General features: G+C 46.2%; 4 protein-coding genes across 4 annotated transcripts; 1 reads left to right on the top strand and 3 right to left on the bottom strand.

Moving 5' to 3' along the window:
* The first annotated feature begins 22,544 nt into the window (after nt 1–22,544).
* LOC127329487 (F-box/kelch-repeat protein At3g06240-like) lies at nt 22,545–23,504 on the top strand. The gene is made up of 2 exons (XM_051355998.1): nt 22,545–23,396; nt 23,484–23,504. Exons 1-2 carry the CDS (start codon nt 22,545–22,547, stop codon nt 23,502–23,504), a joined length of 873 nt encoding a protein of 290 aa, XP_051211958.1.
* A 3,791-nt stretch (nt 23,505–27,295) lies between these two features.
* Nucleotides 27,296–28,423, bottom strand: LOC127329478 (F-box protein At3g07870-like). Its single transcript, XM_051355991.1, has one exon. The coding sequence runs from the start codon at nt 28,421–28,423 to the stop codon at nt 27,296–27,298; it is 1,128 nt and encodes a 375-aa protein (XP_051211951.1).
* Nucleotides 28,424–41,526: 13,103 nt separating this feature from the next.
* Nucleotides 41,527–42,639, bottom strand: LOC127329475 (F-box protein At1g11270-like). Its single transcript, XM_051355987.1, has one exon. It carries the CDS (start codon nt 42,637–42,639, stop codon nt 41,527–41,529), a length of 1,113 nt encoding a protein of 370 aa, XP_051211947.1.
* A 2,241-nt stretch (nt 42,640–44,880) lies between these two features.
* On the bottom strand, nt 44,881–56,435 carry LOC127345391 (replication protein A 70 kDa DNA-binding subunit C-like). Its single transcript, XM_051371872.2, has 2 exons — nt 55,971–56,435; nt 44,881–47,436 (listed from the first exon to the last, which is right to left on the bottom strand). The coding sequence occupies exons 1-2, from the start codon at nt 56,252–56,254 to the stop codon at nt 45,216–45,218; spliced, it is 2,505 nt and encodes an 834-aa protein (XP_051227832.1). The 5' UTR covers nt 56,255–56,435; the 3' UTR covers nt 44,881–45,215.
* Between the last annotated feature and the right edge of the window lie 15,654 nt (nt 56,436–72,089).

Raw genomic sequence — 72,089 nt, 5'->3', positions numbered from 1 at the left:
GCGTGAGGTCGAGGTAGTAGTGGTTCGTGATGGCCGCCCGGCGCGCAGTACCCTGAGGGACGGGAGGGACCGGCACGCCGCCGGCGCTTAGGCTCCAGCCGGCGGGGACGTGGTAGCCCGGTGGGCAAGGGTAGTTCGAGGCGCAAAGCTCCTCCACCTGCTGGTAGGTTAGAGTGGGTGCGGTGGAAGCCATGAGAGAGTGATGAGAGATTGTAGAGATGTGATAATGCTGGCCAAGCCGGGCTACATATATGTAGTGAGAAATGGCGGGAAAAATGGGAGCGGGAAGACAGGAGGCGGGAAGAAAGTGGCGGGAAGAAAGAGGCGGGAAGAAAGTGGCGGGAAGAAAGAGGCGGGAAGAAAGTGGCGGGAAGAAAGTGGCGGGAAGAAAGTGGCGGGAAGAAAGAGGTGGGAAGAAAGAGGCGGGAAAGAACTGGCGGGAAGAAATTGGTTTTTCCGATTTTTTGATATATTATTTGTATTTTTAACATTTTGAATTGAATTAGTTTTATTTTTCTGAATTTATTGATATATTATTTGTATTTTTAACATTTTGAATTGAATTAGTTTTATTTTTCTGAATTTTTTGATATATTATTTGTATTTTTTGATTTTGAAATGAATTAGTTTTATTTTTCTGAATTTATTGATATATTATATGTATTTTTAACATTTTGAATTGAATTAGTTTTATTTTTCTAAATTTTTTGATATATTATTTGTATTTTATGATTTTGAAATGAATTAGTTTTATTTTTCTGAATTTATTGATATATTATATGTATTTTTAACATTTTGAATTGAATTAGTTTTATTTTTCTGAATTTTTTGATATATTATTTGTATTTTATGATTTTGAAATGAATTAGTTTTATTTTTCTGAATTTATTGATATATTATATGTATTTTTAACATTTTGAATTGAAAAAGAAAAGTAATTTGAAAAAAGACCTTTAGTCGCGGTTGGCGTCGCCAACCGCGACTAAAGGGTCCTTTAGCGCGGGAACGAAAAACCCGGCGAAAAAACCCTTTAGTCGCGGTTGGTCTGGCCAACCGCGACTAAAAGTACCCTAGTCGCGGTTGGTGTCTCCAACCGCGACTAAAGGCACCCTTTAGTCGCGGTTGGTGTCTCCAACCGCGACTAAAGGCCTCCCTATAAAGCTCGCGGCGCGCCTCGCGCGATCCACTTCGTCTTCTCGCTCGAAACCGCCGCTCACACACGCGCTCACAGACGCCCGACGCCGCCGGACGACACGCCGCCAACGACGCCGCCGGACGACGCCGACACGCCGCCTCTCGCAGTCTCTCGTCGCGCCGCGCCTCGCCGTGTGTACGTCGTCGACGCTCAGCTCGCCGCGCCGCCTCGCCGTTTCCCCGGCTGCCGTGCGGGTGCGCGCACTCGCCGCCGCCACCACACGCTGCACGACCGCTGCCGCCACACCGCACGTCCGTCGCTGAACACGCGCCGCCGTAGCCCTTCCCATCCGCGCGCGCGCTAATCGAGCCCCCTCCCCGGCCGCCGCTCGATCTCTGCCGCGCCGCCGCCGCCGCATCGACGATGGAGACGACGGCACCGCCGCCGCCCCTCGCCGCTGCCCCCCGCGACCGCTGCCGCCCTCTCCCGGCCGTCGTTCTGCAGGGCACAGCTTGCCGCCGGCGCGCCCTCGCCGCGCGCGCGGGGTGCGCCCCGCTCGGCAGAGAACCAGTACAGCAGAGAGGAGAGGGAGAAGTTTTTTGGTTTTTTTTTTGGTTTTTTTTTAAATCGTAACTAAGTTTTTTTAATTAAAATTGTAACTTAATTAAATTTTAAACGTGTATTATATGTGAAGAACTTAGTAACAATTCAAAAAACTAAAAAAAAAACTTAGTTACAAATTCAAAAAAACAAAACTAAAATGGAGTTACAAATTTAATTACACTTTTTTGTTTACTGAACAACAAATTTACTTAATTAACTAAAATCTTGACTTAATAAAATTAAAACTTAACAATTTTGACTTAAATTTTTTGACTTTTTTTGACTTAATAATTTTGACGTACTTAACCACACACACGCACTAGGGCGCCGAGGACACATAACTTAACCACCGCGCGTATACGGAGGGGGCAGCGCTAGCTCGTCGCCCCTCCGCATACGCGCGGTGTTTTTTTGGGATCGAGAGGGGGCGGCGAGGGTTATGTGTCCTCGGCACCGCCACCGCCCTTTCGCCACCGCCCTTTCACCACCGCCACCGCGCGCGTATACTGAGGGGGGAGCGAGCCCCTCGTCGCCCCCTCCGTATACGCGCGGTGTTTTTTTTGGGATCGAGAGGGGGCGGCGAGGGTTATGTGTGTGTTGTCCTCGCCTCCCTCTCCGTGACGCCGTCGTCTACCGCCCCGTCTCGCGCTCTTCCGCGACACCCTCTCCCACCCCTTCCAGCTCGCCGGCCCCCTCCTTTTGGCACCGCCCTTTCGCCACCGCCACCGCCCCCCTTCTGCACTTAATTAATTTGTTTTTACTACATGTTTTCAGGACTGACATATGGCGGACGATAGAGCTGACCCGATTATGGACAACTATGATCCGGACGCTGAAGACCATATTTTTGGCATCATAAACGGCGATATTCTATATGTGCCGACCGGACAAGAAGAAGATGATATCTCTTCTTATCTGAACTTTGACGGTGAAGATGAAGGGCGCCGCCAGCAAGATGATGCCGAAGAAACGTCGATAAACGACGATCTTCAATTGGAAGTAGCAACCACCTCCGGCGCCGAGGTATATATATACATTGAGCCTCTGGTGATACAAACTAACTAATTTGAATAAATATGTGTGTACTAACGCGCGCGACTCTCTTTCTTATTTTAGCCCTCGGCCGGATTGTCAAAACAATCGAGTACGTCGTCAAAGCGTGGCGCAACCAAGACGATGAAAAAAGGAGAAACATGCACCATCGAGGTTGTCGAGGAAGCAACCGGCAGGCCGCTGGAGCCCCGCAAGAATGCCACCAAGTTTGTCAGCCAATGCGCAGCCGTTGTTAGAGACAACGTCCCGATCACCGTCCAGGAGTGGACTCAGCCAAAGAAGGCACGTCTTGGTTTCACTTTTGTCGATAAGAGAACAAAAAAGATTGCTTCAAGAAGCTTATGAAACATTTCGTTCTACCTCCGCAATACAACAAATACGATGAGGAGGGTAACAAGATTGAGGAAAACAAGGAGAGGAGGAGGCTAGTCAAACAGTTCGCTCTTCATAAGATGTCCGACGCATTCCGGAAATACAAGCAAAATCTAACCCATGACTTTGTCAAGCAGAACAAGACTCCGGATTTCAAAGGACAATATGAGAAACTGCAACATGATTGGCCAGAATTTGTGAAGCAAAAGAAATCGGAGCAGTTCATTCAAATATCGAAAAAAATAAGGAAAATGCGGCTAAGAAGGAGTACAATCATATTATGGGGCCAGGAGGGTATCGCCTTTGGGAGCCTAGGTGGGAGAAGATGGAGAACGAGCTGAGGGCGCGAGGAATCCGTCCAGGTATGGAGGGATGGGACCCAAGGGCCAAAAGCTGGTGGTACGGGCATGGGGGATCGCTGAACCCGGAGACAGGGGAGTGTGTTTACCGGGGCAAAATAATTAAACCCACCCAAAAGCTTATTGAGGCAATGAGGGATGCTCAAGAGGGGAGGATCAAGTTCAACAGAGAGAACGACGCCCTGACAAAAGCCCTCGGGAATCCTGAACACGGAGGACGTGTACGAGGCATGGGGCACATTCCGTGGAAAATAGGGTTCCCCCAGAACGATGACCCGTACGGTTACAGAAGCCGTAAGAGAAAGATGGATCGGGAAGCAGATGTTGTGGCGCGGTTGGCATCGGAAATGGATGTGATGAAGAAAACCGTGAGTGTACTAGTAGCCGAAAGAGATGCAGCTCGGGCGCAGCATGAAGATCATCCATTGGATCTCGGAAGCCAGCAGCGGAGAAGCAGCGTGGCTTCCACGGAGGCCCCACCGCTGGTGCACCAACGATCGAAATTACTGCACCGGAGCCTCTGGTGGTCGAAATTACTGCACCGGAGCCTCCTCGCTACCCCGTGGACGATATAAAGGAGATGAAAGAATGTCATCTGTATTATCCTATCGGGAACATGTCCATGAAGGTAGCCATCGGCAGTGCTTTACCATGTTTACCTGGAGCACTCCACCACAACAACCCCATTCAAGATGGCTATGCTCGTGTCACGGTGGAGGACATAGTCCAAGGGTTTGAGGACCTGGACATTGACATTGCTACACCTGAAGGGGCGAGAAGACTTGGAGATGTCAAGCGCCAGTTCATTCTATGGCAAAAGAAGTTTATCAAGTTTCCAGGCGAGGCGCCAACAAGTCCACCCCCCTACGATGGTGGTGGTGGCGGTGGCGGTGGTGGTGGTGGTGCTTCACCTACACCTCCTTCACGTCAGCCGACGCCGCCCCCCAATTCACCTCCGGCGGGTAAGCAGCCGCCGCCCCATAGTCCGCCCTGGGCGGGTAAGCAGATGCCGCCCCCCAATCCACCTCCGGCGAAGAAGCAGAAGCAGCAGTCCTGGAGTATTAACCCGGACCCTTATGTACCTAAGATAACAAAGGTACCGGAGCCATCACTGAAGCCTCTCCCCACGAGGCCTTGGGAACGTAGTGCCGAGGAAGTCGAGGCGGCCGCGACTGCTGAATATGAGAAATGGAAGGCGGACTGCAAGAAGAAAAGAGAGCCCGAGCCCAAGCCAGTATTTTCTGATGAGCAAAAGAAGTGGGCTAAGTCATTTTTGAACACACCGTCCCAAGCCGCGAAGAATCTGCCTGACGACTATGCACGTGAACTTCGTAATCAGGCACGCATGTTCAAGGAGAAGAAATAGGAGGCCGAGAAAGTGGAATTAGAAAGTAAAAAAAGCGGGAAGCGAGTTGCCCAGCTCGGGGAACAAAGTAAACAATCGATTGCCCCGCTTATAGTGACAGCCGCCGGTCCGGATGCCCCCGATATCATAGAAGCTGCGGCAGCACAGGGATTGACTGTAACGAGTGCCAGAGAACAAGCGGCCAACTTAGGTATTACTCTTCGTGCACTGTTAGGCCTTGATGAGGCACCAGTGAAGGAGGTAGTACTTACATATGTGAAGAATGGGCCTCTCGTCGAGCCTGCGCAGGAAGAGGATCTACCTCCACAAATGAAAGGTCTGCTGAAATGGTACAAGGGTTACATAGAAAATAATGAAGGAGATATGCCCTAGAGGCAATAATAAAGTGGTTATTATTTATATCTTTATGTTTATGATAAATGTTTATATGTCATGCTATAATTGTATTAACCGAAACATTAATACATGTGTGATATGTAGACAAACAAAGAAGTCCCTAGTATGCCTCTTAACTAGCTTGTTGATTAATGGATGATTAGTTTCATAATCATGAACATTGGATGTTATTAATAACAAGGTTATATCATTGTATGAATGATGTAATGGACACACCCAATTAAAGCGTAGCATAAGATCTCGTCATTAAGTTATTTGCTATAAGCTTTCGATACATAGTTACCTAGTCCTTATGACCATGAGATCATGTAAATCACTTATACCGGAAAGGTACTTTGATTACACCAAACACCACTGCGTAAATGGGTGGTTATAAAGGTGGGATTAAGTATCCGGAAAGTATGAGTTGAGGCATATGGATCAACAGTGGGATTTGTCCATCCCGATGACGGATAGATATACTCTGGGCCCTCTCGGTGGAATTTCGTCTAATGTCTTGCAAGCATATGAATGAGTTCATAAGAGACCACATACCACGGTACGAGTAAAGAGTACTTGTCAGGAGACGAGGCTGAACAAGGTATAGAGTGATACCGAAGATCAAACCTCGGACAAGTAAAATATCGCGTGACAAAGGGAATTGGTATTGTATGTGAATGGTTCATTCGATCACTAAAGTCATCGTTGAATATGTGGGAGCCATTATGGATCTCCAGATCCCGCTATTGGTTATTGGTCGGAGTAAGTACTCAACCATGTCCGCATAGTTCACGAACCGTAGGGTGACACACTTAAAGTTGGATGTTGAAATGGTAGAACTTGAATATGGAATGGAGTTCGAATATTTGTTCGGAGTCCCGGATGAGATCCCGGACATCACGAGGAGTTCCGGAATGGTCCGGAGAATAAGATTCATATATAGGATGTCATTTTATGTGAATTAAAATGACGCGGAAGGTTCTATGGAAGGTTCTAGAAGGTTCTAGAAAAGTCCGGAAGAAACCACCAAGGAAGGTGGAGTCCACATGGGACTCCACCTCCATGGCCGGCCAACCCTAGTGGGGGAGGAGTCCCAAGTGGACACCCCCTTAGGGGGCCAGCCACCCCCCCATATGGAAGGGGGGAATCCCACCCCAAGTGGGATTCCCACCCTAGGTAGGTTTCCTTTTCATATGGAAGGTTTTGGTTTCGGGTCTTATTCGAAGACTTGGAGACCAACACTTGGGGTTCCACCTATATAATAAGGGGCCAAGGGAGGGGGCCGGCCACCCCAAGACCACAAGCTGGCCGCCCCATTGAAGTGGCCGGCCACCCCCTCCCAAACCCTAGCCGCCCCCTCTCCTCCATATCTCCCGCATAGCTTTAGCGAAGCTCCGCCGGAGTTCTCCACCGCCACCGACACCACGCCGTCGTGCTATCGGATTCAAGAGGAGCTACTACTTCCGCTGCCCGCTGGAACGGGAGGTGGACGTCGTCTTCATCAACAACCGAACGTGTGACCAAGTACGGAGGTGCTGCCCGTTCGTGGCGTCGGAAGCGATCGTGATCAAGATCTTCTACGCGCTTTTGCAAGCGGCAAGTGAACGTCTACCGCAGCAACAAGAGCCTCATCTTGTAGGCTTTGGAATCTTTTCAAGGGTGAGACTCGATACCCCCTCGTTGCTACCGTCTTCTAGATTGCATCTTGGCTTGGATTGCGTGTTCGCGGTAGGAAAATTTTTGTTTTCTATGCAACATTATCCTACAGTGGTATCAGAGCCGTGTCTATGCATAGATGGTTGCACGAGTAGAACACAATGGTTTGTGGGCGTTGATGCTCTTGTTATCTTTAGTTTGAGTACTTTGCATCTTCGTGGCATAGTGGGATGAAGCGGCTCGGACTAACTTTACATGACCGCGTTCATGAGACTTGTTCCTCATTCGACATGCAACTTGTATTGCATAAGAGGCTTTGCGGGTGTCTGTCTCTCCTACTATAGCGAAGATTCAATTTACTCTTCTATTGAAAACATTAGTATCAACGTTGTGGTTCATGTTCGTAGGTAGATTAGATCTCTCTCGAAAACCCTAAACCACGTAAAATATGCAAACCAAATTAGAGACGTCTAACTTGTTTTTGCAGGGTTTGGTGATGTGATATGGCCATAATGTGATGATGAATATGTATGAGATGATCATTATTGTATTGTGGCAACCGGCAGGAGCCTTATGGTTGTCTTTAAATTTCATGTTGAGTAGTATTTCAAAGTAGTTGTAATAGTTGCTACATGGAGGACAATCATGAAGACGGCGCCATTGACCTTGACGCTACGCCGACGATGATGGAGATCATGCCCGAAGATGATGGAGATCATGACCGTGCTTTGGAGATGAAGATCAAAGGCGCAAAGACAAAAGGGCCATATCATATCACATATGAACTGCATGTGATGTTAATCCTTCTTATGCATCTTATTTTGCTTAGATCACGACGGTAGCATTATAAGATGATCCCTCACTTAAATCTCAAGATAATGAAGTGTTCATCCTTAGTAGCACCGTTGCCAAGACTTGTCGTTTCGAAGCATCTCGTGATGATCGGGTGTGATAGAATCAACAAGTGCATACAACGGGTGCAAGACAGTTTTGCACATGCGGATACTAAGGTGGCCTTGACGAGCCTAGCATGTACAGACATGGTCTCGGAACACGTGATACCGAAAGGTAGAGCATGAATCATATGGTTGATATGATGAACACTTTGAGTGTTCGCCATTGAAATCACACCTTGTCTCGTGATGATCGGACATAGGTGCGGTGGATTTGGTTCGTGTGATCACTAAGACAATGCGAGGGATATTGTTTTGAGTGGGAGTTCACCTAGATTTTTAATTATGTTGAATTAAAATTTGAACTCAATTTGTCATAAACTTAGTCTAAATTTTTGCAAATATATGTTGTAGAGATGGCGTCCCCAATCAATTTTAACCAGTTCCTAGAGAAAGAAAAACTTAAGAGCAACGGTAGCAACTTCACCGACTGGTTCCGTCATGTGAGGATCTTCCTCTCTGGCGGAAATCTGCAATATGTGCTTGATGCACCGCTAGGTGACCCTCCTGCAGAAACTGAAACCGATGAAGTAAAAGCTGTTTACGAGACTCGGAAAACTCGGTACTCTCAAGTTCAGTGTGCCATCATGTGCAGTCTGGAATCCGATCTTCAAAAACGTTTTGAGCACCACGATCCTCATGAGTTGATGAATGAGCTGAAAGCTATATTCGAGACTCATGCGGCCGTGGAATGCTATGAAGCATCGAAACATTTCTTCAGCTGTATGATGGAAGAAGGCAGCTCCGTTAGTGAGCACATGCTCGCCATGACCGGGCATGCGAAGAAACTCAGTGACTTGGGAATAGTGATTCCTAACAGACTGGGGATTAATCGTGTCCTTCAATCACTGCCACCAAGTTACAAGAACTTTGTGATGAACTAAAATATGCAGAACATGAACAAGGAGTTACCTGAACTCTTTGGCATGCTAAAAGCTGCTGAGATTGAGATCAAGAAAGAGCACCAAGTGTTGATGGTCAACAAGACCACCAGTTTCAAGAAACAGGGCAAGTCTAAGGGAAAATTCAAGAAGGGTGGCAAGAAAGCTACCACGCCTCCTATGAAACCTAAGAACGGCCCTAAGCCTGATGCTGAGTGCTATTACTGCAAGGAGAAGGGACACTGGAAGCGTAATTGCTCCAAGTATCTGGCTGATCTGAAGAGCGGCCTTGTCAAGAAGAAGAAAGAAGGTATATCTGATATACATGTTATAGAAGTTTATCTCACTGGTTCTCGTTCTATTACCTGGGTATTTGATACTGGTTCGGTTGCTCATATTTGTAACTCGAAACAGGAACTAAAGAATAAACGAAGACTACTGAAAGATGAAGTGACGATGCGCGTTGGAAATGGATCCAAAGTCGATGTGATCGATGTCGGCACACTTCCTCTACATCTACCTTCGGGATTAGTTTTAAGCCTAAATAATTGTTATTTTGTACCCGCGTTGAGCATGAACATTATATCTGGATCTTGTTTAATGCAAGACGGTTATTCATTCAAGTCTGAGAATAATAGTTGTTCTATTTTTATGAATAATATCTTTTATGGTCGAGCACCACAAAAGAATGGCTTATTTCTGATAGATCTCGATAGTAGTGATACGCATATACATAACATTGATGCTAAGCGAATTAAATTGAACGATAATTCTACTTATATGTGGCACTGTCGTCTTGGTCATATTGGAGTGAAACGCATGAAGAAACTCCATACTGATGGATTACTTGAATCACTTGACTTTGAGTCACTTGATAGATGCGAAGCATGTCTAATGGGAAAAATGACAAAGACTCCATTTTCTGGTATGATGGAGCGAGCTACTGACTTATTGGAAATCATACATACCGATGTGTGTGGACCAATGAGCGTAGCATCGCGCGGTGGTTATCGTTATGTTCTAACCTTCACAGATGATCTGAGTAGATATGGGTATATCTATTTCATGAAACATAAATCCGAAACTTTCGAGAAGTTTAAGGAATTCCAAAGTGAAGTAGAAAATCAACGTAACAAGAAGATTAAATTTCTACGATCTGATCGTGGAGGTGAATATCTGAATTATGAGTTTGGCATGCATTTAAAGAAATGCGGAATACTTTCACAATTGACACCGCCGGGAACACCTCAACGTAACGGTGTGTCCGAACGTCGTAATCGAACTCTCTTAGATATGGTTCGTTCTATGATGTCTCTTACTGATTTGCCGTTATCATTTTGGAGTTATGCATTAGAGACAGCCGCATTCACTTTAAATAGAGCACCATCAAAATCCGTAGAAATGACACCGTATGAATTATGGTTTAATAAGAAACCTAAGCTGTCGTTCCTGAAAGTTTGGGGTTGCGAAGCCTATGTAAAGAAGTTACAACCGGACAAGCTAGAACCCAAAGCGGAGAAATGCATCTTCATAGGATACCCTAAGGAAACTATAGGGTATACTTTCTATCACAAATCTGAAGGCAAAATCTTTGTTGCTAAGAACGGAACCTTTCTTGAGAAAGAATTTCTCACTAAAGAAGTGACTGGAAGAAAAGTAGAACTCAATGAGATTGATGAATCTATACTCGTTGATCAGAGTAGCGCAAAGTACCGGAAGTTGTACTGCATCGCCTACACCGGCAACAGAGGAAGCTAATGACAATGATCATGAAACTTCGAACGAGGAAACTACTGAACCTCGCAGATCGACAAGGGAACGTACCACTCCTGATTGGTATGATCCTTGTCTAAATGTCATGATTGTGGATAACAATGATGAGGACCCTGCGACGTATGAAGAAGCGATGATGAGCCCAGATTCCAACAAATGGCAAGAAGCCATGAAATCCGAAATGGGATCCATGTATGATAACAAAGTATGGACTTTGGTAGACTTACCAGATAGCCGAAAGGCTGTCGATAATAAATGGATCTTCAAGAGAAAAACAGATGCTGATGGTAATATTACTGTCTATAAAGCTCGACTTGTCGCAAAGGGTTTCTGACAAATTCAAGGAGTTGACTACGATGAGACTTTCTCACCTGTAGCGAAGCTAAAATCTGTGAGGATTTTGTTAGCAATAGCTGCATTTTTCGATTATGAGATTTGGCAGATGGATGTCAAAACGGCGTTCCTTAATGGAGACATTGAGGAAGAGTTGTATATGGTACAACCCAAAGGTTTTGTCGATCCTAAAAATGCTGACAAAGTATGCAAACTTCAGCGTTCAATCTATGGACTGAAGCAAGCATCGAGAAGTTGGAACCGACGCTTTGATAAGGTGATCAAAGACTTCGGGTTTATACAGTGTCATGGAGAGGTCTGTATTTACAAGAAAGTGAGTGGGAGCTCTGTAGCATTCCTGATATTATATGTAGATGACATATTATTGATCGGGAATGATATAGAACTATTAAGCAGTGTAAAAGGTTATTTGAATAATAGTTTTTCAATGAAAGACCTTGGTGAAGCATCGTATATATTAGGCATCAAGATTTATAGAGATAGATCAAGACGCCTAATAGGGCTATCACAGAGTACATATCTGGATAAGATTCTAAAGAAGTTTAGAATGGACGAAAGTAAGAAAGGGTTCTTACCTATGTTACCAGGCAAGGTCTTGAGTAAGACTCAAGGACCGGCTACGGCAGAAGAAAGAGAAAGGATGAGTAATATCCCCTATGCCTCGGCAGTAGGATCTATCATGTATGCCATGCTATGTACTAGACCGGATATAGCACATGCTGTTAGTTTGACTAGCAGATATCAAAGTGATCCAGGAATGGAACACTGGACAGCGGTCAAGAATATCCTGAAGTACTTGAAAAGAACTAAGGATATGTTTCTTTGTTATGGAGGTGACCAAGAGCTCGTTGTAAGTGGTTACATCGATGCAAGTTGGAACACTGATCCTGATGACTCTAAGTCACAGTCTGGGTACGTGTTTATATTGAATGGTGCTGCAGTAAGCTGGGCAAGCTCGAAGCAGTGCACGGTGGCAAAGTCTTCAACAGAATCAGAGTACATAGCAGCTTCAGAGGCTTCATCAGAAGCGGTATGGATGAAGAGGTTCATTGTAGAGCTCGGTGTGGTTCCTAGTGCATTGGACCCATTAATCATTTACTGTGATAACATGGGTGCCATCGCCAATGCACAAGAGCCAAGGTCACACAAGAGGCTGAAGCATATCAAGCTGCGTTACCACTCGATTCGCGAGTACATCGAAGATGGAGAAGTAAAGATTTGCAAAGTACACACTGATCTGAATGTAGCAGATCCGTTGACTAAAGCTCTCCCTAGGGCAAAGCATGACCAACACCAGAATGCCATGGGAGTTAGGTATATTACAATGTAATCTAGATTATTGACTCTAGTGCAAGTGGGAGACTGAAGGAGATATGCCCTAGAGGCAATAATAAAGTGGTTATTATTTATATCTTTATGTTTATGATAAATGTTTATATGTCATGCTATAATTGTATTAACCAAAACATTAATACATGTGTGATATGTAGACAAACAAAGAAGTCCCTAGTATGCCTCTTAACTAGCTTGTTGATTAATGGATGATTAGTTTCATAATCATGAACATTGGATGTTATTAATAACAAGGTTATATCATTGTATGAATGATGTAATGGATACACCCAATTAAAGCGTAGCATAAGATCTCGTCATTAAGTTATTTGCTATAAGCTTTCGATACATAGTTACCTAGTCCTTATGACCATGAGATCATGTAAATCACTTATACCGGAAAGGTACTTTGATTACACCAAACACCACTGCGTAAATGGGTGGTTATAAAGGTGGGATTAAGTATCCAGAACGTATGAGTTGAGGCATATGGATCAACAGTGGGATTTGTCCATCCCGATGACGGATAGATATACTCTGGGCCCTGTCGGTGGAATGTCGTCTAATGTCTTGCAAGCATATGAATGAGTTCATAAGAGACCACATACCACGGTACGAGTAAAGAGTACTTGTCAGGAGACGAGGTTGAACAAGGTATAGAGTGATACCAAAGATCAAACCTCGGACAAGTAAAATATCGCGTGACAAAGGGAATTGGTATTGTATGTGAATGGTTCATTCGATCACTAAAGTCATTGTTGAATATGTGGGAGCCATTATGGATCTCCAGATCCCGCTATTGGTTATTGGTCGGAGTAAGTACTCAACCATGTCCGCATAGTTCACGAACCGTAGGGTGACACACTTAAAGTTGGATGTTGAAATGGTAGAACTTGAATATGGAATGGAGTTCGAATATTTGTTCGGAGTCCCGGATGAGATCCCGGACATCACGAGGAGTTCCGGAATGGTCCGGAGAATAATATTCATATATAGGATGTCATTTTATGTGAATTAAAATGACACGGAAGGTTCTAAAGGTTCTAGAAGGTTCTAGAAAAGTCCGGAAGAAACCACCAAGGAAGGTGGAGTCCACATGGGACTCCACCTCCATGGCCGGCCAACCCTAGTGGGGGAGGAGTCCCAAGTGGACTCCCCCTTAGGGGGCCGGCCACCCCCCATATGGAAGGGGGGAATCCCACCCCAAGTGGGATTCCCACCCTAGGTAGGTTTCCTTTTCATATGGAAGGTTTTGGTTTCGGGTCTTATTCGAAGACTTGGAGACCAACACTTGGGGTTCCACCTATATAATAAGGGGCCAAGGGAGGGGCCGGCCACCCCAAGACCACAAGCTGGCCGCCCCATTGAAGTGGCCGGCCACCCCCTCCCAAACCCTAGCCGCCCCTCTCCTCCATATCTCCCGCATAGCTTTATCGAAGCTCCGCCGGAGTTCTCCACCGCCACCGACACCACGCTGTCGTGCTGTCGGATTCAAGAGGAGCTACTACTTCCGCTGCCCGCTGGAACGGGAGGTGGACGTCGTCTTCATCAACAACCGAACGTGTGACCAAGTACGGAGGTGCTGCCCGTTCGTGGCGCCGGAAGCGATCGTGATCAAGATCTTCTACGCGCTTTTGCAAGCGGCAAGTGAACGCCTACCGCAGCAACAAGAGCCTCATCTTGTAGGCTTTGGAATCTCTTCAAGGGTGAGACTCGGTACCCCCTCGTTGCTACCGTCTTCTAGATTGCATCTTGGCTTGGATTGCGTGTTCGCGGTAGGAAAATTTTGTCTTCTAGATTGCATCTTGGCTTGGATTGCGTGTTCGCGGTAAGAAATTTTTTTGTTTTCTATGCAACGTTATCCTACAAATAAAAACGCCAAAGAATATATTTATGCGGAAGTTGGATATGAGCATCACTTCAAACAGTACTCTGTACAAATTCATCTGAGTGAATTGTTCCAGCTTTTCAATCTGCGCGAGCTCGACAAATCTATCATCAGTTGCTACGTTCTGTAAGTGATTTATTTCTTCCCCATCTCGTTCATATTGCATGCACTATATATATATATATATATGTCCTAACTATATTGTTGTGTCCGCTATTATACATGCATAATGAAGATTAAGGAATGCAGAGTAAGGAACATCCATGATGTTGGGTTCATTGACCCACACATCGTTAATGGATATACGTTACAGCATCACCCCGCCGACGTGGAGGCAGACCTGTGGCAGTTTCTTACAAAGCAGGAACTCAAAAGTGATATTCTATTTCCTTACCATTTTGGGTGAGTGTTTATGTCTTGAGCACATTCTCTTTTGTTTACTCCATGCATGGTATGTGGCCGGCTAATCGATGAGTTATGCATGACGTACTGTGCATGTATCGTGTCCGCAGGTTCCACTGGATTCTGCTAGTAATTAAAGTTGACGAATCAGAATGTCTCATCCACGACTCTCTGAATATGGATTCGGCGCGTTGGGCCGACATGAGAAAAATGATTCAAAAGTAATTGTTTTCATTCATTTGCGCTCTATATCGATCGGCCTATTTCGTTCATTTCCTAATTAAGCTTCAAGTAATTAACTAATAACTCTCTTGTTCATATAATTTTCTTTGCCTCGTAGGGTTTGGAGACGGTTCTCAGATACAAAGGTCGGTGAATTCAAAAAAGAGCTACATTTCATGCGGTCAAAGGCTAAGAATGGTGGCGATATTCAGCCACCGGGGACCAATCTATGTGGATACTATGTCTGTGAGATGATCCGGAGATACACCTCTGAGCGCGTTCCGAGTGATACCAATGCTCAGAGGAATAACCTCCGGATGATGCTTAGTCCAGAAGCTCGCTTCCGACCACTTCAAGAGGAACTAGCTGGATGGTTCAGGAGGGAAGTCCTCGATCCTAAAGGAGAACACCATTACGAGGACGTAGAACTATACATGCATTAAATTATGTATGGAAACTTGTTCAAACTTGTATATGGTCATCCGATGATATTGAATATATATTGTATATTCCTCTTGAATTCTTTTTGTTCTAATTTCAAATTTGTTTGAAATTGTACATTCATATGCATGTATGTAGTACCGTAGAATATGTGAAACTCCTTCAAAATTACAATAAAGCACAAAAGAAATTAAACAATACAAATTAAACAGAAAATAGGTTTAGGGGGGGTGATACGTCTCCGACGTATCGATAATTTCTTATGTTCCATGCCACATTATTGATGATATCTACATGTTTTATGCATACTTGACATCATATTTATGCATTTTCTGGACCTAACCTATTAACAAGATGCCGAAGAGCCAGTTGCTGTTTTCTACTGTTTTTGGTTTCAGAAATCCTAGTAAGGAAATATTCTCGGAATTGGACGAAATCAACGCCCAGGGGCCTATTTTCACACGAAGCTTCCAGAAGACCGGAGAGTCAACGAAGTGGGGCCACGAGGTGGCCAGAAGGTAGGGCGGCGCGGCCCAGGTCTTGGCCGCGCCGACCTGTCTCCTGGGCCCCTCGTGACGCCCCCTGACCTGCCCTTCCGCCTACAAATAGCCTTCGTCGCGAAACCCCCAGTACCGAGAGCCACGATACGGAAAACCTTCCAGAGACGACGCCGCCGCCAATCCCATCTCGGGGGATTCAGGAGATCGCCTCCGGCACCCTGCCGGAGAGGGGATTCATCTCCCGGAGGACTCTACACCGCCATGGTCGCCTCCGGAGTGATGAGTGAGTAGTTCACCCCTGGACTATGGGTCCATAGCAGTAGCTAGATGGTTGTCTTCTCCTCATTGTGCTTAATTATCGGGTCTTGTGAGCTACCGAACATGATCAAGATCATCTATCTGTAATGCTATATGTTGTGTTTGTTGGGATCCGATGAATAGAGAATACTATGCTATGTTGATTATCAATCTATTACCTATGTGTTGTTTATGATCTTGCATGCTCTCCGTTATTAGTAGAGGCTTTGGCCAAGTTTTTACTCTTAACTCCAAGAGGGAGTATTTATGCTCGATAGTGGGTTCATGTCTCCGTGAATCTGGGGGAGTGACAGAAACCTCTAAGGTTATGGATGTACTGTTGCCACTAGCGATAAAACATTGATGCTATGTCCGAGGATGTAGTTATTGATTACATTATGCACCATACTTAATGCAATTGTCTGTTGTTTTCAACTTAATACTGGAAGGGGTTCGGATGATAACCTGAAGGTGGACTTTTTAGGCATAGATGCATGCTGGATAGCGGTCTATGTACTTTGTCGTAATGCCCAATTATATCTCACAATACTCATCATATCATGTATGTGCATGGTCATGCCCTCTCTATTTGTCAATTGCCCAACTGTAATTTGTTCACCCAACATGCTATTTATCTTATGGGAGAGACACCACTAGTGAACTGTGGACCCCGGTCCATTCTTTACATCTGAAATACAATCTACTGCAATTGTTCTACTGTTTTCTGCAAACAATCATCATCCACACTATACATCTAATCCTTTGTTACAGCAAGCCGGTGAGATTGACAACCTCACTGTTTCGTTGGGGCAAAGTACTTGGTTTGTGTTGTGCAGGTTCCACGTTGGCGCCGGAATCCCTGGTGTTGCGCCGCACTACATCTCGCCGCCATCAACCTTCAACGTGCTTCTTGACTCCTACTGGTTCGATAAACCTTGGTTTCTAACTGAGGGAAACTTACTGCTGTACGCATCACACCTTCCACTTGGGGTTCCCAACGGTCGCGTGCTGTACCCGTGTCAAGCTAAATTTCTGGCGCCGTTGCCGGGGAGATCAAGACACGCTGCAAGGGGAGTCTCCACATCGCAATCTCTTTACTTTGTTTTTGTCTTGCTTTATTTTATTTACTACTTTGTTTGCTGCACTAAATCAAAACACAAAAAAAATTGGTTGCTAGTTTTACTTTATTTGCTATCTTGTTTGCTATATCAAAAACACAAAAAAATTAGTTACTTGCATTTACTTTATCTAGTTTGCTTTATTTACTATTGCTAAATTGAGTAATCCTGAAGTTGAAGTTTGTTCGTTTAAGCAACAAGGTGGAGAATGTTTAAGAGATGCTTGGTATAGAATTAGTAATGCCCATAATAGGTGCACTAAGAAACACTCCACCACTATTTTACTTAGGAATTTTTATGTTGGTATCTCTAGCTGGAATAGGTATGTTCTTGATTGTCTCGCGGGAGGTAACTTCCTAAGTACTCCTGCCTTAGAAGCTAGTTGCATTATTGAGAGTTTATTTGGAATACCACCTGTTAATGAAGTTAAAATTGAAACCTCTCTTGAAGATGTCATGAAAAAGTTGGAAACCATAGAACAAAACCTTCCAAGTATTGATACTACTTTGGGAGCATTACTTGATAGCACTGATAAACTTGATAAATCTCTAGGTGGAATTAATGAAAAAATTGCCATTTTGGAATCTTGTGCTATTCATGATAATCAAACCCAAAGGATTAGTGAACTTGAAGAGGCTATGGGAACATTGGGTTCAACATTTTCATCTATAAAATTTAGAGAGAAAGCTTATGTGGGTAAGGAGCAAAAGTTCATGTATGTCTCTAAAGGGCCTAAACCAAAAAGCTATTATAGGCCTAAAATTGATAAAGCTCTTAAAACCACTATAGATAAGGGAGCATCTAAGACACCTAATGGGATAAATTTTGAAAATGATGTTGACACTTCGTCTCTTGATAATACTTGATACACACTTTCTGCGCCTAGCTGAAAGGCGTTAAAGAAAAGCGCTTATGGGAGACAACCCATGTTTTTACTACAATACCTTTGTTTTTATTTTGTGTCTTGGAAGTTGTTTACTACTGTAGCAACCTCTCCTTATCTTAGTTTTGTGCTTTGTTGTGCCAAGTAAAGTCGTTGATAGTAAGGTTCATACTAGATTTGGATTACTGCGCAGAAACAGATTTCTTTGCTGTCACGAATCTGGGCAAAATTCTCTGTAGGTAACTCAGAAAATTATGCCAATTTACGTGAGTGATCCTCAGATATGTACGCAACTTTCATTCAATTTGAGCATTTTCATTTGAGCAAGTCTGGTGCCTCAATAAAATTCGTTTTTACGAACTGTTCTGTTTTGACAGATTCTGCCTTTTATTTCGCATTGCCTGTTTTGATATGTTCGATGGATTTTTCGATTCCATTGACTTTCAGTAGCTTTGTGCAATGTCCAGAAGTGTTAAGAATGACTATGTCACCTCTGAACATGTATATTTTGATTGTGCACTAACCCTCTAATGAGTTGTTTTGAGTTTGGTGTGGAGGAAGTTTTCAAGGATCAAGAGAGGGAGATGATACAACATGATCAAGGAGAGTGAAAGCTCTAAGCTTGGGGATGTCCCGGTGGTTCACCCCTGCATATATTAAGAAGACTCAAGCGTCTAAACTTGGGGATGCCCAAGGCATCCCCTTCTTCATCGACAACATTATCAGGTTCCTCCCCTGAAACTATATTTTTATTCCGTCACATCTTATGTGCTTTGCTTGGAGCGTCGGTTTGTTTTTGTTTTTGATTTGTTTGAATAAAATGGATCCTAGCATTCTTTGTGTGGGAGAGAGACACGCTCCGCTGTTGCATATGGACAAAAATGTCCTTAGGCTTTACTCATAGTATTCATGGCGAAAGTTTCTTCTTCGTTAAATTGTTATATGGTTGGAATTGGAAAATGATACATGTAGTAATTTGCTAAAATGTCTTGGATAATGTGATACTTGGCAATTGTTGTGCTCATGATTAAGCTCTTGCATCATATACTTTGCACCCATTAATGAAGAAATACATAGAGCATGCTAAAATTTGGTTTGCATATTTGGTCTCTCTAAAGTCTAGATAATCTCTAGTATTGAGTTTGAACAACAAGGAAGACGGTGTAGAGTCTTATAATATTTACAATATGTCTTTTATGTGAGTTTTGCTGCACCGCTTCATCCTTGTGTTTGTTTCAAATAAACCTTGCTAGCCTAAACCTTGTATCGAGAGGGAATACTTCTCATGCATCCAAATACTTGAGCCAACCACTATGCCATTTGTGTCCACCATACCTACCTACTACATGGTATTTCTCCACCATTCCAAAGTAAATTGCTTGAGTGCTACCTTTAAACAATTCAAAATTTATTACCTCTGATTTGTGTCAATGTTTTATAGCTCATGAGGAAGTATGTGGTGTTTATCTTTCAATCTTGTTGGGCAAATTTCACCAATGGACTAGTGGCTTCATCCGCTTATCCAATAATTTTGCAAAAAGAGCTGGCAATGGGATTCCCAGTCCTAAATTAATTAATAAAAATAGACACTCCTCCATGGTATGTGATTGTTGGACGGCACCCGAAGGATTCGGTTAGCCATGGCTTGAGAAAGCAAAGGTGGGGAGGAGTGTCATCATAATAAAATAAAATAAAAAGGCACTCCTTCATGGTATGAGATTGTTGGCAGGCACCCGAAGGATTCGGTTAGCCATGGTTTGTGAAAGAAAGGTTGGAAGGAGTGCCACACAAAAATAAAAATAAAATGGGAGCCGCTCTTTGAAGGTTTGTCTGGCAAGGGGGTTAGAGTGCCCACTACCATTCGTTGACAACAACAAACACCTCTCAAAATTTTACTTTTATGCTCTCTTTATGTTTTCAAAATCAAAGCTCTAGCACAAATATAGCAATCGATGCTTTCCTCTTTGAAGGACTATTCTTTTACTTTTATGTTGAGTCAGTTCACCTATCTCTCTCCACCTCAAGAAGCAAACACTTGTGTGAACTGTGCATTGATTCCTACATACTTGCATATTGCACTTGTTATATTACTTTGCATTGACAATATCCATGAGATATACATGTTATAAGTTAAAAGCAACCGCTGAAACTTCATCTTCCTTTGTGTTGCTTCAATACCTCTACTTTGAATTATTGCTTTATGAGTTAACTCTTATGCAAGACTTATTGATGCTTGTCTTGAAGTACTATTCATGAAAAGTCTTTGCTATATGATTCATTTGTTTACTCATGTCATTTACCATTGTTTGGATCGCTGCATTCATTACATATGCTTACAATAGTATGATCAAGGTTATGATGGCATGTCACTCCAGAAATTATCTTTGTTATCGTTTACCTGCTCGGGACGAGCATAAACTAAGCTTGGGGATGCTGATACGTCTCCGACGTATCGATAATTTCTTATGTTCCATGCCACATTATTGATGATATCTACATGTTTTATGCATACTTTACATCATATTTATGCATTTTCTGGAACTAACCTATTAACAAGATGCCGAAGAGCCAGTTGCTGTTTTCTACTGTTTTTGGTTTCAGAAATCCTAGTAAGGAAATATTCTCGGAATTGGACGAAATCAATGCCCAGGGGCCTATTTTCACACGAAGCTTCCAGAAGACCGGAGAGTCAACGAAGTGGGGCCACGAGGTGGCCAGGAGGTAGGGCGGCGCGGCCCAGGTCTTGGCCGCGCCGACCTGTCTCCTGGGCCCCTCGTGTCGCCCCCTGACCTGCCCTTCCGCCTACAAATAGCCTTCGTCGCGAAACTCCCAGTACCGAGAGCCACGATACGGAAAACCTTCCAGAGACGCCGCCGCCGCCAATCCCATCTCGGGGGATTCAGGAGATCGCCTCCGGCACCCTGCCGGAGAGGGGATTCATCTCCCGGAGGACTCTACACCGCCATGGTCGCCTCCGGAGTGATGAGTGAGTAGTTCACCCCTGGACTATGGGTCCATAGCAGTAGCTAGATGGTTGTCTTCTCCTCATTGTGCTTAATTGTCGGGTCTTGTGAGCTGCCGAACATGATCAAGATCATCTATCTGTAATGCTATATGTTGTGTTTGTTGGGATCCGATGAATAGAGAATACTATGCTATGTTGATTATCAATCTATTACCTATGTGTTGTTTATGATCTTGCATGCTCTCCGTTATTAGTAGAGGCTCTGGCCAAGTTTTTACTCTTAACTCCAAGAGGGAGTATTTATGCTCAATAGTGGGTTCATGTCTCCGTGAATCTGGGGGAGTGACAGAAACCTCTAAGGTTATGGATGTACTGTTGCCACTAGGGATAAAACATTGATGCTTTGTCCGAGGATGTAGTTATTGATTACATTACGCACCATACTTAATGCAATTATCTGTTGTTTTCAACTTAATACTGGAAGGGGTTCGGATGATAACCTGAAGGTGGACTTTTTAGGCATAGATGCATGTTGGATAGCGGTCTATGTACTTTGTCGTAATGCCCAATTAAATCTCACAATACTCATCATATCATGTATGTGCATGGTCATGCCCTCTCTATTTGTCAATTGCGCAACTGTAATTTTTTCACCCAACATGCTATTTATCTTATGGGAGAGACACCACTAGTGAACTGTGGACCCCGGTCCATTCTTTACATCTGAAATACAATCTACTGCAATTGTTCTACTGTTTTCTGCAAACAATCATCATCCACACTATACATCTAATCCTTTGTTACAGCAAGCCGGTGAGATTGACAACCTCACTGTTTCGTTGGGGCAAAGTACTTGGTTTGTGTTGTGCAGGTTCCACGTTGGCGCCGGAATCCCTGGTGTTGCGCCGCACTACATCTCGCCGCCATCAACCTTCAACGTGCTTCTTGACTCCTACTGGTTCGATAAACCTTGGTTTCTAACTGAGGGAAACTTACTGCTGTACGCATCACACCTTCCACTTGGGGTTCCCAACGGTCGCGTGCTGTACGCGTGTCAGGGGGCAGGTTTAGGGAGGGCTAAAACCCTAAACCTGCGGCGGCCTTTAGTCGCGGTTGGCCAGAAGAACCGCGACTAAAGGTCCTCCGCCCCGACGGTCGCCTGGCACCCACGTGGACGGGCCTTTAGTCGCGGTTCGTAAGCAACCGCGACTAAAGGGGGGCCTTTAGTCGCGCTAATTTGGTCGCGGTTGCGCAACCGCGACTAATGGCAGTTGCGAACCGCGACCAAAGGCCCTTTTTCCACCAGTGATCGGACCCGTCTGGTTATATAAGCAGACGCGAGAGAGGCAACATGTACGTCCTGGAAGGAAAACGGAGCAGAGAGATCCATGGCCATGGAACGATACTTCTCCACGGACGTGTTGCTGGACATCCTGCAGCGGCTGCCTCCGAGCTCCCGCCGCCGTGCTCGTCTCGTCTGCCGCCACTGGCGCGACGTCATGGACGACCGCACCACGGAGATGTAGAGCCGCACCAAGCCGCTCATCTGGGACACTTGCTCCGTTGAAGCCCACGTCGTCGACTTCTCAACGCCATGGAAGGCGACCTGCAAACGCATGGCGGATTCCGACAATTACTTCAGAGCGGGCGTGCAACTGGTTGGCACGTGCAATGGCCTGCTCTGCCTCTGCAGCAACAACAAGCCCGGTGGCGTCATCATGGTTGTTAACCCTTCCACCCGGCAGAAGCTGCGTGTCTCGCCGTTGCGGGGCGCGGGTCTATTTGTCGGAAGTCGCCGCCGGCCGGTCGGGTGGGACCAGGCGTACAGCTTCGGCTACCACCCGATCACGGGGCGGTACAAGGTGGTGCATGTCCCTTGCAGCTTCGACCGCGTTTGTGAGTTCGAGGCAGTGCATGTGCTCACGTTGGGTGAGGCGGCGTGGCGGGAGGTCCCGCTGGTCATCCCCGGAGCCGGAGGCGCAAAGTGCAACCTTGACGCCGGTGTCGTAAGCATCAATGCGGCGACCCACTGGTTCACCGGAGGCGACTCTGCACGGATCATGTCCTTTGACCTCCAAGACGAGCGCATCATCTCCACCCCGCTGCTGCCTGCGCTTCCAGCCGAGCGTGATCGGTACTACCTGACGGAGGTGCATGGCAGATTGGGCGTCGCCATCTGGGACGGCTCGGTGAAGACGGAGGTGTGGGTTCTGAATGAGGAGAGATGGAGCCGCTGGTATACCCTTAGGCGGGACATCCCGCGGCCACACTTTGCGTATGGGGAGTATGTCCTCACGCGCATTTCCTTGTCGTTTGATGTGCACAGAGAGAAAGGCCGGTGGTTATCAGGTGAGCGTGCAATGTCGCAGGTCTATCAGGGTTCCCGTGGTTGGCCGGTTGCAGAGATGACAGGGGACACGTATTGTTACCGCACGTTCGCCTATGTCGAGACTGCAGAGCCGCTTGATGTATATAGACGAAAACAACTAGGCGTTAACACGACGAACTAATAAGGATATCGTGGTGTTAGTTTTTGTTGTTGTGATTTGCTATAGAATTCTCTTGTTGGATACTGATTCCGTAGAAATATTGGGCCTAAGTTTTGTGACCTAGGATTCGATTTTAGAAATTCCTATAATTTTTTTGCAATTTTTTTTTAAAAAAGCTAGGACCAGCTCCAAGTTGTCGACGTGATTTTATCATTTTACGCAAAACACACCTCCCCCTTCCCAACAAAAAAAAACAATCGAGTCCATGGCGTTGACGAGAGGAGATGTAGCAGGTTTTGATGTAGGAGGAGGAGGAGGAGGAGGTCGTCGTTTGTGCAAGAGGAGGAGGCCACGTGATGGGTCCTATCACCGCCAATAACATTATAAGATGCAAAGACAAATTTCTAAATGAAAATATTTCAAAACTCTTCATATTTTTTTGCAGTTTACAAGATGGGTGACTTCCAGGAACCACTATTGCCTCCTTGCTATGACACATTCCTCGAGTTGAATATTTCCTCGAGTGCTAGTCGTGCACCCGAACATCCGAGCTTGTCCGCCGTGTCGACTCCATCTACTTACAAATCTGCTTACTACATCAAAATTCATCATCTAGTCCTCCAGCAGGTGTCGACAATTTCTATATATGCCCATAGGCGCACGACTCGAGTTGAGTACTTCCTCGAATGCTTCAAAAACTTGAGTCGAGTACTTCCTCGAGTGCTTCAAAAATTTGAGTCGAGCACTTTCTTGAGTGCTTTAAGAACTTGAGTCAAGTACTTCCTCGAGTACTACAGCAACATGAGTCTAGGAACGACTACAAGTACCCGAACATAGACTCGAGGGATACTCCTACCAGAAGCGCGGATCGCGTACCCGAAGAAAATGCTAACATCAGGCAAACAAAAACCCGACAACTTCATCTATTGCATTAGCCAAACAAGGCAGCCGATATATACGTCGAATTCTAAGACTGTGTCTACCGCGATAACATGTCTAGAAGTCATGTTCATAAACATGAAGATAAGACCCCATGATCCTTCCTGTGAAGCCTGACACTCGTACAAGGTGCGCTCTGCTTGATATTTTCCATATGAACGATATGATGAAAAATCCCGACTGACGCGTTGGGTACCAAAACACATTCAGATATCGATAAAACCTCCGTGGCCCGAGCTGAACTACGCTAGCATATGCTAAATTCGAGTCCGGGGACTTGAGTCTGAGTAGGTTCACGATGTTTTTTTGCCTAAGATTAATTAACTGGTTCCTAATCCGCCGGATGTACCAAACTCATTATACCAATATCCATATGACAAAAGTCAAATTAATAAATTATTTATTCAAACAAAACTTCAGGTTTGTCTTGTGAATAAATGAATTAATGTATGGAGACTCAACTTGAGTATGTGACTCGAGTGGTCCCTACTTTCATCGGGAGCACGTGGATGTAAAGACATTCGAGTACATGGTATTGTCGCCTGTGATGTCGGCTGCGCCAAACTACTTCACCATGTCCTCCAACAGGAGTCGACAACTTCATCAAGTACTCCAACATGAGTCGATAAAAAGGGGTTGCGCCTAGAACTCGAGTCGAGTTCCTCCTCAGGTGTTATAACTTGAATCTACGCGCGGCTGCAAGCAACCGCCCATAAACTCGGGGGCGCTGGTTGCACACCCGATAGAAAAACAACTTTGCAACTTGTCGATTACAACTGCGCCACACGTGACTTACGACGTTGGCCTGTTGTACTTCCAGGTCAGTGGTCTCACTTTATATGGATGTTGAGTCCGACGATGCTCATGACTTTGAGTCTCTACGCAAGTCCTTGACTCCCGTAGACACTTGGGGGCTAATGATATGGGCATTTTCCGCCGGTAATTATTCAACAAAAATTTCCGTCGCGTGCAATTCGCCGGCGGTAAATTCTGAGCAGCTCGCTGCCACAAGTGATTCCCTGTTTGTATTTATTTTCTCAGCAATTTTCCCAATGCAAATCTCTAACAAGTGCTGCGTGCCGCCGGTAAACCTTCCTAGTAATAATTGTTTGAGACATACTCCAGATGAGGCTGATGAGCTCGGTCCGTCGGTCGCAAAGCTACGACCCGAAATCTATGTGAGATAACCTCCGTTTGTAGTTCTAAAAAAAAGAAGATAACCTCCGTTTCATAATATCAAGGACACGGAGTTAAAAAAGAACTCTCCCCTAAAGCTATATTATCAAGGAATTTACTCCTAACAAATTTCTACAAGAATTCTGGTAGAATTAGATAGCATTAAGTGTAAAGAGGAGTACCATAGCTCCTTTTTTCAATAAAAAATATTACGGGAATGAAATCCAAATAAAAGAAGCGGAAATAGTAATATTCTTGTTTCCTTTGTTTGTTACTCTTTTTTTATTTTAATAATTAAAGGAATAAGCAAAGGACGCTCCAAATATACCATAAAATCATGGAATTTTTTTTTACGAAGCATAGTATAGACGCGGGCGCTCAAAAATTTGAATACACTCATTCGAGAGAGTGAGTGTAAGAAACTGATCTGGCGGGTCTTGAGATTGACGAAGTCATTACTTGTGCCTCGTTGTCGACAGAAACATCGCCTCCCACACGGAAGAATTTTCCTCCTTTACGAGACACCAAAATGTCAACCCTGAGGTTCAAACTCTCACTAAGGGTGTCACTGTCCTCCTAACTATCTAATCATAGATTGGTTCTCCAGATAAATATTTATTGGATCACTATGAGCCAGATTCAATAGAATTGGATCCCTTCCAAATAGAAAGAATTAGGATCCTCGATCCCTCTCAATTTCACTTCAATTCGAAGGTTCAGAGAGGTGTCTTCATAGTCATCTACTAATACGTTCGATTTCATTTTTCTATGATATGTCCTTCCATATGAAAATTTGTTATTTGCCATGTACAGTGATTCCTGTCAAGCATCTATGGCTGAATGGTTAAAGCGCCCAACTCATAATTTATGAATTTATGGGTTCAATTCCTGCGGGATGCACGCGAAGAGGAACATTTCATAAAACATTTCTAGCAAACTAAAATATAGTCACTACGGGAAAAACTTTCTTTGCCGTGCAACTATTTGCACGGCAAAGAGCCTTATATGCACGGCAAAGGCTTTGCCGTGCGTTGCCGCACGGCAAAGACCGCATGGTAAAGCAATCGACGGCAAAGGCTTCTTTGCCGTGCGCCTCGCCAATGTTGCACGGCAAAGGTCTTTGCCGTGCGACGCCGCACGGCAAAGGTTGCTTCTTTGCCGTGTGCTAAATATGGTTTATCTAAAAAAAAGCTCCAAACTGATCGATCTGGGATTCGAACCTAGGACGCAGAGTAGAGAAAGCGTGCAACCTTGCCACCGAGCTAAGCGTTCATTGGTTGATAACTATACCACGCCACACGTTTTGAGCAGAGAAGAAATCTAGTTTTTACATCTTTGCCGTGCGTTTACACTAGGCAAAGGCTTGCTTTGCCGTGTGTTTGTTAAAAACACTAGGCAAAGACTTGCTTTGCCGTGTGTTTGTTAAAAACACTAGGCAAAGGTGTGCACGGCGATGCCTTTTGTGATTTGCCGTGTGCCAGCGTCTTTGCCGTGTAGCCTATCTTTGCCGTGCGCTATGTTGGTCCTTTGCCGTGCAACTTTCTTTGCCGTGCGCTCTCTTTCGTCGTTGCCGTGAATCAAATCTTTGCCGTGCGCTCGTGTCTGTGTTTGCCGTGGCCAAAATCTTTGCCGTGCGTTTTTCTACGTGCGCTTTGCCGTGCGGAAACACACGGCAAAGATGCAATGCACGGCAACTGCAGTTTTTCCCGTAGTGAGTATACTATGGATCAACATACAAATTATTCGCAAAAAAAACATACAAATTAATTTGTCTCATAAACACCGAGTGGCTCTGTGGTCTCGACATAGGGGAACGTCCGGCATTGGGCGTAGCCGCGCGTCATCTCGGCGACAAGCGTCCCATGATCCGGGTGCCCGACTCGTTCCACGCCATCGCATTCCAGCCTCCAGCCCTTTGGCGGCGTGCCTTTTGGCCGGTGTGCGAAAAACTCCGTCTTCCCCGATCTCGTCGTGAGGACATATTTGCCGAAGACAAAATGCGGCCGCGGGATGGCTTCCTCGAGCCTGTACCGGCGGCTCCACCGCCGCCGCTGATCCAGGACCCACACGTCGGGCATCATGACAAAGCCCAGCCTCCCGTGCACCTCCGTCAGGTGGTAGCTGATGTTGCGCCTGTCCGGCTGAGCGGGCAGCGGCGTGGTGGTCGGAGCGAAGCGCTCGGTGTCGAGATCAAAGGACACGATCCTCGTGGCGTTGCCCACCTTTACCCAGTGCGTCGTGCCATCGATGCTGATGATGCCGGCGGCGATGTCGCACCTCGCACCGCCGGCGGGGGCCGGCACCTCCCGCCACGCCGTGTCCCCGAGCGTGAGCACCTGCACCGTCTCCAGGTCGAAGAGCCGTTCTTTGCTCCACGGGACGTGCACCACCTTGTACTTCCCGGTCATGGGATGGCACGCGAAGCTGTACGCCGCGTCCCACCTGATCTCCTCCCTGCGGTGGCTCACCACGAAAAGGCCGGCGCACGGCAGCGGCGGAACGGCCAGCGCCTCGCCGGTGGCCGGGTTGGACACCGTGAGGGAGCCGCCAGCCCGCTCCTCGTTGACGCAGACGCAGAGCAGGCCGTTGCAGACGCCGACCAGATGGGAGGGGCGTGTGCCGGTGCCATCCCACCAACGATAGACGCCCGATCTCACCCTCCTCTTCCACAGCTCTCGGCAGGACCCCGTCGACGAGAGGTCGCCGATCACGTAGGCGTCGCCGTCGTCCCAGATCAGGGGCTTGGCGCGGCTCTGCATCTCCGTCGTGCGCTTGTTCACCACGTCCCGCCAGTGCCGGCAGACCAGGCGTGCTCGCCGCCTGGAGATGGACGGCAGCCGCTGCAGGATGTCCGCCAGCACGTCCACGGACAAGTACTGTTCCGCCGCCATGCCTCTGCCCGCCGTCGAGTTCGTCGTATTCTTTCTTGCTTTCTTCCAGTTTCCACCCGCACGAAGACGAGGTAGCTCCCGTAGTGTCGTTATAAAACGATCAGATCCGATCCGAGCCCCGCGCGCGCACTGGGTTGCCAATTCGTAGGGTTTTTTCCTTGGAATTAACGTAGCTGTCAAGTTTCTTCTCCGGTTCTAGTGGAAACTGAGATCGTGATGAACTCTGATCCGCAATCTACTGAAAGAAAAACGCGTCGCCCAAGGAAAAAAAAATACTCCCTGCTAAACGGAATACGTGAAGTCTATAGAATGCAAAAGAGTAAATTCCAGATTTTACCCCCAACTTTGAAATTTTTGACACTAATTACCCCATTTAGAAATTTTTCATCCTAATTACCCCATTTAGCAAAATTTGTGCCAAACTTTACCCCTTCTAAAATTTTATGAGCATTTTTATCGATGGATCCGGAGTGTTAGGCACGTTCACGTGCCAATTTATTTAATTCTGTAACTATTATAGAAAAAAGCAAATTAAAATCACGTTGCTATACATAGAGTGTGCAACTGCTTCTCCCATTGAGACGTTGATCAGATGATGTATGGATTCCGCATGCAGCGTAGCATCTTCGCGGACATGACCTACATTGCTGTTGTAGTCGCGTGAAGATTATGCCATGGTTCATCTTGTATTCTTACGGGTAGGATAGCGGTGGATGCCCTTCACAGTCAGTAGTTAGGTGGCATAGAGGTACTCCCTTCGATCCATATTAATTAACTTAATTTTATCTAGATTTTTATGTATCTAGTTGACAAGGTATCGACTTGTCAATGTTGTAGACTAGGGTTTTCGTAGAAAGCAGAGGGCAAGTAGATCTTGAGGGTTCAGCCGGAAAAGTATTCGACTGCTAGAAAATTAGGGTTGTGTTGACAATGAAATTGAATCCCTCTTTCTCCCTCAACTCCCCCTTATATAGGAGGCGGAGCCGAGGGTTTCGTGATGTACAAGTTTACAAAGTCCGGGAGACTCTTTGAGTTCGTCCCGTAGTAGTTACAAGTCATTATTCCTAGTACAACTCTATCTTTCCAAACTATCTCTTAATTGGGCTTCCGGGCTTCATAAACTTCGGGTCGTGGACCTTTAGTAACCCCGGGTACCATCTTCAGCAGGCCCATTGGGGATGCCTATGTCAGTAGCCCCCGAGATTTTGCTTGAATCGAAGAATCAGGGAAAATCTCCATGATTACGATTAACATCTGATTTCTTCGAGTTATCAACTGACTTTCATAAATCAATCATATATTGTACATGGATAACGGTAATTGGGGCTGGTTCATTTGACGGATCAGGTACTAGTTAACTGCTCTCGTGGCAATCCCGCAAATACCTACTTCAAGATCAAGTCCCTGGACATGATCTCGGTATACTGGCGTAGTTTCGACATGTGTCGCTTATGGTCTTACCATATGCCGAACTCCAGTCGCGTTTTATCGGGTACCTAACACGTCCGTTAGGATTTTTCTTCGCATCTGTTGATACGGAAAAGAGTAGCAGAGCGCATTCGGGTGCGATGCCACGTCGCACAGGACGGATCCTGGGGTCTTACCTTCGCAAAGTATTGCGACATTTAGAGATTAAATCGCGACTGAGGCGCTCTGAGAATATATTGTCAAGTGCCTTTTTCGACTGCTCGAATAGCACATTTGTTCGAGCCATATGATGACTTATATTTTTTTATCTTTTCCTCCCGATCGGAGTATATGAAGAGTTATATCATAACTCGAAATATGCTCCTCATGACTTCCTCAATTTCACCGGGTACGCGAATAACGTTCCCGATGGGAGTAGCCCCCGAGGCTACATCCAAGTGATTGTACTTGGTTGTAGGCTCACCTTTTTAGTATCTCTGTCGCTATATTGTCAACTTTTTCCAATATTGCCATCTTTATCGGATGCGCGACCAGCGCTCCCGATGGGAGTAACCCCCGAGGCTACAGTCGAGTATTTATACTTGGTTGTAGGCTCAATGTTTTGTATTTTTTGAATCATCTTCCTATCAAACTCCTTATAAAAGTAGCCCCCGAGCATTTGAGCAAAAACTTGTATTTGATCAAAAGCTCCCGAAATTCCCAATGATACTTCTCTGTCGCCAAACCTCCTAGCACTGCACCCGAATTTTTTCTTTTATTGTGACATCAGCACTGACGATAGCCACGATCGATGTATTGGGAAGGTTTACAATGCCATGTTTCCTCGGAATCCTCAGCCAAAAACACTTCCTGAACTGATGAATAAGTTCAAGGATGTGGATCAAATCCATGGTTTTGTGAAGGCGCAATTGCTTGCTGGTGCCAGATTTTCCATGATATGCTACAGATCTGCCACCCGAAGTTGGACATGTTCGACACTGTTGAGCTTTGTCATGCCAGATTGAAAAAGCGAAAGAGAAACGTCGACAAGATCAACGATGAGGTGACACCAGTAGCCGAGAAAATGATTGCGGATCTTCTTCGTATGGATTCTTAGTATTTCTCCGAGGGCCATTACGCGGATTCCATGGATGCTCCTGCGGAAGGCGAAAGGGTACGAATAGATGATCTTATATGAGTTGAATGAGACTGTCTTTCTGCCGATTTTTCCTGTAACATAAACATATCTTATATATTGCGAGAAGTATGTATATTGCGAGTGTTGTATGCATTTGTTTTTTTTCTTCTCTAGCCCCCGAGTATTTGGATATGCGTATGTACACTTATTACTCGCGAGGTGTTGTAACGAAGGCAAATAATTGGTGTATAATATATTGTCCAGATCGAATTTATGTTGTCTGTTTTGTGTATTATAAACCTCCAAATTTGTCGAAGAAAAAGATGTATATCACCAATATCTTTACTATATTATAGCATCGCGAGCCCACCTCATTAAAAATCTTTCAGCCTCACTCGGTGCCCTGAAAAGAAAAGAGTGCGTCTGAAAACTCGCGAACTTTTCAGTACAATGTATGTTTACAAGCATGTTTTTATTTTGACTTCTACGCATAGAAACGCCGAAGCTGCGGCACGTTCCATGGATTTTTCTCTGCGACTCTTGTCTTATTGTCCTTTATCCTATACGCTCCTCCCGCGATCACTTCTGTGACGATGTAGGGTCCTACCCATGGTGACTTAAACTTTTCATGGTTGTCCTGGGTAAGCCGAAGAGCTAGGTCGCCCACTTGAAAAGACCTTGGACGCAGACGTCGACTATGATAATTTTTTAAGTCTTGCTGGTACTTAGTTACTCTTGGCAGCACCTCATCTCTAGCCTCATCAAGTGTGTCGACATCGTCTTCTAGCGCTTTTCTCGAAGTTTCTTCATCATATTCCGCCACTCTTGGAGAATTGTGTTCTATTTCTATCGGAAGCACTGCCTCGGCTCCATGGACCAAGAAGAACGGGGTTTCCTGTGTTGCCGTATTGGGTGTTGTTCGTATGCTCCATAAGACGCTTGGCAACTCTTCTGGCCAAGTGTGTCGAGCTTTCTCCAGAGGTGTTATCAATCGTTTCTTGATACCATTGCAGATGATACCGTTTGCTTTCTCGACTTGACCATTGGTTTGCGGATGTGACATCGATGCAAAGTGTAGTTTGATGCCTACCTCTGCGCAATATGCCATAAAATCCTTGGAGGTGAAGTTGCTGCCGTTGTCCGTGACAATACTATGGGGAACGCTGAATCGAAAAACGATGCCTTTGACGAAGCTCACCACCGATGCTGCATGTGGCGAATTTATCGGTTTTGCCTCAATCCACTTGGTAAACTTGTCGACAGCCACCAACATATACTCGTATCCTCCAGGCCACGCCTTGTGTAGTTTTCCTTCCGTATCAAGGCCCCATTGAGCGAAAAGCCATGATAAAGGTATTGGCATCAACTCTGCTGTCGGAGAATAAGGTTTTGCCGCAAATCTTTGGCACACGTCGCAAGTGCGCACTACGTCCTTTGCATCTTCTATTGTTGTTAGCCAGTAAAACCATGATCTGAAAACCTTGGCTGCTATTGCTCGGCTGCTTGCGTTGTGTTCGCACACCCCCTCGTGTACATCCTTCAGAATAACTCTTCCTTCTTCAGGTGTAACACATCTCTGCAATACTCCCGATATATTTCGCTTGTAGAGCTCCCCTTTTACCACAGTAAAAGCTTTAGATCGTCTGATAACTCGCCTTGTTTCTACTGGTTCTTCAGGTAGTTCTTTCCTTAGGATATATGCTACATAAGCCTGCATCCAAGGAATTTTCACCATCATTATCTCATGTGATTCCTCCTCATCTCCCGATGTGTTTGCCTCCGATCCTGCCGGAGCCCCCCGAGTTTTTCTCGACCTTCTCCTTCTTCTTCTGCTGTTTCTTCGCCTTGGTTGACCTTTCAGTTATTTCTTCCCAGAATACGCCGGGTGGTATTGCTAAACATTGCGACCCGATGTTTGCCAGAACATCGGCTTCATTGTTGCTGAGTTTGCTAATATGATTTACTTCGCACCCGTCAAAAAGTTTCTCGAGTTCATTGTATACCTCCTTGTATGCTATCATACTGTCATTGACTGCGTCGCATTGATTCATCACCTGTTGAGCCACCAGTTGTGAATCGCCGAAATTTTTTAATCGAGTTGCTCCGCATGCCTTCGCCATCTTCATCCCATGTATGAGTGCATCATACTCCGCCTCATTATTGGATGCGTTAGGAAACGTCATCCTTAGCACGTATTTCAACTTGTCTCCTTGAAGTGATACTAATATTACGCCTGCTCCAGCTCCTTCTAGCATCTTGGACCCGTCAAAGTTCATGGTCCAGGTTCTCGAAAAATCTGGGGGTCCCGTATTTTGCAGCTCCATCCACTCTGCGACGAAATCTGGTAGGATCTGCGACTTTATTGCTTTTCTTTTCTCATATGTGATGTCCCGAGGGGAAAGCTCTATTCCCCAAAGGGAGACACGACCCGTAGCCTTTGGCTTGTTTAATATATTGGATAAAGGTGCCTCATCGACCACTATTATCGGGTGCGCCGAAAATAGTGTCGCAATTTTCTTGCGGTTGTGAACACTCCATATGCTAACTTCTAGTACTGCGGGTACCGCTGTTTTGAAGGCGATAAAACTTCACTGATGAAGTATACCGGCCGCTGGACTCCATGGAGTTTTCCTTCTTCTTCAATTCTCTTTCGACCACAAGTACTGTGCTAACCACCTGAGGCGTGGCTGCGATGTATAACAGGAGAGGTTCCTTTTCCTTGGGTGCCACCGGTATTGGTGGTGTCGAAATTGTGCGCTTGAGGACCTCAAAAGCTCTATCTGCTTCTTCGTTCCACTCGAATTTTTCTCCTTGCTTGATCAAGGCGTATAATGGCAACGCCTTTTCTCCCAGTCTGGAGACGAATCTTCTTAAAGCCGCGACTCACCCAGTTAGCTATTGTATTTCCTTCAGTTTGGTTGGCTTCCGCATTGTTACAATCTCTTGGATTTTCTCTGGATTAGCCTCGATTCGTCTTGCTGATACCAGAAACCCAAGATATGTTGATCCCGCGTTTTTAAGACCAAAAGGCATTGTTCTGTAACAAAACACACCATATGGTGTTATGAAAGTTGTGACCTCATCTTCTTATTTTAGTCTGATCTGGTTGTAACCAGAGTATGCGTCCAGGAAGGAAAGATGTTCACAACCTGTCGTGGAGTCGATGATTTGATCGATCCTCGGGAGGGGAAGTGATCCTTTGGATAGTGTTTATTGAGACACGTGAAGTCGACGCACATGCGAAGGACCTCTGTGTTTTACTTCGGGACCTTTACTGGGTTTGCTACCCATGTAGCTTCTGTGTGTAACTCTTTGATAAATCCTGCCTCTCTGAGTCGATTAATTTCTGATAGCATAGCTTTGCGGTTGGGTTCCGAAAAACACCGCAAAGGTTGTTTGATTGGTCTAGCCATTGGATCCAAGTTAAGGGGGTGCTCGGCAAGTTCCCTGGGTACTCCTGGCATGTTAGCTGGATGATACGTCTCCAACGTATCTATAATTTCTGATGTTCCATGCTAGTTTTATGACAATACCTACATGTTTTGCTCACACTTTATAATGATTTTATGCATTTTCCGGGACTAACCTATTAACAAGAAGCCGAAGCGCCAGTTCCTGTTTTCTGCTGTTTTTGGTTCCAGAAAAGCTGTTCAGGAAATATTCTCGGAATTGGAGGAAACAAAAGCCAAACCTTCTATTTTACCGAGACGGACCTAGAAAACCGAAGGAGAGACGGCGAGGAGGCCCACAACCTCCAGACCATACTGGGGCGCGGCCTAGGAGGGGGGCGCGCCACCGGGACGGGGAAGTGCCCCCGGAAGCCATCTCCATCAACGCCACCGCCTCCATCATGCTCCGTGAGTAGTTCCCCCATGGACTACGGGTTCTAGCAGTAGCTAGTTGGTACTCTCTCTCCCATGTACTTCAATACAATGATCTCATGAGCTGCCTTACATGATTGAGATCCATCAGATGTAATCGGTGTTGTGTTTGTTGGGATCCGATGAATTGTTACATTATGATCAGTCTATCTATATAAGTTTGTGAAGTTATTGTTGCTGCAATCTTGTTGTATTTAATGCTTGTCACTAGTGCACGAGTGGCATGATCTTAGATTTAAGCTCTATACTTATTGCTTAGATTGTATCTACAAGTTGTTTGCACATGTCTATGTCCGGAACCCGAGGCCCCAGAGTGATAGCAACTGGGATAACTGGAGGGGGAGGCTTAGATATGAGGATCACATGTTTTCACCAAGTGTTAATGCTTTGCTCCGGTGCTCTACTAAAAGGAGTACCTTAATTACCAGTAGATTCCCTTGAGGTCCGGCTGCCACCAGCTGGTAGGACAAAAGATGTTATGCAAGTTTCTCATTGCGAGCACGTATGACTATATATGGAAAACATGCCTACATGATTAATAAATTGATATCCTATCTTAATGCTATTTCAATCCTATCAATTGCCCAGCTGTAATTTGTTCACCCAACACTTGTCACTTGTTATTGGAGAGTTACCACTAGTGTAGATAGCTGGGAACCCCGGTCCATATTTCATCATCAAATACTCACTCGGTCCTACATGTCATTAGAAGTAGTATCAACTATTTTCTGGTGTCATTGCCTCTGTGTTACTGCTACTGCTGTTGTGTTACTGTTACTATTGCTCTCATATTACTGCTGCTTTCACATCACCGCTGTTACTAGTGCTTTTCCAGGTGCAGCTGAATTGACAACGCAGTTGTTAAGGCTTATAAGTATTCTTTGTCTCCCCTTGTGTCGAATCAATAAATTTGGGTTTTACTTCCCTCGAAGACTGTTGCGATCCCCTATATTTGTGGGTTATCACTGGACACCATGCGAAGATTTCCGAACGCTCACGGAGGAACTCGACGAGCGCACTTTCCTATGCGAGGTCCATGTTTGTTGCGATAGCTGTCGTGTTCTTGGGATCTGTCGGGTGAATCTGCACTTCCTTTGAGTTTTTAGTGGTATCAAAGGTTGGCTCCTTGAGCGGCCTCCCTCCATCTGGCAACACGTCGTAATCAGTTGTTAGCCTTGACGCCATATACTCTGCTTGCATCCCGAAGGTTTCAGATAGTTGATGAAAATCCTTGTCGCACTTATCAGCTAGCGCGAAACTGCCTTTCACTGTGATTGGGCCCTTGGGTCCAGGGAGTCTCCACATCAGATATGTATAGTGTTGTACTGCCATAAACCTAGCATAGGCGGGTCGCCCCAACAAATCATGATACTGTGACGGGAAATCCACGACTTCAAACTCCAACCTCTCTCTTCTATAGTTTTCTCGGATTCCAAACTGAACGTCGAGATTGATCTTTCCCAATGGGTAACTCGGCTTGTCCGGTGTGATGCCATGGAAACGTGTGTCAGTTGGTAATAGATTTGCCAAAGATATTTTCATCTTCCTCAATGTATATGCATACATGAGGTTCACAACAAACATTCAAAATAGACGACGATTTTCTTGCCAGTTCTCAGATTATGATGCTCCCGGCCAAATATCGGCTGGATTCCGAGGAAACAGCAGAAGTAATAGTTCATCCTCAGGCGACCTATGTCGTTTGTTGTGAACATCATCTTCTCCATCTGCCCAGCGACTAGCTATTTCCATGAGTGCTGCTATAGTTTTCGGGTTTGTTCTTCCCAAATCCTCGACAAAGTCTTTCCTTCGGATTCCAGCAACAAACGCATCTATTGCTCTCTCGTCAGATATATTTTCTGCCGAGTTTTTGATGATGTTCCATCTCTAGATACGTCCTCATTGGTTCATCATACTTTTGTCTGCAAGCCCTCAATTGCTCCAATGACGCGGGTTTCTTGCACGTGGATAGGAAATTCTTCACAAAGATGTCCTCGAAATTTTCCCAGCTGTCGATGGAACCAGGCAGCAGTATTTTTATCCATGACTGTGTGGCTCCACTCAAGTGCACCTGGATGCTCTGCATGGCCATTGCTTTAGTTCCACCCGTCAATTTTACCATCTCTAGGTAGTCGACTAACCAGTCCTCAGGGTCTTGCAAGCCGTCGAACTTTTTGTAGTTGTCGAGCAACTTGAACTCAGATGGAACCCGAGTTTTACGAACTCGTCGGGTGAAACAGGGGATCCCGCACATGTCCTCCTCATCGATCTCTGGTGACTGTCGACGTTCTCTTCTTTCTTGCCGCGCTCTATCTACCCTTGCCTGCGTCGTTGTATCTCTTGCACCGCTCGTTCTCGGAGGGTCCTGCACTACTGCTGTAGGTCATGGACTATTTTGCCTTGCAGTGCCTTCGGGAGGTGTGCTTGTGCCCGCGAACGTTGTTCCCATGGCTCTAACTCCTGCCATGGCCATATTGTACAACGCTTCTCTTGGATCTCCGGGAGGTGGCCTGGACGCCAGGATGAAAGCCTGGGTCGCCATATATCCAGCTTCTGGAGTCTTGTGAATAATATTTCCCCTTGTGTCTATCGACATAAAGGACATGTCGAGGTTTTGGACCAGATTCTCTCTTTCGGCTTCAGATATATGCTACAACCGAGATCTTGCCCTATTGCGAGCGGCTCTGTGACTATCTCCTCCCGAAGTACCTGATTGTCAACTCAACTCAGCTCTTCGCCTGCTTGGCTCGGAAGCTGCGGCTCTCCTCCTATTAAGCTCGGCTGTCTGTTTCTCAAGTTCTCGTCCCGCACGGGCGAGTCTATATTGGTATGCTTGCAGCTCTTCAGCTGTGACAGTCATAGTCATCGGCTCTGTGCCATCTATAGCTTTTGCACCTCTATCCCAAGCCGCTTGCGGAAGTTGCACCATCTGTCGTGTTGCAGGTCCGACATACTTGGTGCCCAAACCTCGCATAAGATCAGCGGGATCGATGTACGGATTTTCCGCATCATCGAAAGCCTCTGATGTCTCCTCCTGTGGGCGACTTGCTTCTCCAATTGCATAGATTTGATGGTGTTTTGGGGGATTGACTTTCGTCGGGGTTGGTGACACCGTCGCATAGATCGGCGAAGACCTCCCTCACAGAAGTAGATTTGTCGATGAAGTCGAAGCTGTCGATGCTGTCTGAGTCGCTGCTTATATTGGAGTCTGCAGACGACTCGAAAGACATGCTGCCGAAGATCTTGGCGAGTTTTTCGCTTGCCTCGGTCTTGACGAAGCGTGGCGGCGAGATCTCCTCGACACCCGTCTCGAACGATGATGACGATTCCGAAAGACCGGAGTCGGCCGCCGACGATCCCGACGAAACCGGAACCTCGAGACGATGTGATCCCCTTTTCCTACGCGGAAGTGGAACCTTCCGGACGTCATCACCATAGGCTCCTCCAGATACGCATATGCATCCAAACGGGAGGGCGGGTGATGAACAAAATCGACTAGACCAGTTTCGATCTGTTTACCTCTGTCCATTACGTTGCTTGCCACCGAAGATGTTGACGATGTTGAGCGTGCCATCGAGATCAGCTCCTTGTCGCCTCTAATTCCCACAGACGGCACCAATTGACAAGGTATCGACTTGTCAATGCCTACAGATTGTAGACTAGTGTTTTCGTAGGAAGTAGAGGGAAAGTAGATCTCGAGGGTTCAGCCGAAAAAGTACTCGACTGCAAGAAAACTAGGGTTGTGTTGATAATGAAATCGATCCCTCTTTCTCCCTCGACTCCCCCTTATATAGGAGGAGGATCCGAGGGTTTCGTGATGTACAAGTTTACAAAGTCCGGAAGACTCTTTGAGTTCATCACGTAGTAGTTACAAATCATTATTCCTAGTACAACTCTATCTTTTCAAACTATCTCTTAATTGGGCTTCTGGACTTTATAAAGTTCGGGTCATGGGCCTTCAGTAAACCCCGGGTACCATCTTCGGGTAGGCCCATTGGGGATGCCTATGTCACTAGTCAAGTTTCTAGACTACATACACACATATTTAGACAAAGTGCAATCAATTAATTTGGATCGAAGTCAATACAAAAATTAAAAGTGGTAAACATTGGCACAATACTTACTAAATGGGGTAATTAGGATGAAAAATTTCTAAATGGGGTAATTAGTGTCAAAATTTTCAAAGTAGGGGGTAAAAAAAGGAATTTACTCAATGCAAAACGTATGTGATATTTTGCGACAGCCAAAAATGAGACAATTAAGGGTGTCTCTAAAGCTCAGTCGACTGAGACTTTAAGTTATGTCCCAGTCGAATTACATCACGGTGTATCAATGCGGGTCTAGATAAAGTGCAAACACGAATCTTTAAGCAGAAACAAAATCCAACGGTGGGGCACGTAACTAAGACATAAGCTATGTCTCAGCTATAGCTGAAACTTACCAATTGCCGACAATTAAGTCGTGTTGCTTTCGTGCCCTAAATCGGCAGAAAAGATTATTCCGAATCCACTGTGTGCTCAAATTCAATGGCAAATTCTGCCATCGCCTACAAGTCGTCGACAACATGTGGTCGTCATCGACGGGCAGCTACAAGGAGCTGAAATCACGTCGCGCAAAGAAGCACACACCACTATCCATATATGTCAAAAATGAACTCGACTAGATTAGTTGTTCTAGTTGTGCATTTTTGTTGGATTGAATATAGGGTGTGTCTATGTTTAAGTTCACTGAGATTTTCTTAAATCTCAGTCACCTCAGAAAAGTGCAATTATAGTTTGAAAAATGGTTTTACTACAAATAAGATGACTAATTTTTAATAAGTCTCAGTCGCGAGGATAGGATTCGTTCGCACGGAGTGGGCGCTGATGGTTTGGTCCGCACGAGCCGTTTTAACTTCTAAGTGCACTGTTTTCGCGGCTTGTTTTGTGTGCGTGTCGTTTAAATATATGCATGGTATCTTACCAATCTCTTCTTGGTGCGCGCATGGGTCGCACCCTCTCTTTTTTTCGTCTTTGGAGTTTTTCCATTTGTTTTCTACTTGTGTATTGCTTTAAACTCATCGACATTTAGAAGGACATGAACCGTAAAGCTATTTTACGATTCTTTTCTTGTGCGTAAATATTTAATTTGAACTCAGAACTTGTTACCTTGTTGAGTATTGACTAATTCTCATTTACTTGAGATTACCTTAACCCAGAAAATACCAGTTGCAACTCATGCAAGAAAATAGCAGTTGCAACCCGTGCGCAACTCGCAAAATACTAGTTGCAACCCATGCATGACTAAGAAAATAACAGTTCTAACCCACGTGTAACTGAGAAAAAACCCACTTGGGCCGCAACTGGAAAATTAGTAGTTACAACCTGTGTACAACTAAAAAAATAGCTGTTGCAATCCGTACACCACTGAAAAAATGTCAGTTGCAACACATGCGCAAGTAATAAAATAGTAACCAATGCTCAGCTAGGAAAATAGCATTTACAACCCGTACGCAACTAAGAAAGTACCAGTTGCAACCCGTGTGCAGCTGAGAAAATGCCAGTTACAACACCTACACAACTTGCGCAATTATCGCCTGAGAAAATAATAGCTGCAACCCATGTGTGACTGAGAAAATATGAGTTGCAACCCGTGCGTAACTGAAAAAATATATGTTACACCACCGTGTGCAACTGAGAAAATAACACCTGCAACCAATGTGCATGGTGCTATTTCTAGGCTACTATTAAAAAACCTGAATTACCTTTCTTTTCCAAATACATCAATGTATTGGACAAAATGATGCATCAAAGCTTGTAAAAAAAGCAGAAAAAGGCCCGGTCAAAATTACCTAACAAACAAGCTTATTCAAACACATCGGCAGAACAACCACAAGCGCAACACAACCCAATGTGTATATCCGTATGTGACAAACCTAGACGCACCTAGTATGTGGGATTAAAGAGAGTACATCATGATTGTACGGGAGGTCGACTGAGAACTTATTAAGTCTCAGTCGCCTGAGACCCAGGTGTTCCATTAAAAAAAAGTGCAACTCGGTTCAGTTACACATTTCTGGCAAAAAAGTGTAATTGCAGTCTTTTAACAGAAAATTTTATCTCAAACACTCTTTTAAATGATTTAGACTTAAGAAAATCTCAATTGACTGAGACATAATAAAACCATTGAATATAACCTCCTTTCTAAATTAAATATCGCAGATACACGTCTCTATGGGAAAAGATGTACACATAGGCAGGGCATGAAAAACAAGAAATTAAACTAGTTACTCACAGAGATTTATACCTCATGACGTTATCATTATTTTCTCTCATTCCTCTCTTTTTAACGATTGAGACAAATACACATTTACAGGTTGACACCGAGAGGGATACTCAGGGTGATGACCAATGGATGCAAAGAACTAGTCACCAAAGATAGGACCAAGAGATGATAATAGGGTTCTGTACTTAGGATCTCGAATTAAGCGAAGTGAAAATATTTAATGTTTGGAAATACTGCACTACGTGGTTATCTTTTGTATATAAGTGAATATTCACGTGCATTTTGTGTTGAACTGTGCAAGGATGAAAACGAGATACTAAAAGAAGCCAGTAGCAAAACAGCTAAAAAATAATTGTATCAATATTTTAAACGTGTTGTAACAATAATAATATCCTTATAAGCCATTCGCTAATTCACCGACTAGGTTTTTGTGTAAAACAATTGAGTGGCTCCGTGGTCTTGACATAGACGAATGTGCGGTAGCGGTAGCACTCGCCTTTCATCTTGGCAACAAGCGTGCCCTTGGCTCGACCGACATGTCCCATGGTGCCCCCGAGGGACACCAATTCCAACGTGGCTTTTCGCTGGTGCCCATAAAACGACGATGACTCACACGTCAAGACATACTCGCCATAGGCAAAGTGTGGCCGTGGGATGTCCTGCCGTCTAAAGGTATACCAGCGGCTCCATGTCTCCTTGTCCAGAATCCACACCTCCGTGGTCACTGAGCCATCCAAGACGGCGAAACCCAACCTCCCGTGCACTTCCGTCAGGTGGTATCGATCACGCCCGGCCGGCAATGCAGCCGATAGCGGCCTGGTGGAGGTGATGCGCTCGCTTAGGAGGTCAAAGGACATGATTGTCGGGGAGCCGCCTTCGGTGAACCAGTGGGTCGCTCCATCGACGCTGATGATTCCGGCGTTAAGATTGCACTTTGCGCCTCCGGGGATCACCACCGGCACCTCTCGCCACGCCGCCTCCCCCAAAGTGAGCGCATGCACCCTATCGAACTCGTAAACGACGCCGTCGAAGCTGCATGGGACGTGCACCACCGTGTACTGCCCCGTGATCGGGTGGTACCCGAAGCTGTAGGCCTTGTCCCACTGCGGCCGAACGTATCTCCTGACAGCCAACCCCTTGGGCCGCAACGGCGGGACTGGAAGCTTCTGCCGAGTGGCGGGGTTGACCACCGTGATGGTGCCGCCGGGCTCCTTGTTGCTGCACAGGCAGAGCAGCCCGTTGCACGTGCCGACCATCTGCGTGCCTCCTCGGAAGTAATTGGCGGGATCCGCCATGCGTTTGCAGGTCGCCTTCCATGGCTCCGAGAGGTTGCTGACGAGGTAGGCTTCAGCGGAGCAGGTGTCCCAGAAGAGGGGCTTGGCGCGGCTCTGCATCTCCGTCGTGCGGTTGTCGACGACGTTCCGCCAGTGCTGGCAGACGAGGCGGGCGCGGCGGCGGGAGCTTGGCGGCAGCCGCTGCAGGATGTCCAGCAGCACGTCCGTGGAGAAGTACTTTTCTGCCGCCATGGCTCTGCCTTGTTTGCCACAACACCGTGCAGGACAATGCTGGGTGTCGTTTTAAAACAGTCGGGTCCGAGCCCTGCTTGGTTGGTTGCCAAGTTCTAGTAGGGTTTTTAACGTAGCTGAGTTTGTTGTCGGGTATAGTCTAAAGATTAAAAGACTTGGGCAAAGTACACCTGCCAAACAAACTCAACCGAGACCGTGATGAACTCTGATCCCTGACCGGAATCTACTGAAACTGTGTCGCGCAAGTAAACACACCACATTTTCTGTGTAAAAAAAAGAAGAAAGAAGCACGTGACACGATGGCGGAAGTAAGATAATCATATTTTCAGATAACCAGAAAAGGTATTACACTTATATTCAGGAAGGGTCTGACTAATTCTCAAGTTAAGTGATGCCACTCTCGTATCTAAAAGTCTCAATTTCAACTTTCCACTAACTTGCAACTGGACAAATATATATAACTTAAAAAATCTTGTTTGGAACTTGACTTGCAACTGAAAAAATCTCAATTGCAAACCCACTTAAAACAGCTTCTGTTGCAACCCAACTTGCAACCCATAGAACAAATAGATTTTTTTTTCGAAATGAGAGCATCGCCCCAGCCTCTGCATCCAAAGGATGCACAACTTTTCTTTATTAAATTATTCGCAAAGCCTTACAAGTGAGATACAAAGATCAACTCGAAGCCACCTTTCCAGCGACGACTCACTATGCCTACAAGAGCGATGAAGGGGTTGACCATGAATAGGGCCATTACCCTGACAATACACCAACGCACATCATCTAAAACTGAATGCCTTCCCAAGCTGTCCATTAGCGGGTGAGAAGCACAACCAGTCAAATGGACCCTGAGCGCACGCCAGTACACACGCCACCGAAATCCCTACAGCCGTCATCCACGCATCCATCTTCAAGAGGGATCACCGCATTGACCTTGCCAGACCTGCCGTCGATGTCACCATGACGCCAGACAGCTCCACCAACCTGCACGCGTCCAGCAGTCCGCGCCCGTCTTCGATACCCCGCTGAGAATCATCGACGAGAACATGGTAGATGAACACCACTCCACCAAAAACCACCTACATCCACCCGCTGCTTCAAAAACGATGCCCCAAGAGGTAGCACGACGCTGGGAGCGCCGTCATCGTTCGATCCTGGCTGGATCTAGGGTTTCCCCCAGAGCAGCACGAGTGAGTACCTGCGGGCTGCGACAACGATGCCTTCAAGAAGGAAGCGACGATTAACGCCGCCATCGCCCGCCAATCGTGACACGGTTTTCACCGACAGATGCGAGTCCCCAACTCGGTGAGAGCAAACGGAGAGGCAATCAAAGATGATGCCTTCGCAGGGGCACGACGCCAATAGTCGCCGCCATCATCCGCCAAGAACGAAGTCAAGGCGCGGTTTTCACCGGTGGCCCCTTCACCGCTAGCTCGTCGTCGACAAGATCTTCATGGCAGGGGTAGAGGGATCTCTTGATCCACCACCCCAGCAACCAGTCGACCTCCTCCGGCGAAGAAGAAGGCCGCCTCCACCGTCGAACCCAAGGCTGCTGCCCCGGGCGACCTCGTACCGCGGGAGAAGCCCAAGATCATCGCCCCACACCGGCGAGAGACGGAGGGGATGGCGCTATCCGCCACCAGCGTGCCGGCGATGGGAGGCGGGGAGGCCGCAGCACTCCTCTGGCCACCGTCCCCGTCCATCCATGGGAGGCGGGAGGGCCGCCGTCACCCCTCCATCCCCGTCTGACCGCCGCCGCCCAGCCATCCGGGAAGCGGGTCGTGAGAGGCTCCCTGGCCGCCGTCCCCGCCGCGTCACGAGGGAAGGCCGCCACCGCCACGCCCCGCGGGCTTTGCCCAGTGGCGCCGCCGGCAGCGGCGGCGGAAGGCGTCTAGGGTTTGGGGTTGGGAGGAGGATCTACATCACCTTTTAGAACAAACAGATCATGATGCAAATCTAATAGTGTAGCAAAACCAATTTAGGAAACTACTACTCCCTGCTTCAAGAAATACAAATAGTGCAAAACTGGAATTTTGCCCGACACGATGAGTACCAACTGAGACTAAGTTACTACGTGCTGAAACATGAAACACAGAGCACACGTTTTGATACTTGTATAATCTTGTGCCAGTGTCTTTCGCCTTAACAAAGCTCTACATCTCGCCCCTCCATCTAGTCTAAAATAATGGGAACCTAATTTTCTGGCTATTGAACAAGTGACGACCAAGTAGTGCAAATGCATGAATATAGTACAAGCAATACTAAAGATCATCAGATTCAGAACGAAGTGAACCAAACAAGCGGCATCGCATCCACACCGGAAATGACAATGGCAGCTAAAGTGCAAGCTTCTTCAAGTTCTTAGCTAGCAAGCCTAATTACAAACGGAGGACTGATGATGCACAATGAAGGAACTGACACAAGAAAGGCACAGATATACTTATATAGCAGGCCGCCCAGTGAGTACTAGAAATAGTCGCAAACACACCAGGCATATTTAGCAACTGTACAGAATGCATGGCGATGCCACGCAGCTAAAACTGAACCAAGATGCTATTGGATCAGTCAACAATACTTCAGAAATTACCAGCATTGGACTGCCTGTTGTATCCTGATGTAGCAGCACCGTTTCCGTAAGTCTGGCGCCGGGGAGCAGCAGCCTGCACCGGACAGTCTCTAGCGAAGTGCCCAGGCTGACTGCACATATAGCATAGACTAGTACTGGTGTTGCCAGCTGAAGGGCCGTAGGAGTTTGCCTGCACTGGAGAGTCCCTAGAGACATGACCAGTCTGTGCATATCGTGTTGCAGATGGTGTAGAAGGCATCCCACCATATAAGCTCGCTTGCTGCCCAAACTGATTTGGGAAACCCATATTCATGGTGTAGGTATTGTTGGATGTGAAACCAGCGTTACTAGCAGCACCGCCATTCACCGCAGGGGTTGAGCCTGAGCCATCCTCCGCCAAAAGGCTATCGATTACTCCCAGAAGAAAGCGACTCTCCTTTGCCGTGTCGTCCAATTTTTGAACCTTAACAATGGTGCATTTCACACGCGCTTCGTCGTTGTACGTTTCTTCCTTAACTTTCAGCTTGAATAAGTAATGCTGATAACGGGCCCGCTGTATGATTTCTGCAAACTTTTCATCATCTTGATCTTCATTTTTTATCGTGAAAAGATCTTGCGCTGGGAGGCCAATTATCTCCTCGCCAGCATCTTGGAATGCAGTTGCATACATAGTAGATCCAGTGTGATCCTGGATTTTGCATGGCAGCATGTACCTATACTCGCAATTTTGAGAGCTCTGTTCACAGCTCTCGCATTGCCACATCTCATCAACATCTTTTGTGACTTTTTTAGTGCAGCGGGTACCATTAACCACTCCGGTGCAAGCTGGATAACAAAAATTGTCGGTCTTGATGTTCCAAACTGTACCCATAACAGTGATCCAGTCTGGCTTCTCTGATTTTCCCATGCCTTCTTCCTTGATCTGTGCAATAGTAGTTCGGACATCAGTCCGGCCCATGCTTGACATTCCCACAGACAACGAAGTGACAGCAGCATTTTTGCCTTCAGTTATGTACCATTGCCTCAGCCTTTCTGCTTCAGGACCGTCTGGATTTATTTTTAAGCAGCTTGAGCTGATTGTGCCCACAGACCTGCCGTTGAAGTCACAAATGCGGCCACTTTTCAGGGCAAGTATAGGACTCGAACCAGAATCACACAGCAACTGCAGCTGCTGACCTTCAGCATCACAGAAGTTACCCCAAAGGGTTGTTTCCACGCTGCAACCAGACATGTCCTTCAGTTGGAGGACTCTTTTCGAGGTTTTCACACCATTCTTCCTTGTTACTGTAGAAGAAGTGCTAACTGATGTAACAACACCAAGCAAATCTAGCATGGCGCCTATATCCATGTTCGCTATTTCGCTGATTTGTCGGAAATTGAAACGCTGACTGCGGATGCTGTTGTCATCACTAGAACAAACTTCTACAGATGTTCTAGCATCCATACTGATTTCGAACTCACTGTTCAAATGGTTATACTGCTTCTGTGCAGGTTTCAGCGCCCCTGGGCCCCCTCCAGATATAAAGTACACCTTACCAACCTCAATTAGGTCATAGAACTGATCAACGACATCTTTAAAACATTTTGCACGAATTTCTCCGCCATGTGCATCAAGGAGATCAAAAGTGAAGAGTTTTCCTGGACCTTGTGCATTTTTGTAGTGATTGACATGAGTCTTTGCAGTCACCCTAGCCTTTATCTTCCATGTGCCTTGGTATGGGTTCAATGCAGAAATCGGGGTAACACGAGGGCCAGCTTCCTTCTTAGTAACTGGGCCACTATTTCTATATGCTGGAGGTGGCTGCTGATATGAAGTCTGTGCAGGACGATAATAAGTATTGTCAGGAGGGCCGAGGCCCCCAGCTGTGCTAGGAACTGCAAACCTTTGGCTTTGATGAGAGTTCAGTAAAGGCTGCTGAGGGTTGGGCTGCACAACATTGGTATGCATTGTGTTTTGTGTTGACATTGTATCATGAGAACTACGAGAAAACACATTGTTAGGTCCAGATCTGACTGTCCGACCAATCGAAGAGTCCAATGTGCCGTGGACACCATTGTAGGGTCCACCATATGACAGATTGTTAGCAACCTGTTCCACCCTTGGGGCAACAGCAGTGGCCCGTAAGTTAGGCTCCTGGCCTTCACGTGAACTTTTAGTCTCATAAATCTTTGGTTTCCCGATCATGTCACACTCACTTTGCAGAATATCAAGTTTGCAAACAATAATGATCCTGAATGCAACAGAGAAGAATTGTCAGCTCAACTGTAGAAACTTATATGCAAACATCTAGTATGATCCAAAAGTTTTTAGAGAGTCATCTGATTAGGTCTACCAGAGGATTTTTTTTCTATAAACAAACTTGACTCATAAAAATAGAAAATGGCGTTACTTCCAGAAGCATGATCAAATGGAAGAAGAGATTGGAGAATATGATACTTAAACACACCTTAAGAATTTAAAAATCCAGCATGTCCATGTTTTTTGCTATGTTCTAGAATTATGCTTGTTTATTTATGGCCACAAGAACAAATAAAGTTCCGAACATTTGCTGAATTCTTACAAGTCAGATACTAACAACATGTGAAATATTACAAATGGTTTCGTTAGTTTGATACTGCAATCACAATCAAAATGAAAGACTGTTGGCCATAAGCATTGGCACAAAATACGACAGTTTTTTTCCACTGAAGCGAACATACAAACATGATGCCATGGACTGATAAAATCCTACACAACAAAGGTAGTTCTTAAAAAAAAATTCACAAACTAGGAGTCTGGAACTTTCTTGTCACTGGTAGGTTGTAAAACCTGAAAAGCAAAGTGCATGTACATCTCATTGTGAGTACACTCACAAAAATACAGCAGCAAGTAAAATCACGGTGGAATATGAAATCCAACTTTCTCAGAGTCCGCAGAAGAATGAGATTGCACTTGCAGACAGGGTAATTCTTGGCATAATAACAGCAGCATGAAAGGTTCACCACATTTATTTGACATAACACGAAACCAGACACAAAGTTCCCTCATGTTATCAGCAGCATCCACACCAAATATAACTTATTCTGCTGGGACTGAATGAGAACACAAAAGTAAAGAATTAATTGTTGGATCCAGCAGGATCAACTAGCTCTAGTTTGAACCACAAAAGAATAAGATCAGAAATACCTTGATCTGAAGATGATGCCATGTCTCCTCTTGTTTAATTGCTCACACCAAAATGGAGCAACTTGTGCTTGATTCTTCCCAGTGCTTTAGTGCTAGCCTGATCGGTGGCTTAATTTGTGTGAGAGAGAGAGTGAGAGAGAGAACTGAGAGCAGCCGTGTATTCTCCACTCTTCTAGGGTCATTTGACCCCTTTATATATGTTTAGCACTATGCACTAGGGGAACCAGCACCGTTGGATCAAAATCGATGTCTCCGATCAAGACAACACATAAGGATAGGTGGCCAGTTACTGTAGCACCGTCCTACTGTAGCAACCCAAAAAGATCTGACCTAGGAGAGCAGCCTAGATCACCAAAATATCCAACATTCTCCCCCTTGATCGTAAGGCTGATCATTATAAGCTCATTTTTTAACAAAATAATGCACTAGGACGAAAAGATTATAATGGTCTGTTAGGTACCATTTAATCTAGTGACTATAGCACATTACTTCATATCAAAATGAACCTCTTTAATTTATGAGCTCCATAAACTTTATTCACATCATATATTAACTTAATTTACATAATTCTTTACATAAACATCATAAACATTACAGACTCATCTTTTGATAAAATGGTACACCAAGACAATAGGTTACAACAGTCAATTAAGTACTGCTAAACCAAGTGACTATGGTTCCCATCCGATCTCAAAATGAGTCCCTTTTGGGGAGATGGTGCCATAATAGTTCCAACTTCTCCAGGATTAAAAGCTTTCAACCAAACCCATGCCGGCAACATGCTCTCTAAATACGCTGGGTGGTAAGCCTTTCGTGAGCGGATCCGCTAACATAAATTTAGTACTAATGTACTTGATATCTATTGTTTGATCCTGGATTCTATCTTTCACAACAAGATACTTAAGGTCAATAAATTTGCCAGCTGCACTTGACTTGTTGTTACTCGCATAGATCACTGCGGGTTGATTATCGCAGTATAGAGTGAGAGGCACGGAAATCTTGTCAATCACTCTTAGTGCCGGGATAAAATTCTTCAACCATACCGCTTTGCCCGGTTGCCTCATAACATGCTACAAATTCTGCTGCATTGTCGACGATGCGATGTGAGTTTGCTTCGAGCTTTTCCATGATATAGCTCCTTTTGCAAGGGTGAAGATATAACCTGATGTGGATTTCTTAGTATCAACACACCCCGCAAAATCAGCATCTGAATAACCCACTATTTCGAGATTATCAGATTTCTCATAAGTAAGCATGAGGCCTTTAGTACCTTGCAAATAACGCAAGACCTTTTTAGCGACCTTCCAGTGATCCGGACCTGGATTGGACCGATATCTCGCCAAGCATCCCGGTCACAAAAGCTAAATCAGGGCGAGTGCACACTTGTGCATACATAATACTCCCAACAATTGAGGCATAAGGAATTGACTTCATCTGCGCAGATTCATAATTATTTCTTGGGCACTGGAAAGTCCCAAATTTATCGCCCTTAACAATAGGAGCAGGCGAGGCTGAGCACTTATACATATTGTACTTTTTCAGTACTTTTTCAATATATGCTCTCTGAGATAGCCCCAAGATCCCTCTGGATCTATCCCGGTGAATTTCAATTCCTAAAACATAAGTTGCTTCACCGAGATCTTTCATATCGAACTTTGAAGACAGGAATCTCTTGGTCTCCATCAACATATTTTTATCATCTGGCCAAGAGTATGTCATCAACATATAATATCAGGAAGATATAATTACTCCCCTTGAACTTAACATAAACACAATTGTCCTTCTTATTTTCCTTAAAACCAAATTTCTTTATGACTTGATCAAATTTGAGATACCACTCTCTTGATGCTTGTTTCAAACCATAGATGGATTTCTTCAGATGACATCCTAAATGTTTATTTTCTTCCATAACAAAACCTTCCGGTTGTGCCATGTATACATCTTCATGTAAGTCACCATTTAGAAATGCCGTTTTGACATCCATCTCGATGTAGCTCTAAATCATAATGAGCCACGAGTGCCATAATTATTACGAATGAATCCTTCGAAGAGACGGGTGAAAAAGTTTCATTATAATCAATCCCTTCTCTTTGAGTGAATCCTTTTGCCACAAGCCTTGCTTTAAACCTTTCGATATCACCCTTGGAGTCACGTTTGGTCTTATAGACCCATTTGCATCCAACTGTTTTGGCTCCTTCAGGGATTTCTACTAAGTCCCATACATCATTAGTGCTCATGGACTTCATTTCATCTTTCATAGCATCGAGCCATTTAGACGAATATTCACTTTCCATAGCCTCCTTAAATGAGGTGGGATCATTATCCAACAACGGCTCATTTGTATCCTCACTCATGTAGGTGAGATAATCATCGAGAATAGCAGGCTTTCTAGTCATTTGTGACCTTCTAAGAGGCTCATTATTCGGCACATTAATAACAGTTTGAGACTGCCGATTATTTTCAATAAGAGCATCATTAGTTGTGACATCCGGAACGATCGCCGGTGTATCGGCGGGTGTTGCATTAGCGACACGTTGCCTTCTTGAATACACTCGTAATTGCTGTTCTTGGTCCTTTTGTTGTCCAGTTATGTGAGCACCATCAGCTACGAGCCGAAACTTGAGGTGCAATTTCAGCATGTACTGAAACACTGCTCTTGGATTACGGGCATCGGGACATATTCCTGTTTTTCCTCCAAGACTATTTCTCTGGGAGTCATGCTCCCCCTCATCATATCACTTTCCAAGAACACAGCGTGTCTTGTTTCAACAAATTTCGTTGTCGATTTGGACAATAAAATCGATATGCTTTAGATTTGTCGGGATAACCAATAAAATGGCAACCGATCGTCTTGGGGTCTAATTTTCCCATAACCGGATTAAAAATCCTTGCTTCAGCAGGACAGCCCCATACATGAAAATAATTCGGGGTTGGCTTTTTCAGTCCATAATTCATACGGTGTTTTGGGCACCGATTTACTGGGAACCCCGTTAAGAATATGTCTTCTTTGTTTTAAGGGCTTCCATCCATAAATTCACCGGTAAAGTGGAGTGGCTTAACATACTCCGCACCATATCCATAAGTGTGCGGTTTCTCCTTTCAGCCACCCCGTTTCTTTGAGGTTCACCAGTCTTGAGTATTGGGCGGCAATGCCATTTTCCTGTAAGAATTTTGCAAATGGTCCAGAATTTGACCATAAGTTGCATGTCTGGTAGTATTCACCACCACGATCAGATCTTACAACTTTAATTCTTTTATTACATTGATTTTCAACCTCAGCTTTGAAAATCTTGAACTTGTCTAATGCCTCTGATTTTTCTTTGATTTGATAAATATATCCATAACGGGAGAAATCATCAGTGAACGTTATGAATGAATTATAACCGTCCACCGATCTCACATTAAACGGACCACATATATCCGTATGAATTAATTCCAAAACTCCCGTGCTTCGATTTGCACCTTTCTTAATTTTCTTGGCATATTTTCCTTTGATGCATCGATACAATGATCAACATCCGCATCCGAAAAATCAAGAGAAGGAAGAACTTGATCTTTAATGAGACGCTCAATCCTCCCCCTCGAAATATGGCCTAAACGATAGTGCCATAATTTCGAAGAAGTCTCATTATCATTACGTTTGCGTTTGGTACCGACATTTATATTTGAGGTAGAACCCACATTATTTATATCATCACAAAGGGAAATTACATAAAGTTTGTCGTGTCGACAGCAAGGCCAACATTATTATTGTCATACATAATTATACCGCTTATTCCCAAAGTGACACTCATAACTATCATCATCTAAACATGAGACGGAAACTAAATTCCGTTTCATCGAGGGTACATAAAGAACATTATTTAGCCGAAGCTTAAAACCGCCATGAAGTGTAAGAGTGAAGTCTCCAATCGCCTCGGCATAAGCTTCAACACCATTAGCAACTCTAATTGTTCTTTCCCCTCTTTTTAGGGTCTTCCTCATATTGAATCCCTGCAACGAATTTACAACATGAATTGTTGCACTGAATCAATCCACCAAGTATTGGTGGCATAATTAACATAAAGGGATTCTTCAACAACAGTAATAGTGTCGGTACCTCTTTCTTTGAGCCATCTCTTGAAGCCAAAACAATCCTTTCGCCTATGCCCACCTTTTCCACAAAAGTGGCAAGCATTGGAATTATTTCCTTCAAAGCATTAGGCGCTTTTTACGGCTTCTTTTCTTTGTGAACCTTTTGAGGATTGGCCTTTTTCCTTGAACTTATAAGGCTTGGGCTTCACATATTCATTCACAAATTTTCTATACTTCTTCTTTTGTGAATGACCAAACTGATTAACATGATCAATTCTCACACCTTAAGCCTTTCTTCTTCTTGCACACATCGCGCCATCATTTCATCAATCTCCCATTTAACATCCATCGCATTATAGTTGATCATAAATGGATCAAATTGGGGAGGCAAAGATGACATAATAAAATGGACGAGGAAACCATTAGAGATTTCCATCTCCATTGACTTTAGTTTGGCGGCCATGTTGCACTTTTTCATAATATGCTCTCGAAGACTTCCAGTGGGATCATATTTTTCATCAATTAGCCTTCTGATAAGACTTGTTGCATAAACTTTAGAAGACCCTTTAAATTGATGCTCAATTTTTGCAAAGTACCCTTTTCTTGTCTCACAATCGTGAAGGGCTCCCCTCATACTCTGTAATGGAGCCCTTTATCATCATAAGGCACTTGCGATTAGAGTCATCCCACTTAGTCTTAATAATGTCATATTCCTTCTTGAGGGCTTCATAATTTTCATTATTTTCTTTAGGCACCTCAGGAGGATCATTAAGGAGAGCATAATCAATATTGAGTAAGGCCATAGTGATCTCAAGCTTCTCCTTCCACGTGACATAATTGCTGCCATTTAGCTGTTCGATGCCATTTAGCATTCCAGCAATATTAGAGACATTAGTTGCTGCAAAAGAAAAATTCAAAATGCTTTAGTAAGCATCATCATAATCATCATTAAATTTTATTGATCAAATTCAAATCAGCTTTGGCCAGAGATGAAAATGAACAACAAAATTTTGTGGACAAATATTCATCAATTAGCTTTGGCCAAATTGATAAATAAAAGCCACACATTAATGATCCTCATTCATTATTTTCTTTTACCGACCCGGTTCACATCAGCTTTGGCCAGAAGTGAAACAGACCAATAAAAGAATTTTGCAGTTAAAATGCCCGTCAAACAACTTTGGTCAGAATGACAAGGCATAAAACCACACTTTATTTGAGGATCCATAAACTTTATTTTGCAGCGGAAGCATTATCACATAATAATTATAGTGATAAATATCACCATAATTCATTAATCATAAATAAACTAAATAATAAAAGTAATATCAACATGTAAATTAACTAAGCATAACAATTAAAATTGTGGCCTAAAATAAACATAATAAGCATAATCAATTTATCCAGAAAAAAAATAGCCCTGAAAAGATATTTATTTCAGCCCTAATTTTTTTTTTTTTTTTTAATTATTATTATTATTATTATTAGCATAATAATCCTGCTGAACTGGGCCAAAATTGGCCCAGCCCAGCACTTAGCTCCCCCTGATCCCCTCTTGGGCCACAGCCCATTAGCAACACGCCTGGACGACCTGAACCGTCGGATGCGATCCGACGGCCAGGAACGACCGCAGCTGGAACAAAACCAGCTCACCGTCGCCCGGCTCCCGGCGAAAAAACCCTAGCCCCCTTTCTTTCTTCCTCCTCTCCTCTCCCGACAGCGATGGCGATGCCGAGCGACCAAGAGGCGGCGGCGGCGAGCACCACGCGACGGGGAAGAAGACTCGGCGTCACCCAGGCCCTCTCGCCGGAGTTGCGTGCAGCTTTGGCCAGCGCGCAGCTCCGTCGAGCGACTCGGCGGCGCCTCCGTGCGAGCGGCGCGCGCGTGCGGCGTCCCGCGACGGCGACCTCCCTCACCATTCTCCAAAGACGGCTGCGAGCTCCAGCGGCGACAAGCGCACGTAGAGACGAGCTGCCGGCCGGTGCAGCGGACGGCGAGGCCGCTCGGGTTTGAACCCGAGCACACCTGCCAACATTAGAGAATGGCTCCGACGCCGCCGTGGCCAGCGACGACGACGAGGCCCATAAGGTAATCGTCCGCTTCTTAATCTTGATCTTGAATTAGGGTTAGGGTTCCTTCAAATTTGGGGAATTTCGTAATCTAGGGTTTCGGAATTGGGAAGAAGTGCTTAAATTCATCATTATTTATTCATTCCCCTTTAAAGAATCATGCTTAAGCCGAAACCACAACTTGATTTCAGAGGAGAATCATAAAGGATTTTAACTCTAGGGTTTCTAGGAATTGGGGAATTTGAAGATTTGCAAGAATCTGCCTTAATCCCCTTCATATATGCTTAAAACCGAGAAAACCCTAGATTCACTTTAGAACTTTTAGGGCTGTTACTTAAGAAAACAGGGCTTAAACTTAAAACATAATTGATAACCAGGAAGAACAGCCTTTAAACATAAGCATAAAATTCTTTCACAGAAACAACTTGGGCATATGTCTTGACTTGGTGACAACATATAAACACATGGGTATGTGCATATGCCCCTGATCTTGATTTTGGCTTGATAAATCAAGCATAAATCTTAACATAAGAGGGCTCAAACTTAAGAGCTAGATGCTCTGATACCATTGTTGGATCCAGCAGGATCAACTAGCTCTAGTTTGAACCACAAAAGAATAAGATCAGAAATACCTTGATCTGAAGATGATGCCATGTCTCCTCTTGTTTAATTGCTCACACCAAAATGGAGCAACTTGTGCTTGATTCTTCCCAGTGCTTTAGTGCTAGCCTGATCGGTGGCTTAATTTGTGTGAGAGAGAGAGTGAGAGAGAGAACTGAGAGCAGCCGTGTATTCTCCACTCTTCTAGGGTCATTTGACCCCTTTATATATGTTTAGCACTATGCACTAGGGGAACCAGCACCGTTGGATCAAAATCGATGTCTCCGATCAAGACAACACATAAGGATAGGTGGCCAGTTACTGTAGCACCGTCCTACTGTAGCAACCCAAAAAAGATCTGACCTAGGAGAGCAGCCTAGATCACCAAAATATCCAACATTAATGGCATAGGAAATAATTCCCCAACAACACGAGCGGCAATACCACGTGTGGGGGGCAAGCATTATCATCAAGTAACCCTGACAACGTTTATCTGAGTGCATGAACAATTAGCGTACTCTAGAAAACGCCAATAATCCAGCGTTTCCTGTCAAACTCTAACTCTCTGTTTCATCATATGTTGAAAGCTAAAGAACGGTAAAATCCCCAAATGTGCAAAGCACTGCGACATTGGCCTATACTCACGATTCAAGAGAAGAGACTACCACAAGATCCCATCTTAGGTGCAACCGCTGGTACCCCAGGGACAGCAACGAACAATCAGTACCCCCACCAATCGAATCAAGCAGATCAAAATCCAATCTTTCTGGCGGAACAAGCCGACCGACTCACATCGGCATGGGGGTGGGGGGGCGCAGAGAGAATGCGAGTAATGTATGCCGGATGGCGGACTGACCTGCGGCCCTGGATGTCGCTGCACATGACTTCGAGGAGGTGGACGATGGAGCCGAGGCGGAGGGTGCCGTCGGTGACGAAGCGGTTGAGGTCGGTGGAGAGCATGGACTGCAGCGAGTGCACGCCGTCGGAGACAAGCATCCGGAACCGGTCGGACCCCGCCGCGCTCTTGGCGGTGATGGGCCGCACGTCCGCCACCTGCAGCACCGGCTGGATCGTGCCCAGCCCTTTGGGGAGCTCCGCGATCTCCTTCACCGCGCCCGAGGTCAGCCGCGGCGCCTGCATCGGGCCGATTCGGCCGCGGCGGGCGACCTACCTCGAGCTTCCGCCGCGGCGCCGAATTCTGGGGAGGGTCTCTGCCGTTGGTGGTCGAGGCCCTGGGTGTAGGTTGGTTGGGGGAGCGGCGGCGGTGGCGGTGGCCGGTGTACGGAGTGTAGAGGATCAGGCGGTTTGTGAGGTGTGGTGTATGGACCGGGTGCACGGAGGGTGGTTTGGAAACTTTTCGTCGGAGAGGGAAAATGGAAAATTCAATTGGGAGAAGGCAGGAACGGAAAATGCGGAACGAGGGAGACCCCTAATTCCCCCCTTCCAACTCTTGAGTAGTAGTGCATTTGGAGAAGGAAATCTTATTTGATGGGTGGGCAGGTGAGCGAATCCCATCCAAATCCACATGCAAATGGATGGACGTGATTTCCGCTCTGCTTCATAATCGCTCGGTGCAAGCATTTCTGTCTCATACTGTTTTTTTAGAGCTTTTTCACCACCCGACTCTTCTCCATGCATGGGCGGGACTATTCATGGGTATAGAGGAGGTGAATACCCAAAAAACAAATTGTCAATTTTTTAAAATCATGTCATACAACTATCAATTTTGGTTTACATTATATGAAAGTCAGTCCAATTGTTGACAAAATCATGTGGTAGTTCTGTTGGCTAGAGCAAGTGATCCTTCATTAGCAAGCCCTAGGTTAAAACACATGTTTTCTCACTATTTTTTCTACTTTTCATTGTATTTTTCAAATTTTGAATACACATTGACAAAGTTCTTGGCCCACCCATGTCTCCATGTCGCTCTATCTCAACTCGATGCTTCCGCAGTTCCGTCCTCTCTGGCCACCTTCGCCATGAACCCTGTTTGAATTTTCTTTTTCTTTTTCTTTCTCTTTTTTTCCTATAAAATTTGGGTTCAAATATGTGAAGCCAAGTGAAGGATGTGGGTTTGTTTTGATTGTGTGCATCACCAATGATAAATTTATTATGAAATTTGTGTACTGAAGATGGCCGAGAAGTTGAGCGATGGTTGGAGGAGAAATTAGACGACCACGAACTTGACCGATGGTGGCAATAATAGGAGTCTGACAATGGCTGCTTTGTAAAGAATTTCAAAGAACAAATTGAATCAACATTTTAGCAAGCATTTTTCCTCAATCTGATGTGTTAGGCAGAGCAGCAGCGCCTCCCAGAGTGATCATGCATGTTTGCTGCAACGACGGTCGACGAACACTATTTCTCCCACGGTATTTAGCTTCCAAGAGATCTGGAGATTTCCGGGCGCTTCAAGGCAAATGAAGAGTGACTCCTGATGAGAATGCTTTATCTGTACACACTAAGTCCACACAAATACCATTGGTAATTAAGAGGGTGAGGGAGTCGTGCCCGTGTGATCCTGAATGCTAAGACTGACGCTGTACCCTTAATGGCAGCTTCCAAAACGCCATTTGCAAGCCAGTCGCCATTGCCCATAGGGAGTATATATGATGGGAGTGACCTTCTTCGTATCTGCATTCTCTGACATTCTCCACCACCAGACAAGCTGTATGGCAGAAATTCCCTGCGTTTACTGATGAGAGAGTAGCTTGAACAACGATCATATCCGAGCACCCGAGAGTGTGAGTGTTCATCATCATTGATATACTAGATGACCCGTAACGCTGGTGCACAAATAGCAGGATAAAGTTAGAATTTAAATCATAAGTTTTAGCTTATTTTAGTATTAAGAAATAACCTGTAATTTAATTGCTTTGGTATAAACTCCCCACCAAATTATGGTTATTACCGAAAGAGGTATTATCATAAAAGAAGGATAAAAGAACAACTACTAATTCCATAATTCCAAGAAGAATGTTTTGTACTTATTGTGAGTAGCAATACAGAAAAAAATTGATTCGAGATTTTGAGCCCCTAAACCGATACCACGGAACCAAAAAGCATTACAAATGTTTGCCCCACGTAAATAATTTTCACCACTATTCTTAGTTGATACCGTTCATCCCCATCACGATTTGCATTAACGGCCAGTCTCCTCCTCTTAACCTATCTCCCTACCCCTCTTGATCTGCTACACCTCTCTCCATTGACCACATCTAATCCGTTGATCAAGTACTCCATCACGGCCATCCGCGTCATCACCCACAACCATCCACGTCATCCGTTGCTCACCCCAAGATGACCCATTGAGCCCCAACGTGAAGGCAAAAGCGCCATATTGTAATCACCATTTGAATAATTTTCATAAATATACTACAAAATCTAAGTGGTGGAATTTCGTATGTACATTCTACGAAAATTTAGCCAAGGTCTAATAACATTATCATGCAGGCAACATCACTGCATAAAACGGTAAGTGATTGTGGGTTTAAGTCCGGCAGCAATTATCAATTTATCACCTAGGTAGTTAATCCTTAATCATTTACCTCATTTTCATGCCGATGTGTCTCTACATGTATCGGCAGCAGAATCAATGCAATCTTGGGTTTTGATTGTATAAAAAGCAAGTATTGCCTCCGTTCCATAAAATAAGGCCTAGAAATATTTTCTGAAGTGAAAGATGTAGAGTTTAACCAACTTGTAAAAAAATCTATTCGGAACTCACTTGTAAAAAATCTATTCGGAACTATGATACTATATGGTCACAATTTGCCATGGTAGATGTTGATAGTATTTCTAAAAACTTAGTTGAAGTTTAAGAGGTTTGGGTGATGAAACTGAGCTTGTTGAGATATCCACTGAAAACAAATAGTTTGTTAAGATCAAGTACATAGCCAAACAAGTTTTCGCAAAAACGACAAACATGGTTTTCCCACGATGCAAGATCCTGGTTTTTTATAAACTAAGTTTTAGTCGTATACACAAATTTATAACCCGTCCAGAAAAGCCCCACCAGAAAATTTGTTTAGCAAAATAGGATCCCTAAAAATTTGGTATCGAAACGTTCCTGCATGATGACCATACCTTTTCTTATTGGTACACGAATGCCATATATTGTTCTTCTCTGTGGGACTGGGATTTAGTGACTTGCCACTATCCATTCGAATCCAACCGTAGGAACGAGTCACACCCCTAGACGGCCAGGCGCCTAGGTAGGTACGACAGTCAGACACAGCGAAGCAACCAGGGGAAAAGCCTTTGCCAGCATCGTCGGAGGCTCACGGTATCTCCAGCGACGGTTTGTGGTACCATCTTCAACGGAGCGATGCATAATGACCGAACCGTTGGCGAAGATGCAAACCTAACCCAAATATGTGTCTCGGATCCGTTGCGCGTCCGCTCGCTTCTGGTGGATGTTTTGTCGGGCCAGCCTGGCAGTGATCCAGCCTCAATGCGTCTTCTCAACGGCAGTCTGCGGCTGCGTAATGACGATGCGTCGTGTGGCGCGGGGCCATCGCCTACCTCTACACACGAAGTAATGGCGATGACACGCATGCCGCGGCCGTCACCTGCCTCCAACCTATATAAACATGGGCGTGCGCATCTCATCTCCTCCCACACTAAACCCTAGCCGCCGCACAACCTCCACCATAGTGTCGCTGCCGCTCAACCTCCACATTTGTCACCATGAGCAGCGTCGGCCGCGACCTTCTCGACCCGGTCAGGGACGCCACGGCCATGGCTGAAGCGGAGAAGGAAGCAGAGGAGGAGCGGGCGGCCCACGCGGCGTTTGACGCCGAGATGGAAAGCCACAGGGTGGCAGCCGCCGCATCCGCAGAGGACGACGACTCCGACATCTCATGGTCTTCCGATGATCCTAATGCGCCTACCTTGGAGGAGAAGGCAGCGAAGCAGAGGACGTTAGTCGACTCCTTCGAGACGCTCAAGGAGGACGCCGCGAACGCGAGGCTGCAGCTGTGCCTGTGCCTGCTAGAGGACGCGGCGGCGCACCGAGCCCTAGCGGCCGCACAACAGGCGTCGGAGAAGCAGACGAGGTAGGGACGCAACGACGGGCCGAGCCGTACGGCAGCAAGTAGTCTAGATTTCTACAACTACTTTGTATAGTTCTATGTAGTAGTTTCAATGCGTTTTAAATATGTTGGAAATCTAAAAATGGATCGCCCCGCTGGCAGCACACCCAGACGCAAACGGACGCGCGGACAAAATATATCCACGGGGAGACGCAAACGGACGCTTGATAACCCACAAGTATAGGGGATCGCAGCAGTCTTCGAGGGAAGTAAAACCCAAATTTATTGATTCGACACAAGGGGAGGTAAAGAATACTTATAAGCCTTAACAACTGAGTTGTCAATTCAGCTGCACCTGGAAAAGCACTAGTAACAGGGGTGATGTGAAAGCAACAGTAATATGAGAGCAATAGTAACAAGAATACAAAGCAGAGCGGTAACACAGAGCAATGGCACCAGAAAATAGTTGATACTACTTCCAATGACATGTAGAACGAGTATATGATGATGAGAGATGGACCGGGTTCCCCGATCTACACTAGTGGTAACTCTCCAATAACAAGTGACAAGTGTTGGGTGAACAAATTACAGTTGGGCAATTGACAGGATTGATAAAGCATTAAGAAAGAACATCAATTCATTAATCATGTAGGCATGTTTTTCATATATAGTCATACGTGCTCGCAATGAGAAACTTGCACAACATCTTTTGTCCTACCAGCCGGTGGCAGCCGGGCCTCAAGGGAATCTACTGGATATATATTAAGGTACTCCATTTAATAGAGCACCGGAACAAAGCATTAACACTTGGTGAAAACATGTGATCCTCATCCCTACGCCTTCCCCTCTGGTTGTCCCAATTTCTGTCACTTTGGGGCCTTTAGTTCCGGACATAGACATGTGCATACAACTTGTAGATACAATCTAAGCAATAATTATAGAGCTTAAATCTAAGATCATGCCACTCGGGCCCTAGTGACAAGCATTAAGCATAACAAGATTGCAGCAACAATAACTTCACAAACTTTATAGATAGACTAATCATAATGTATCATCCATCGGATCCCAACAAACACAACACCGATTACATCAGATGGATCTCAATCATGTAAGGCAGCTCATGAGATCATTGTATTGAAGTACATGGGATAGAGAGTACCAACTAGCTACTGCTAGAACCCGTAGTCCATGGGGGAACTACTCATGGAGCATGATGGAGGCGGTGGCGTTGATGGAGATGGCTTCCGGGGGCACTTCCCCGTCCCGGCAGGGTGCCGGAACAGAGACTTCTATCCCCCGAATTGGAGTTTCGCGATGGCGGCGGCGCCCCTGGAGTCTTTCTGGAGTTTCGTCGATTGGTCTCGCGTTTTTAGGTCGAAAGGGGTTAAATAGGCGAAGAGGCGGCGCAAAGGGGCGCCTGGGGGCTCCTCACCATAGGCTGGCGCGGGCCCAGACCTGGCCGCGCCGCCTTATGGTGTGGTGGCCCTCTGGCCCTCCTCCGACCCCCCTTCGGTGTTCTGGAGCCTTCCGGGAAAAATAAGATCTTGGGTCTTTGTTTCGTCGAATTCCGAGAATATTGCCCGAACAGCCTTTCTGGAACCAAAAACAGCAGAAAACAGGAACTGGCACTTCGGCATCTTGTTAATAGGTTAGTTCCGGAAAACGCATAAAAACATCATAAAGTGCGAGAAAAACATATAAGTATTGTCATAAAACAAGCATGGAACATCAGAAATTATGGATACGTTGGAGACGTATCAACGCTCGCGACCACTTTTGGACGTCTAAAATGCGTCGCCCCGTTGGAGATGCTCTCAGATCTCCCGTCGCCTCCACAACTATGGTAAAGGGAGGGCAGCCAAGCTGAGCTCCAGCTGAACGTCCTCGACGGCCCCGCCGCCTTCCCTCGGCTACTCCCTCTGACCCCATCCCGGCTCCTTCCACCCCTTTGACGACCCCTCCTACGTCCTCCACTCCTCCTCTTCCTCCTCGGAGCCCTTCCACCTAGCACCTTGTCGCTGCAACGATCCTCAGTCCAATTTCAGTTAACTGCACTGCAATTCAGACAACAATTTCAATTAACCCAAGGCAGACAACAACAAAATGCAGAGAAACAACGATACAGTTAAACGTACCGTAGTTCAGCAGAACAATTTAAATTTTGATAATGGCTTCCATAGCAATGATCGGATACATGATTTTTTCCGATCAAACAGCAGCATGACATGGTTCAGCTCAGCGGGAAAACAGCAACATCAAAATAGCTGTTCAGTTCAGCAGCAAAACAGCACCGCAATTCAGTTTAGCAAACAACCACACTTCAGTTCAGTTTAGCAGTAAGCAAAAAATGGAAAACCTGAGCTATAGACTACAATGATAAATTGTACAAGCAAAATCTGAACAACTAAAATTTTGTAAGGATAAATTCTACAAGCAAAATCTCAACTTAACATCAAAATATGTTCTTACATAATCATTGCAGTACATAGATTCCTTTCAATATACAAATAATACTAAAACGGTAGAAAAAATTGCTTTAGAAACGAAAATACATACACACTATTTATACCTTTGAGCGCAATACCAACGTTTATCACCTCCACCTACGTGCCCATGGCAGCAAACCTATGCAAAGACAACGGAAGCGTATCTTAAAAGTTCTTCTATTGTTGTTTGACTGCAACTTCTTCTATTGCATATTTTTAGCTCACAACCGTTTGAAGTTTCTGCAGTGTCCAGTAACACAAGAAACCAGGCTAAGAACTGAAAAAGAAAGGCAGGATATTTTTTGTAACCATACTGGTGGTAGAACCAACTGCTCTACCCACCCTAGGGCGTAGCTTGTAGGGAAAGGAGGGAGAGACGTGCGGGCGAGGCGGCGGACGCCGGCAGCAGGGCGCCGTCGTGCGCGGGCTGGCAAGGAGGAGCGGCAGCTAGGGTTAGGAGACCGCTTCCTCAAGGAGTCGGCAATAATGAATATTATTATTGCTTGATTGTTTGCCTCATACAACCAGTATATAAAGAGCTAAAACCCTAAACTGATAATGGGCTAAGCCCCTAATTGGGCCCACGGTTGGGCCCCCTCCTCACGTAACTAAGACCGGTCATAACATCTCTCCCCGCCCGTGCAAATAGCTCGTCCTCGAGCTGGTAGTCGGGGTAGTGCTGGCTGAACTCCTCCCGCTTCTCCCAAGTGGCCTCCTCCTCCGGAAGGCCTTCCCACTGCACCAGCAAGTACCAAATGCCGCGACGGAGCTGGGCACGTAACACCTTTGCCGGGCTCGGAAGAAGACGGCCATCGGCGATCAGTGGTAATGCCGGTGGCTCCCCACGGTAAGGCTTCAGCATACCCACATAAAGACATCATGGATGCAGGAGCCTGCTGGTAGCTGAAGGCGATATGCAAGTGTGCCCACGCGCTCCAAGATGATGAAGGGCCCAGCATAGCGAGGCCCAAGCTTGCGCCTCGCACGCGGGTCGAGGGACTGGGTGGATCGATGAAGAAGGCGCGGCCACACCCAGTCGCCCACCGCATAGGCCACCTCGCGATGATGACCGTCGTAGTAGTGCTTGGCGAGCTGCTGAGCCTGAACGAGACACTGCCGCACCTCAGCAAGCATCTCGTCGCGGTCGCGGAGAAGCTCCCCGGCAGCCTCCGTCCGAGCGGTCGCCGGATCGACCGGCAAGATGGGAGGTGGCGGGCGACCGTAGACCACCTCAAATGGCGTGGCACGCAGGGCGGAATGGTAGGAGGTGTTGTAGCAATATTCCGCCCAAGCGAGCCAATCCACCCATGCGCGAGGACGATCACCTATAACACAGCGTAAGTACATGGCAATCACTTTGTTAACCACCTCGGATTGGCCATCGGTCTGAGGATGAAACGCCGTGCTAAACCGGAGCTTGACGCCCGCCATCTTGAAAAGGTCACGCAAGACATGCCCCGTGAACACCAGATCCCGATCACTGACGATCGACACGGGAAAACCGTGGAGGCGGACGATGCCGTCGAAGAAGGCACGAGCAACGGACGTGGCAGTGTACGGGTGGCCAAGCGCGATGAAGTGGGTGTACTTGGAGAAGCGGTCGACCACCGTGAGGATGACGGACTTGCCGCCCACCTTGGGGAGGCCCTCGATGAAGTCCATGGAGATGTCGGTCCAGACCTGGGAGGAGCACCTGGTGTCGAAGATCGTCGTGGTCAGGCATGAAGATCCGGCGCCCGTGCAAGAGGAGCCCCTCCGCCAAGCGCCATGGCGCCTCCAGCTCGCCCGCCTCCAGTTGCTGCCTCAGAAGCTGGGCGTCAGGCGCCGCCGCCGTAGCCTGGCGAATGGTGTCGAAGAGGGCGAAGGAGGGGCCCGAACGGATGCACAACGCCATCCCCTCGGGTGCGCCGTTCTCGTCAGCAGCGTCGCAGCGGGAGAGAGCGTCGGCGACGGTGTTGAGGCGCCTCGGTCGATACTCGACGGTGAAATCAAAGCCGAACAGCTTACTGATCCACTGATGCTGCGGAACGGTCGAGAGCCTCTGATCCAACAAGTACTTGAGGCTGTAATGGTCCGTGCGAATCTGGAACGAGCACCCCCAAAGGTAGGGACGCCAATGGCGCACGGCCTGCACCAAGCCAATGAGCTCCTGCTCGTACGCCGCAAGCTTAAGATGGCGCGCGGCGAAGGGCCTGCTGAAGTAGGCAAGCGTCCCGTCGCCCTGGTGAAGCACGGCACCAAACCCCACTCCAGAGGCGTCGCAGTCGACGATGAACGACCGCGCGAAGTCCGGCATCTGGAGGACAGGGCCCGTCTTGAGGGCCCCCTTCAGGGCCCCAAACGCGGCGGTGGCCTCGTCATCCCAGGCGAAGGCGTCGCGGCGCAGAAACCGCGTGAGGGGTGTCGCGATGATGCCGAAGTCCCGGATGAACTTCCGGTAATACCCGGCGAGACCCAGGAAGCCGCGGAGAGCGCGCGGAGAACGAGGAGGCGGCCACGCGGCAACGGCCGCCACCTTGTCGGCGTCCATGGCCACCCCATCGGCGGAGATGACGTGGCCGAGGTAGGCGACCGATGTCGTCCCGAACGAGCACTTCGAGCGCTTAAGGTGAAGACGATGCGCTCGAAGCTCGTTGAAGACGATGGCGACGTGATGTAGGTGCTCCGCCCACGAGGTGCTGTAGATCAAAATATCGTCAAAGAAAACGAGCACAAACCGACGTAAATAGGGGCGGAGTACATCGTTCATCAGGGCCTGGAATGTCGCTGGCGCGTTGGTGAGGCCGAAGGGCATCACCACGAACTCGAAGTGGCCATGATGGGTCCGGAATGCCGTCTTGGCGATGTCGTCCGGGTGCATGCGCACCTGGTGGTAGCCCGATCGTAAGTCAAGCTTGGTGAAGAAGCGCGCCCCATGGAGCTCGTCGAAGAGCTCGTCGACCACCGGGATCGGGAACTTGTCCTTCAGCGTGGGCGCGTTGAGGGCGCGGTAGTCGATGCAGAAGCACCACGTGCCATCCGTCTTGCGGACGAGTAGCACCAGCGCCGAGAACGGCGACGTGGAGATCCGTATGATGCCCACGGCGAGCATGAGGGCGCACTGTCGCTAGAGCTTGTCCTTCTGCAGCTAGGGGTAGCGGTAAGGCCGCACGGCCACCAGTGCCGCGTCCGGGGCGAGGTGGATACGGTGATCGTACCCACAGGCAAGCGGGAGACCCTGCGGCTCGTCGAAGATGTCACCGTGCTGCTGCAGAAGGTGGGCCAATAGGGGTTGCTCGGAGTCGAGGTCGGCCGTGGTGAGCTGGAGCTGCGGTGCCAGAGCGGTGCCCCCAATGCCCGTCCAGCGGACGCGGCGGCCCTGGCGCCAGAAGGTCATCGTCAAGGCGGCGAAGTCCCACAGTATGGGTGTAACATCCCTGTTTTGCTAAACCTAGATTAGGGTTTGATTGTGCATCATTTCATGAGCATCATGATTTCCTAAGAAAATTGCATAAAGGAAATAATTTGAAAACCCTAAGTGTTGTTTGAATCTCCCTCTCATTCAAAATGCTCCAAAATGTTTCAAAAGTTTCAAACTAAAACACATTGCACTTATGCTTTGTAAAGATGTCCATTGTTATTTTGAAAGTTTTAGAAAAGTTTGAATCCTCAAGTGCATTTCAAAATAATGCGAAAGAGTTTGAAAAACAAAAACGGATTTTGGAAAAAAAGAGAGAAGAGCTCTCTCCCTTGTTCTGGGCCAGCAGCCCAATTCCCCTCTCTTCCCTCCTCTCTCAGCGCAGCCCAAGTGGCCCAGCAACAAGCCCACCCGGCCTACAGATATTTCCAGGGGGTTTTCAGCAAAAATGCCTTCTTCCCCGCGCCTCCAAGCACCTGCCTGGCAGCGCCACGGCCGCCCGATGCTCCTCCTCGCCGTCGCGATGCCCGCTGCCGCCCCCTGTGTCTATAAATTCGTCACGCCGTCGCAGACCAACCCTAGCAAGCCCCATTTCCCCTCTCGCGCGCTCCCGAGTGGAAACCCTAACCCTAATGGCTTACCGTAGCCGCTCGGCCTCCGGCTATCGCCGCCGTTTGGATCCCCGGCGAGCTCCGGCGAGGCCACCTCTGGGTCCGGCTCAGCCTCCTCTACTTCCCTGCCGAGGGAATCGTCCTGGGAAGCCCCCAGTCGGCCGCACCGACTCCGTCTTCCTCGTCACCGGCCGCCGGCAACCGGCCCGATGCCGGCGATGCAGGCCTCCTCCGCCCTCGCCAACGCCTCCATCCGCTCCACGGTGAGCTTACGGTCCTCCAGTACCTCTCGGTCGTCGCCCTCCCCCTCTGTAGCGTCGCCTCCATGTTTGCCCGTGTGCGCCGCCGCCAGTCGTCGTCGTCGGCCAAGCTCCGACGGCCATAATAGGGCGGCGCCACCACGAGGCGGCTCAGCGCGGAGCCGCGCACCTAACGCGCCCCTCGGCGCCTCCAGGGGATCCCCATAGCTCCTCCTGCGCTTGCTCACCGGCGCGCCGGCCACCGTGGTGGACTCCGATGGGGCCCGCCCCTTTTCTCTTTTTATTTTTATTATTTTGTGAAATTAATAAATCCATGACAGGTGGGGCCCCTTGTCAGATATTTATTCATTTCGTAAATGTTTAATAAAAGAATAAAACCCTAACAGTGGGTCCAGTCTGTCATACTTTTAATAATTTCCAGGATTTTTCAGAAATGATTTAAAATGAATAAAACTTGTAAAATGCATAACTTATTCATTTTAAATCAGAAAAATATGTATAATATATCAAAATTTTCAGAAAAATGAAATCTACATTTTGGTTATAAAGTCATGCATTCTTAAACAACTTTGAACCCTAGTTGTTTTAGAAGAACTGATTGTACCCCTTCTGAGGCTCCGGAACTACTAACCCTAGTCCCGTCGAACCTCAGTTAAATTGATGATCATGTTCTAGGTCTTAATTCAATACCTTTAAGATGTCATGTCATCATCCTTGTATGATCATTGCATTATGCCATGTGTTGATTATTGTCCTATATTTCCGGTGTTTGTTTCTTCGCGATCGATAGAGCAAGTGCCCGAAACAATGAAGATCGACAACGATGCAACTCAATACTTGTCCATCGGCGAACAAGTCAAGCATGGGATCTCCGAAGATCCATATCGGTTTGTCAGGGACAAAGGCAAGCCCTAGCCTGGTTCATATTATGATTTCGAAATGCTTTTACTTCTGGTTCCTACATATTGCATTCGTTTCCAATATGTTTTATCGGCAGGTATAGTATCCTATGTGTGTTGCATTTACCATCCTTGTAGCCTAAATACTCTGATCCACTGCTCCCAGCAAGACTAGGTTTGAGCTATGTGTGCATCGCTAGAGCCGTTATATCGAATATGCTTAGCCATGCTTAGTTGACGAATTTTGATCCATCCGGTTGATGAATCAGAGCTGCGAAGAATCAACCTAGTTTGACAGGATGACGTGGTAAGATCAATGATGATGTTAATAAACATGTTTAAAGGCTTGGATGGGCTGCCACATGGGGATGTGGTGATTTGACTCGTTCTCGCCGATACTAGGACCTGAGGTTCTCGCCTTCGGAACCAAGACTGAGCGTACAGCCACACGGGGCCCATGGGAACCCCTTGGCCCGAACTTGCCTAGCTTACCCATGAGTCAATTACATTGTGAGTTCCATTTGGAATTCTGCATGGCGAAGGCGTGGAAAAAGTTTTCAAAGGTGCATCATACAAGGCGTGGCCGGGGTGAACGATGCTGGAGGAATTGAACTGGATCCCTACGCACAATGACCGAGACCGCCTTGGAGAATGGCTACCTACGATGACGGAGCTCCCCAGTTAGTTTGACTCATGGAATAGGTGAAGCAAGGGAAAGGTTTTGGTCGACCATCCTCTGCCGGCACACCAAGGAAGTGTGCTAACGTTCTGGCATTAAGAGTCGGTCGGCGCGTGTGGGTAAAGTTGTACACCCCTGCAGGGTTAAATCTTTTTGAAAAGCCGTATCCACGGTTCGGATGACTTGTGGAAGGACGTGTTGATCATACAGAACTTTAACCTAATCGTAAAACTTGGAATCAACGTGTGATAAGGATCCCTTCTCAGGGTATCGAGAGGGTGATCCTAGTTGATAGGTTCAACATATGATGAAGATCTCGGTGGATTCAATATGATGATCAGTAGAGCTAGTGATATCGCTCTCTTATCCCTTTTAAAATGGTCTGAGTAGACGAGCTTCTGCTCCCTTTTGTTTTACAAAGGAAAACTGGCTTTCTGCAAAATAAGCTCCACATAAAGCCTCGCTTACCAGCTTTGCTAACAGGTTGTACTAAGTCTTGCTGAGTCCCTATACTCAGCTTTGCATGCTTTGTTTCAGACGAAGTCGCTTCAACAAATGGTGGTTTCTAGGTCGACATCGACGAGTAGCTTGGGATTCCCAGGTGGCAGCCTGGAATCTATGGGCTGGGACGTCGCCGTTATGCTCCTGGCCTCTTAGGCCTTTTGCTATCTTGCTATTTAGAATAGCATAACTTCGCTTCCGTTGGTTGATGAAATGAAAGGACAGTGACCTCTGCTTGTAATACTTTGGTTTTTCGCTCAGTTATGAGCTTGTATTACTCTTTGAGTTATAGAGTCACTGTTGTGTTACCGATTCTCACCCTATAGGCCCTAGAGATCTAGGTTAGGCTTATGCCAGATGAAGATCTAGGTTTGTCTAGCCCCGACCTCCGGGGTGGTCGATAATGGGCCCGAGGGGCCGCAAGAAGTCCACGCCGAGGATGAAGTCGAAGCAGCCCAAGTCGATGCCGGCGCACGCGATGGTGAAGTGCTCGTCGCCGATGGAGAGCGGCACGTGTTGTGCTACACCGTGGCAGCGAAGGCGGTCGCCGTTGGCGACGGTGACGCGGAAGTGATCGTCGCCCGTCGGCTGGAGGCCCAAGCGACGCATGGTGGCCTTCGGCAGAAAGTTATGTGTGGAGCCGGTGTCGAGGAGGGCCACCAGCTGCTCGACGTGTATCGTCACCGGCAGGAGCATCGTCTGCTTGTTGCGGATGCCCGCCAACGCATGGAGCGAAACCACGCATGCCGTGGCCGACGTGGCGTCGAGGGCGGTCTCCGTCGCTGTGTCGACGCCCGTGTCCGCGTCGCCATCGTCTACTGTCTCCCAAGTAGAAGAGGCGCGGGCAGATGTGACCCGGTGCGTAGGGCTCGTCGCAGTTGAAGCACAGGTCGCGGCGACGACGCTCCAACTGCTCTGCCGGAGTGAGGCGCGGAAAGTACGCTGCGTCGCTGCTGGAGCGGTCGGGGCTGGCCGCGTAGTCGGTGCTGCGGCCAGCAGGGGGCGGTCGGGTGGCTGGGCCCCGCGACTCGGGGGAGGTGGCTGCAGTGCCTGGGCGCGGCGCTCGTACGCCCGAGCGTAGTGCATCGCCGTTTGCAGGTCGTGGGGGGCCTGGAGTTCCACATCCAGTCGTATGTGATCCGGGAGTCCGCCGACAAAGAGCTCCACGCGCTGTTGCCCCGTGACAATCGGGGCGTGGCAGGCGAGGGCCTGAAAGTGATCGGCGAAGTCCTGCACCGTGGACGTGAAGGGGAGGCGCCCCAACTCCGCGAGGCAGCTCCCGCGGATCGGCGGCCCGAAACGAAGGAGGCATAGCTCCCGAAAGCAGTCCCAAGGAGGCATGCCACCCTCGTCTTGCTCGAGGGAATAGTACCACATCTGGGCGGCGCCCCGGAGGTGATAGGAGGCCAGCCAGGTGCGATCCGACGTGAATGAATCATCCAAGATGAAAGAACCAAAGACATGAATGAATCATCCACTCTAACATAAATAACCACATTCAGATTTTGGCAATGAAGTCTTTGTATCCTCACTGGGCAGGTGGCGCTAGCCTCAGGTTACATGATTTAATGGCCATATTGTTTTTGTAAATAATTAAGAAGGGCAGTCAAAACGCAATATATATAGAAAAAAACACTAAATTAACTTAAAAGTACTGCAGGCTGAAGTCTTCATCATCACATTCACTCCAAAGCTAGCTAAAATTGTCAAGTACAGAACTGTTGACTATACATCAGTGTAACTATCATTCAAACTACCAACCTAAGGAATATCATCTTCTTAGCTAGAGGTTCATTTAACAAAATAAAAGAGAAAGGAGCCAGAGAAGAGAGAACATCACACAATCTTGCATAAATGTGTAGAAAGAGTGATCATGAGCTAAGGAAAACAAGGTATGTGAGAACTGAGAAGCTCACATTGGCATACTGGCATCAGCTGCGCTCGCCGCCGCCCACCACAAGACAAGAAAGAGAGGAAAACATGACAACTAAGACGACTCTTATTTCTAGGAAGCAATGCACACAAGTCCGCAAGTAACGCGTTAACTGCGGAAGAACAATGTTAGAACATGTACAACCTATCGTTGTGGTGGCATCCACATATTGTTCAGTCAAAGTGCAGTACCTCCTTGAATAACTAGAGGACTGACTTGAGCTTCACTTGCGCCATGGCCCATGGCCTTTCTGCCTTCTTCAGTTTGTTATCTAAATTTCAATTGGATATGCTCATAGAAGGCTCTCAATATATTTGTGGCAAATTGTTATTTGCGCAGACAGTTATGTGCCCAGTGCACCAGCAAATCAAAAGGAGCTTGTGTTACATGCCAAAAGATCCAATTAAGAGCAAAGATCTAATACACTGTTTAACTGTGGTGGTCTATTCAAATTGCGAAATCAAACCTACAGTAACATATTTGGTTACTTGTAGAATAGAAACATTTCTTCAGTAATATAGCTTCAGTGTCAAAAAAAAAAAAAAAAAAAATTCAAGCTGCTACAACATCAATCATCCAAGTGTCAGGAATATGAATACAAGCCAAAAATGCTTGATGGTTCCTTATGAGCCGACAAGCTATAAATAATCATCTGGGAGGCAACTTTAAAACAAATAAAGAACTTGTCTTGCCAAATATATAAATAAATGACTTGTCTTGGCTCCCGAATCGAACAAGGAGACAAGGAGCACATACACTATAATCTGAATAGTGTTTTTTTTTCCTGAAATCTTATATATCTCCGAAATTGAACAACATACTCAAAAGCAAGCCTATCGAATAAATAGTTGTAGAAAATCAAAGAGTGTAGTGAACACAGTTATATCATAACTGCCTGGGGAGAAAGCAAAAACAGGTTTGAGTGCATCGGCATGCTGGAATAGGTACCGAAACATTCAGACATGCAGACAAGTGAACGTAAACAGACACAGATGCTAAAAGGTAAAAAATTAATGCAAGAAGTGTACCTCCAAATATCCTTCTAGCACAGTATTATTAATTTGGCTCAGTCACTTCATTGGCCTGGAAAAGCAAAATCACATGGTAGAAAAATTGCTCATTGAATTATCTTTTTTGAGCTAACTGAAGCCGGAAATGGTACTGACAACACAAGCA

Source organism: Lolium perenne, chromosome 1, assembly GCF_019359855.2.
Source record: "Lolium perenne isolate Kyuss_39 chromosome 1, Kyuss_2.0, whole genome shotgun sequence".
NCBI classification, from domain to species: domain Eukaryota; kingdom Viridiplantae; phylum Streptophyta; class Magnoliopsida; order Poales; family Poaceae; genus Lolium; species Lolium perenne.
This window is presented reverse-complemented; position numbering and strand designations above follow the sequence as displayed.

What these genes read in the sequence shown, in the direction of transcription:
- LOC127329478 (XM_051355991.1), bottom strand. Translation starts at nt 28,423, where the DNA reads ATGGCGGCGGAACAGTACTTGTCCGTGGACGTGCTGGCGGACATCCTG.
- LOC127345391 (XM_051371872.2), bottom strand. Translation starts at nt 56,254, where the DNA reads ATGCAGGCGCCGCGGCTGACCTCGGGCGCGGTGAAGGAGATCGCGGAG. An exon ending in AGCGACATCCAGGGCCGCAG is followed by an intron (nt 47,437 to 55,970) that starts GTCAGTCCGCCA and finishes TGTTGCATTCAG; the next exon opens with GATCATTATTGTTTGCAAAC.
- LOC127329487 (XM_051355998.1), top strand. Translation starts at nt 22,545, where the DNA reads ATGGCGGATTCCGACAATTACTTCAGAGCGGGCGTGCAACTGGTTGGC. An exon ending in AGACTGCAGAGCCGCTTGAT is followed by an intron (nt 23,397 to 23,483) that starts GTATATAGACGA and finishes GATTTGCTATAG; the next exon opens with AATTCTCTTGTTGGATACTG.
- LOC127329475 (XM_051355987.1), bottom strand. Translation starts at nt 42,639, where the DNA reads ATGGCGGCAGAAAAGTACTTCTCCACGGACGTGCTGCTGGACATCCTG.